This window comes from Triticum urartu, chromosome 1A (assembly GCF_056163025.1).
Source record: "Triticum urartu cultivar PI428250 chromosome 1A, HENAU_Tu73, whole genome shotgun sequence".
Lineage (NCBI taxonomy): Eukaryota > Viridiplantae > Streptophyta > Magnoliopsida > Poales > Poaceae > Triticum > Triticum urartu.
Genome location: NC_141873.1, coordinates 177,678,128 through 177,750,216, shown reverse-complemented (window position 1 = coordinate 177,750,216; position 72,089 = coordinate 177,678,128).

Sequence of the window (72,089 nt, the reverse complement as noted above, 5' to 3'; positions counted from 1 at the left end):
GAGCCCGCTATCTCTTTCGGCCTGCTAAAGGCCCACAGTATAGTTGGGCCATATGTACCCCGACCTTATAATCGACATGTTAATGGCCCGTGAAATCAAATGGGCCCACCTGTTTCCCGCTTTGATGTCGGCCAATTAATGACTCGGGAGGTAACAGGGTCGACCATTAACTTTCGGACTGGTAATGACCCATTAACTTAATGGGCCCACTAAAGTTCGAACATGTCTGTAGGTCCAATTATATAATTTGAGCCCATTACGACGAGCAATTATGCACAAGACCCAAACCGATCAATCAAAGGCCTATGAGAATTTTGGCCCCTGTGAGCACATTAGGAAACTCATTAAGGGCAGTGGGTTGCTTCCTTCATATATGGCCCACGACTGTTCGTGCTAACTAATAATTTCACTACTTTTCTAGCTTCCTAGCGATCATTTAGCTGGAATGCGAGGTGCGCTAAGCAAAGGTACGGCATACAGGGAAAAACATTGCACATCCAGCATATATTACATGAAATTACATCCACTAGGCAATCAAAGATTGATGCCAGTGCAAATAAATGAATAGAACCTAACGATCTACAACATCACAATCTACAACCTCAGCGTGGATGATGCCCATAAGCATGTGGGCATGTTCTTCCTACTTTGCTACACTGTCTCTGAAAACATTGATCAGTTGTTGTTGCGCAAGATTGTGCACCTCTGATTCCTCCACCATTTCCATCATTGCTTCAGCTAGTAATTGGTTCACAAACATACATTTTTTCTGTTGCATTCGAGACAGAGGAAACTAAATAGATTCAGATGGTGATTTTGGCAGACTTGTATTATTGATAGTGGAGAGTGTCTCGACCACTTGATCACAACATAAATTAGGAGGGGAACCGAACAGATTAATCAAGAGTTATTGCCATATTACCTAGCCTAGATTTATTGGAAAGAAACAATGGGGTTGCCTTGCTGTTTTCAGAGTTTGTCTTCTTATCTTCAGTAGCCTTCACCAAATTAACACACTAGCATTGCTATCATTGGCCAGGCCAGATAATAGGAAAGCAACATTGACACAACGAACGTTTGGGCAACCAGACCACACCAGCCTACACCAAATTAACACAATATGGCACAGCTGTCATCATCCAGGTAAGGTAATACGAAAGCAACATCGACAGAATGAATGAATGGGCAAGCAGAGCAGCACTACAATTCAGTAATGTGCATGATATGAGATAGTACACTCATGAAGCTCAGTATGCAAAACTACCATGCAGTTTTCCTTACAAAAATCAACATTGTCGCCTTTAATTATACATTTTGCTACAACTAAATTTAGATCAGATATAGGTTGGATTCACGCCGATTAACAAAATACATGCTGATGTAAAAATATAGTGATATACAACAAGTACTTACATCAGTAATGGAGCACAGAGAATTGCCGCAAGATACTTTCCTCAAATACGATCCCAGTGTAGAAAGTCTTCTATCGCTTAAGCTTTTTATAAAAGAGAGATGGGTAAGAAACATGTAGAAAATATGATCAGAATGTTATAAAATTTCATGATGCGAGGATACGCACACGCTTATTAGAATGGAGTTGACATATTTTTGCTGGACTGGAGCGGACTAGTTCTTTGGCCATTGGAATCTGTTTATTATCAGTAGGAGTTGGGTTCCTTTGTGCTGGAGCAGTATCTATGTAAACTGGAGTTTTTTACTATGTCCTGGCATTTGGATCTTTTGCAAAACCCGGTTCGTAACCCTTCAGATTCTAACATAGCCGTCTTCCCCTTGCATGCCTTATATAGAAGAATGGTGCTTCAATTATAAAGCATGCTACAGTAGAGAGATGGAATAGGTACTGAAGAATAGAAAGGCATGACATATTGACATGTATTCCCTCCATCCGGAAATAAATGGATGTGTCTAGGCACATTTCAGTTCTAGATACATCCATTTTTATCCATTTCTGCAACATGTAATCCGGACGGAGGGAGTATGATGTAAGAGCTAGGGATACAATAGGACAACAGTATAAAAAACACTAGCTGGATGTAAAACTGTATGCTAGTGGAATACATATAGAAAAAACACTAAGGCAACATATGCGTGTATGATTGGGAAACTAAGATGGCATTGCAACAGACCACTAGAACATCACTTCAATGTAAAAAAACATGGTATGGTAGACAAATGAAGTACATACTAATGAATAACAATGCATAAGATATTCAGAAGCATGATGTCGAAACTAAGAAGATGGCATTGCGATAGAGTAGAATGACAGTACTTGAATTTGAAAACATGTTATCATGAATGGAATAGGTACTGAAAAATAGGAAGGCATGACATATTTACATGCATGATGAGCAGGCTAAGCACAAGGCATTGCAACAGAGTAGATGCACTCCAGGACATTATATGCATGTTGTACCCATATCACGGGCCAAGCTAGAGCAAGGACCTTGTGGGGTGAATAGGATTCGTCATCTTTCTGCAAGTCTTCTGAAGAACAGCCTTTACATGTTCCATCATATTGGGTATCATTGATGTCAAGTTTGTTGGCCGTTACATTGCTCCGTGAGGTTCTTGTGGATAAATGTAACATCCCAAAATTCTAAATTTTGGAATGTTATAATAAATAGATAGATTGTTTGTTTGTTTGATTGTTGTGTGATTGATTGAGTGAAATTCGAAACTTTTCGAAAGTTAAATGAGAGGGAATAAAAGGACTTTCCCAAACCTTCACCTTTTGCATTTGAGAGAAGTGCATATTTCAACCCTGAACTTTTGGACTAGTCTAATTTACAACCCCGAACTCCAATACCGTCTAAACTACAACCCCCAACTCTCAAAACTGGTCAGTATTCAACCCTCCCCTCTTTGTTGACCGGTTTTGACCAGTCAACAGGTCCAGTCAACATGCCACATCAGCAAAAAATGCAAAATTTCCAAGGAAACAACTTGTAAAATCGAAGAAACTACAGGAAAAGAAATAACAAATCCAATTTCCGAAAAACACGGAAAATAAAAAAACGAATTTCCAAAAAAAAATCCAGAAAAAACCCAAAAACTCAAATTCCAGAAAAAAATATTTCTAGAAAAAAATCATTTTTTATTTTCCCTAGCTTTTTTCGCGAACAATTTTTTCGGAATTTTGCTTTTTTATATTTTCTCCTGATCTTACAGATTTTTATTTACTTTTTCTTGAAATTTTGGAAAAAAATCTGACGTGGCATGCTGATTGGACCCGTTGACTAGTCAAAACTAGTCACCCCAGGTCAAAACCGGTCAACAGAGAGGGGAGGGTTGAATCCTGCCCGGTTTTGAGACTTGGGGGTTGTAATTTAGACGGTATTAAAGTTCAGGGTTGTAAAATTATTTTTCTCCAAAAACAAAATACATGGAAAATAGCGTAACATGATTCCCTACAATAGAAAATTGGAGAAAAATTTATTTGAAATCATTTTGGTATTTTTAAAATGACTTTCATTGGATTTTACTAGACCAGTAGCACTCTTTGAATTATCTGAATTTGTGTGGATTTTATTTGGCATTATAAAAATTTTCATGTTGTAGAAAATCTTTTTCTGCAAATTTTGGTATATTATATGCCTATATAAAAATTTTATTTATTTTGTTTTTTTTTCTGTTGCCTGGAAAATCTTTATAAAATATAAAATAAAATAAAAAATCCGCCAACTGGGCTGGCCCAGGTCCCAGCCAGGCCATGGCCCAGCCCACGCCGCGGCCATCCCTGAGCTCCCGAGCGGGAGACCCGCCGCCGCACGATTCCGCCGCCGTGCCATGACCGCCTCGGCCTCCGTGCCCCCTCCTCCACGCCTCGACCTCCTCTCCTCCTTTATAAGCGCCGCCCGGATCCCTCTCTCTCCTCTTTCGCCGCCTGCTGCCGCATCGCCGTCGCCGGTGCTCGCATCTCGCTGCCGCCGGCGAGATTCGCCACACTGCGCCGCCACCACTGCATCGTCGCCTTGCCGCTGCACCCCCATCGCTCGCCTGCGCGCCGACCGCGCCTTGCCCCGCGCCCGAAGCCGAGCCACTGCGCCGGAGCCACCTCGCCTCGCCGCCGCCCGATCCGCCGCCCCTCACCGGACTCCCACCACCGCGGTAAACCGCCGCCGGCGTCGAACCCGTTGCGAACCGGTATAACCGCCGCCCGGTTTTCCTTTTAGTTCGTTTTTTTTCCAAAAAAACCCTAGGTTTGTTTTTTTCCAGGTTTATTTGTTAACGAACGTGTTCTGTTTAGCTAGTTTTAGTGAACGTTTTCGTTCTGTAGATCTGTGTAGAGAACGTTCGTTATTTAGTCTTTTTCTTTTTTCTTTTAATTTTAGCCAGGGACCCGTATGTATTTAGTTTCTTCACAGTTTAGTCCCTGATCTTCAATCTATCACAACTTTTTGCTCGTTGGTCCAAATCCAACGAAACCAACGCTCACGTCTTCGTTATGATCTCATCTATGCAGATAAACAACTCAAACATGTTTTTAAAATTTTAAAATTTTCAGATTTAGATTCAAACTTCGTTTGATCATAACTTGAGTTTCGTAGCTCCGTTTGAGTTGATTCTTTTTGCTAATCGAAGCTCTTGACCTAAACTTTCTGATAAGGCCAAATTCATATAATTTTGGTACTGTTAGAAATTGTTTTATGTTGCAAGAGTTATTTGCTTGGTTTTGACGTTTTCCGAATTGTTTTCTTTGTTCTCTCCGATCTCTGAGTGATTGCTTATGTGTGGTTACTATTGCTTGCTTACGATAGATTGACCGGAGTGTGACGAGTAGAACTATCAAGAGTTTTGAGTGCGCATCATCTTCATCAACATTGCAGGCAAGTTCACACTTTGATCATATCCCGTTTATCACCCAGTTTTTTATGCATTAGTTTCACCCTCAAACATTGCATGAGTAGGATTGATAACATGTGGGTATTGGGAAGTAGTTGATGAGGTAGGAACCTATTGCCATGCATTAAAACCTTGGGAGTTACTATTATGTTATGCTTATATTGCCATGCTATACTCGTAGACGTGGATTGGGTTTTGAGAGTATTCATGACAGATGTGAGTTTGTTAATTAATGGTTTACTTAAGGTGGCAACTTAAACACACATCTGGGTTGATTGAGGTACCTGGGTATTCCAGGATTTCCTGTCTAGGCACCTGGGTAGACCAGGATTGCCTGTTTTTTTATGGACCGCCACCCAGGCTCAAAGGGGTCATGAGATTTTTTCATACTAGAAACTTCCGTGTGCAGCCACAAGCTATTATGGGCTCTAGCATAGTTGATTAAGTCGTGCGAACTCTTACAGGGTAGACTAGCAGATGTAGGGGAAGTAGGTGTAATGGTCTATCCATCATAAGGTGCTAGCGCTTCTGAAAGACTATGTCTCGGTCATCCGTCTTCTGAAACACCATGTAGTGCGAGAAACCAAATGGAGGCGATCGAGTCTTGTGGGGGAAAGTGTGCAAACCTCTGTAGAGTGTATAAACTAATCATGATTAGCCGTGTCCCCGGTTATGGACATCTTGAGTATCTAGTACCTGGATTATCATGTGAATCTCAACATGTTACTCTAAAAATTAATTTTGTTGGGTTTTGTTTAATGATGTTACTTAATTGGGATTGAGAATGCTGTCAACCATTCTCAATGTTCAACAACCACTATGATAGTTAAATAAAATTTATTCCTTTGTAGTAGGGAAAAATTGGCTTTTCGCAAAAACCTTATAACCATAGAGCTTTTCCACCAGCCATATATGCATGTAGTGATAGCCATTGTTCATCATTCTCTATGGTGTGAATTTGCCAGTACATTCAATGTACTGACCCTCTATGGCTGCAACGTCTCATGTTGTAGGATTTCTTACGACGAGTAAGTGATACGTTAGGGTTATGATTTCTACACTCAACTTTGCCGTTGGTGTTGATGGGAATCCACAACCTTGTTACTTCCGCTATTTTGGATTGAGGTAATAGTATCTTACGTTACTTATACATGTGATTTACCTCTGTTATAAAACCTCGAGTACTGTGTGTGTTAGCATACCGATCCAGGGATGACACTTAAGCACAGAGACTTGATCCATTCGGGTCGGGTCGCTACAATAAATTAGTGTGTGCAATTATATCTGACATGCGTGGAAGACAACTAGTAGTTATATTTATGTAATGAATGCATGTAGGAGACGATATAAATAGTAGGACTGGGGTTAACTAGCAGCAACACGTCTCAAAAATTAAAGGGAGAACACAGATGAAAGCTACAGAATATGTATCGTTTGTACTCGAGATTAACCAGATGGCAAACAGAAGTATTAAAGAAAAAACATAGGTAATACTAGAAGTGGTATAATACTATAATCACCAGCCTGTGGGATTACATTGGCTGATGGATGATAACTATGGAACAACGTTACCTGAAGAACAAGTCTCTTAGCTGAACTATGGATCATCGTTAACTCCTGAACAAGACCCGTAAGAGATCAACATGAATATACAGTGAAATGTGATAATCTATTTTCCATGCTTACATGAATAAAAAAGCCATAAATGTTGCACACAAGTAAGATGAGGGTACAACCTATCCGGCCACCATCCATAGGAGGGAGCATCATGTGCTAACTTGTCGATGGCCCTGCAGTTGTTGTGGCTGTCCATGTCGGGCACGCGAATTCAATGCAATGAACTATTGAGTGGGGACTATAGCTCCCTTCTGGTGTATGCTTCCCTTGTTGGAGAAGTTGAGTCAGAAGACAGTGTGGCTGAAGTTGCAGAAAACACATAATGTTAAGAACAACACATATCTCTGATCTGAAGAAATACCCTAAGAGATCAACAACAAGGTACGAGAGTGGTCACACGTCTGTTGACTGAATACTAAATTGGGGTCACACGATTTTATTTTATTTTGGTACTACAATCTACACCAGATGGCTTGATGGTCGTCTTGTGCCTCCCGGCTGACACTGTTCGGAATCTTCCCTCAAGAGCCAGTGACCGCCGGCAGAGCAGCTTGCCTCCTCCGTCCGTGGCCACGAGAGCTCCGACCAAAACCCCGCTCCACGCCCCACCGCACTGCCGTGGTTGCGCCGCCCTCGGCCAATCCACAAAGACTCGCTGCCATCCAGATTCGGCGGCAGCAGTACCTTCAACCCACGCAACTAAAAGATAGCAATCTAAGCACTTCTTCCACGGCGAACTTGCACCCCCGCACCCTTACATTAGACACCAGCCAACCGGCAGCCTAGGAGCTCCGCCGCCTCGAGGGGTGCTGATTCCCTTTGGGTGTTTTGCCGCCCATGGTTTATGAATTATTCAGCAGATGTCATTTCGGCCGAGGAGAAGGTGTGCTTGGATGAAGTTACGAACCTACCCTCGATGTACAATGGACCAATTGATGCGTGTCCCACATAGGCCGGTAATTTTGCATCTCCCACTTATTTGCTCGGGTGAATTCCACCGAGCAGAGGGTGTTCAACGATTCATTCATATTTTTGGAAAACGAGCATCCAAGTCTACGTTACCAAGTCGTTTCAAATCAAATTTTGAAATATTAGCTTGCCACTTCTTTTTTAGATGGAGAGATGATGCTCGGGACTAATGTGTTTTTACATGATCGTTGCTAACGATTTACTATATGACAAATAGTTGACCCACTCAAAAGCGGGAATCAAACCCAAAATGAAATATCTCGATTCAATGAAATGGCCCGTTCACCAGGTCAAAATAGTGAACTAAATCCAAAATTGAACACCTCAATCGAGTAGCATGTTGTATAGTATTATTGTACTCCATGAACATGTTGAAAGTCAAATTAATGAACTTGTCTGATACGCATATCTCCGTTCATGTGTGGATTGCAGACAACATGTTCTCCAATTTAAATATTTGAATGCAAGTTTATATCGAAACATGGTTTATATCGGTCTTTGATGCATAAAACTTGACCTCCCCCTCTCCCGGACTCCTGCTCTCTCTGTCACCGATAATCGTCAATTCTATCGCACACATCCAAACACAAACCTTGTTGGTCCCTCTCCCTCTCTCTATCTCTCTCTTTATGTGTGTGTGTGTGTGGTGGGGAAGGGGTCTCTCTAGTTCGCATGCATACTCCACGTATAGGTCTCTCTCGCACACTATGTATGATTCTCTAGTCCAAGCTAAATATCTTGGGTGCACTCATCGTACACACACAAATTCCCTGGCTCGTTGCCCGTAACTCTCTCACGTACCACTCTGCCGTCTCGGAGCTCTTCCCTCTCTCTCTCTCTCAATCTCCATCTCCCTGGGTCACACATACACATGTATCTCTCACTCGCACTCGATAGACCCATCTAAAACTCTATCTCTCTCCCTCGTTCTCTCTCCACCTCACACGCACACACACACAATCTCATGCCTAGCCAAGTATGATGGTCTCTCACTCAATTGTAGGCACACGCAGTCCCCCATATATGTATATGACTAGCTAATTCTTAGTCTCCATCACAAACATGTGCATGGTCTATCTCGATATCTCTCTGGGGATCTCTCTATCACAAACATACACTCTCTCCTCCCCATGTCTGCATTCCTCCATACGTCTCTCTGGACCTCTCTCCCTTGTTTGTCAGACCTCTCTTGGCCACGTGCTAGGGGTCTTTCTCTCTCGGTTGCAAACAACCACACACTATCTCCTCACCTCGCTTCCACTGTCGAAGATGCATGTGTGATATGTTTGCATAAGACACACACACGCTTTTTCTCTACTTTTGTCGTGCGTTGTGTCTCTTTCACACATGCACACACACTTTTTAAGTCACTCTTTCTATTTCACACACACACACTCTCTCTCTATCTAGCTAGGTACTCTCTCACGTCCATAAGCATATGGATGTTTTGAAAAGTCAAACCTCAGAAAAGTTTGACCAGGTATATGTGGATAAAAACATTTACATCTGGAATGATCATTAGATTCATCACAACATGTACTTACTTCATACTATCATTTATCTTTGTTATTGTAGATATAAGTAATTTATTTATAAACTTGGTCAAAGTTTCAAATGTTTGACTTTTAAAAAGTAGGCATTACATTATCGAACGGAGGGAGTAGATCTTTCTCTCTCTACTATCTCTCACGGGCCTCCCCTCTCACTCGAACTCTCTATACCGAGGGATTATACGATCACTATGTCAGTGTATAGCTCTGTATATTGTTTAATTGACCAGTCAACCAGTCCACATGCTGCCTTGTTAGCTCGTTTTCTCTATCTTCGTGTGCTGGCTCATGTGGCTGTGGGTGAAAATAAGTAAACTAGAGGCCCATCTGACACGCGGTGAAGTAAACAAAGTTGAAACCACTCAGGGTAGCACATCGCACGCTAGTAAATTGAGGGCACACTTCTTCCGCGTGAAGGACGCACTCGTGCACACTTCACCATAGCGCGGCGGCATGCACAGCAGGACACACTCGCGCACACCCAACACACAATACACACAAGCACATGTGTACACCGTAGTCGCCGTTGGCTGAGATGGACAGCGAGGCAGCCAACAAGTGGAGGCGGCTCGAGCCAAAACCACATCCGGCGAGCCTGGACTTCATCAGCAGCCTCCCCGACGACATGTTGCTCGTCATCATCGGCTTCCTCCCCACAAAATCTGTCGTGCGGACCACCCTGCTCTCCCGGCGGTGGCACCCCCTCTGGCACCGCATCCGCCTCAACCTCACCGTCGACAGCTGCGACGGGGATTGCAAGCGCATGGCTGCAGTCTCCAAGATCCTTTGATCGCACCCTGGTCCAGCCAGATGCCTTGACATCTGCATGTTTAGTACCAACTGCAAGGTGCAAGCCAAGTTCGATGAGTGGTTCTTATCCCCCGCCCTAGATCAGCTCGAGGAGCTCATCTTTAATGTTGTACGATGTCGCTCTCTGCCGCCCTACGCACTCCATGTCATGCCAACACTATGCCGCGTCAGCTTCAGCTCCTGCTATCTTCCCCAGATTAATGTTGTGCCTGCCCTTCTCCTTCCTTAACTCAAGCATCTCGACCTCTTCGACGCTGGCATCTCGAAGAAGGCTATGGAGCACCTGCTCTGCAGCTGTACTGCGCTTGAGTACCTTTGTCTTCAGCAGATCCACGGGTTCATTAGCCTCCACATTGCATCGACAAATCTCCGATGGATTTATGTGTCTTGCTGGCCACGCAACAAGACGTCAATTGGAAAGAGATCCCTCCAGCTGTTCCACGTTATGGTCATTGAGAATGCGCCTTTCCTTGAGGGATTGCTTGTATCTGATCTAGAAGGGCCAACAAAAATCAGGGTCATTGACACGCCGAAATTGACAACATTAGTGTACTCGTTTGCCAAATTCTCTGAACACTTTATTGGATTCGTAATCATTCACATACAACACTCATCTTCTTCTCCGTATTCTTGAAATTCACATTTTTAAATCCCTTATTGATGTATTTACGACTGTCATCTAGAAAATGATTCCCACAAGCTTGACCCAGTCTATGCGCACAGTGAAGATCTTGGCAATAAAATCTATCGGCCCCAACCTGGATCAAGTTGTTGGATTCCTTACATGCTTTTTGTGCGCAGAGAAGCTACTCATCGAGTTGAAACTTCTTTCCTATTAGTAAACGGTAATCACAACGTAGCTCAACTTTTTCACAATTTTCCCAAATTACGATGAGAAGTGTAGTGTTCAAAACTGCATCTATGCACTGCACGAAAGAAATGTTTTTAGTATTTTTTTCTCACGTGATCAGCTGCATCATTTTTTGTTGTACTACTAGTAGCCTAGGCTAGTCATAGTGGCAAGTAACTTAGGGGCTGTTTGGTTCCTAGCGACACCTTGCCACACTTTGCCACACATAACCTTAGGAAAGTTTTACCAAGTTAGGTATGTGTTTGGTTCTAGCCACACCTAAGGCAAGAATATTTTTTATGAGCAGTGAACCCCATTGTCGGTGCAACAAACCCTAGGTTTGTTGCCTAGACTGTGCACATGCACGGGAACAAGATTGAAGCACCAGCCCAAGTCAGGGTTCAAGGGACTAAGAGATTCGAATGACCAACATACAGATCAGAGGGACCAGGATCAAGCCAGAGAAGCAAGACACCATCAAGAGAAGGCCTCCTTTGCTGGCTGGCGAGCCCGGCAAAGGGCGAGGCCACTCCCAGAAGGAGACAATCAAGGCATCCCGACAGGGCCTACCGGGACTCACGGAGACGAGACCACCTCACCAACCACTCCACCAAGACCCACGCCATCGATCAATGCGGTGTCAAGCCGCAAAGTGACTAAGTGGCAGCCATTCGCCACATGGCAGCCTCTCTCTATAGGAAAAGCCCACAGATGACACGCGTTCTATGACGTATCGAACGAGCACGCCTAAAGCTGGCAACATGGCCCGGCAAGCCTTGCGGACAACCAACAACATGACGTTGAGCGGTGCATTTAATGCGCACTATCAGCCTGCAGAGTTAGGTATGATAGAATTGTTTGCTATCTTATCAGTGCATAATGACTACTTTGCCATTGTGGCAACCCCTTGATCTATAAAAGGAGGCCCAAGGAAACCGTAGGCAGGGTTAGAAGGTTGGATAACTCACACCCCTGTACGTGCGTAGCCACTTCCCCCCTGAGGCATCCTCTGCCGGGAAAGTGTACTACGCTCCACTACCACCTTTGCACCATCAATCCACCAAAGCAGGAGTAGGGTTTTATGCATCGCGGCGGCCCGAACCTGGGTAAAATTGGCTATGTGATCCCTGTCGTGCTGCCCCATGCTCGTTAGCTCTTTGTGCAATGCGACATCCCCCTGCCGAACCAGCAAGGGGCCTTCTGGTCCCATAGGTGGTGGTGGTTTCCCACAACATCTTTGGCGTGCCAGGTAGGGGGCTCAATTGCGCGAACCTGAAGGTGTGTGCAGTGCGGCATCGTCTTCACCATCTTCATCTTTGACAGCGCCATCGACCATGGCGCGCAAGAAGAAACCTAGTCCTTCGGCTCACCCGTCCACCTCGAAGGCTCCACCTCCCACGGCCCCTAACGCAGCGGGACGTGCAGAGACATGTGAGGACGCGAACGTTGCTGGGGATGTGGTCAGAGAAGGAAACACCATCACCACTTCCCCCGCGGCCGACGCAGGAGCCGGGGGCATCGGAGGAGAGAAACATCAGCAACACCCCGACGGCCATGCTCCACTTGGTACGGGCAATGGGGTTACTACATCTGCGCCTATCTCCCACCGACGGGCACAACCGCAGCAATGACGCGCGGGCCGGGGCGAATCGCCGCCCTCCAGCCGCTCTGACCATGGGTGCGGCCGCATCGCGCGCGCCTCCCCCGGAATGTGTCATCCAAGACACTGCGCTCAACGGAGCCGCTGGCCCTCGAGTGCCTTTGCTGGACCACCTCCAGGTGGTCGCCCTGCAGCAGCAGCGGGGGCACAGTGCTGCTGCCGCAGGCACCGTCAGGAGCCGAGCGACGGTGCGATCGACTTCGTCATCGTCCCTACCAAGTACAACTTTAGAGGCCATGGCGCACGCTCAACTACTGCTGAGGTTTCCGCTAGCAGCCGAGCAGATGGATGAATGGCGTGCCACCATCCAAAGTCTACTTGGTTTCGCTGAAGCTGGGGGCTCATGGCGAGTTGGCCCGCCACGACCTCCTCAAGCGACAGCAACGGCTCGTGCTGCTAACCGAACGGAAGGGGCCATCCCCATAGTGCAGTCCCTGCCATGGCAGCCAGCGTGAGCATAACAGAATCAAGACTGCGACAGTGTCTCGATGGCCTCTTCTGACCCTCGAGTGCATCCAGTCCAACGGAGAGCCCCAGAGGATAGGCTGAGAGGAGGCACGCATGTTGTTGCTGAGCAACGGCGTGACGACCTCCACCAGACCGACGGGTGCGACGGCCTCGACGTCGACGAGCCTGCGCTTGGTGTTGGCAGGTGCCTACCTTTCGAGGTTGGCTGCCCCGCCTTCACTCGTGAGCTGCGACAAGTCTGTTGGACGTCCGTTCACACGTTCAAGCCAGATATACATGAGAATTATGATGGGAGGCTGAACCCGGTAGAGTTCCTGAGCATCTACATAATCGCTATCCAGGTTGCCGAGGGAAGAGATGAGAAGGTGTTTGCCAACTACTTCCCCATGGCCCTCAAGTCCAATGTGAGGTCTTAGCTGATGCACCTACCGGAGAACTCCATTTTGTCATGGGCTAACCTGTGCCATGAGTTCATTGGCGCCTTCACTGGCGGCCATCAAGAGGCAGGCCAACCCAGCAACTTGCAGCTTCTCCAGCAGAAGGAAGGACAAACCCTCCATAAGTATTTACAGAGATTCAACAAAGTTCATAGAAGCATCCCAAATATCCATCCGGCAGCTGAGATAGCTGCCTTCCAGTCCAATGTGTGCAACCGCCGGATTCGTTCCAAGATGAACGTGCAGTTGCCGAAGACTGTGAAGGAGCTCTACACCATAGTGGATAAGTGTGCTCGGATGGAGGAGGGATGGAAGTTGCCCGGAGAGGAATATTGCGCCAATGTTAATTCAGAGGATGATGATGAATCAACCAGTCAGAAGAAGAACAGGAAATGCAGCAAGAAGCGGAGGGATAAGGCAGTAATGATTGTTGAAGGATCGGGCATGCCTAGTACCGACAAGAAGGCCAAAGCTGAGGCCCTGGCAAGGAAGCTTTCATGTGTGCTGACTGCCGGGAAGCCGCTGCTGTCGAGAAAGTCGGGAAAGCTGATGGGCTGTATTGCAAGATTCATCGGACCAAGGGCCACAACCTTCAAGACTGTTATCAGGTTGAGCAGCTTGTCAAGATACAGAGAGCAGAGTGTGAGAAGCGTGACAAGGGAAAAGGTTAGAATGCTGCTGGCAGCAAGGGCTGAGGTGGTGAAGTAAATCGCCCCGGCAAACCCTTCTGGAATCAAGGGAAACCCGCCAGAGGCCGAGAGAAGGAAGCCTGTGATGATGAGAGTGATGGAGGGGATGAAGAGGAAACCAGCGAGAAAGAGTTTCAGAAGGCCACTGACGCCATGTGCATTGATGGGGGTGCATCTCTGCACACCTCTCACCGCCAACTCAAGTGGTGGCACACGAAGTTAATGCCATGGAACTAGCGCCAGAGGCCCGAAAGCCGCTCAAGTGGTCCTGTACGCCCATCATCTTTGACGAGGAGGACCACCCCATCCATACCATTGCGGTAGGGTGTTTGCCGTTGTTGGTCTCCCCAACCATTCGCAACCTCAAGGTCACAAAGATTTTGGTGGATGACGGGGCTGGGTTGAATTTGATCTCCTAGCAGCTATCATCAGACTTCAGATAGCAGAGGAAGAGCTAGAGGTCATCGGCATGTTTCAAGGAGTTAATCCCGGCAGGAGCCATCCTAAGATAAAGATCACGTTGCCGGTAATGTTTGGGGGAGAGCTAAACTACCGAACTGAGAGGGTTGTGTTTGATGTGGTCAATCTCCCCCAGCCATACAATGGGATTCTTGGACGCCCGACCTTGGCTAAATTCATGGCGGCATCCCACTATTCCTACAACACCTTGAAGATGCCTGGGCCACTGGGAGTCATCATCATACCATCAAATGAGAAGAATGCAATCATTTGTGTTGATAAGATGTACCGAGACGCAGTCGCGGTAGCTCCCGCCAGGGAAAGCAAAGGAAAAAAGAGGGATTGTTGGGCCTCCGGCAAGGATCTGGGAAGCGTGCTCCCTCCGAGTGCACGGCACCTGTTGATGACGTGTCGAAGTGTTATAACAACAAGAGATCCAAGGTCACTGCACCCCAAGTGAAGAAGGTCCCGGGAGGGCTGGCTGGCGTTGATGGTACTTTCACTATCAGCGCCACCCTCGATGACAAATAGGAAAGCGCGCTCGTTGCCTTCCTACGGGCGAATGTTGATGTGTTTGCTTGGCAACCATCTGATATCCCGGTGTTCCCAGGGAGGTAATCGAGAACCACCTTGCTATCTGCCCACACACCCGACCTGTCAATCAGAAAGTCCGGAAGCAGGCCTTGGAGAGGCAGCAGTTTGTTACGGAAGAGATCAAGAAACTTGAGGCAGCTGGCTTGGTCAGAGGAGTGCTGCATCCCACGTGGTTGGCAAATCCAATGGTAGTCCGGAAGGCTAACAGGAATTGGAGGCTTTGTATAGATTTCACAGATCTCAACAAAGCTTGCCCAAAGGACCCATTTCCCTTGCCGCGTATTGATCAGATTGTGGATTCCACTTCAGGTTGTGATTTGCTATCCTTTCTGGATGCATATTCTGGGTATCACCAAATCTTCATGTCCAAGGAAGATGAAGAGAAGACGCCGTGCATTACTCCGTGTGGTACGTACTGTTTTGTTCGCATGCCATTCAGATTAAAGAGTGTCGTGTCCACTTTTGCAAGGGCAGTCCAGATTGGTTTTGAGACACAGTTGCACAGAAACATAGAAGCTTATATGGATGACATTGTGGTCAAGACCAAGGCAGAGCCACCCTTATTCAAGATTTGGAGGAGACATTTGCTAATCTGCGCAAGATCAATTTGAAAGCTCGACCCAAAAAAGTGTGTATTTGGTGTTCCCTCCGGCAAGCTGCTTGGGTTATTCGTATCCCATCGCGGGATTGAAGCCAACCCCGATAAGATCAAGTCTATCGAGCAGATCTAAGCACCAAGGACAGTTAAGGATGTGAGGTGTCTGACAGGGTGCGTTGCCGCGCTAACCAGATTCATCTCCAAGTCTGCCGAGCACGCCCTGCCGTTCTTCAAAATTTTGAAGAAGGCGGGGCCTATGAGGTGGACTCCGGAAGCAGATGCAACTTTGCAAGAATTGAAGGTCTACTTGTCCTCTGTGCCTACCTTGGTTGCTCTCAAACCCCAGGAATCGTTGCTGTTGTACTTAGCGGCAACTAACCAGGTGGTAAGTGCAGCCCTAGTAGCGCAGCGAGAAGTGGATGAGGCAGAGAGTGAGCAGGGACCGGCAGAGTCAGAGAAGGATCAGGACAGCAATGAGCACAACAACGAGAGCAACCCCAAGGATGTGGCAAGGAAGAAAGTGGTGCCACGCCTAGTGTACTTCGTCATCTCCCTGTTACAGGGGGCTAGATTGAGGTACTCTGGTGTGCAAAAGTTGATCTTTGGTCTCATCATGGACTCAAGGAAACTGCGCCACTACTTCCAAGCCCATGAGATCACGGTTGTCACTCGTTTCCCGTTGCAGAGGATACTCCGAAACCCTGAGGCTACCGACAGAATAGTGGAGTGGTCTTTGGAGTTATCTAGCTTTGGTTTGAAGTTTGAGAGCACATCAACTATTCAGAGCAGGGCATCGACAGAGTTTATTGCAGAATGGACGCCAAACCCTGATGAGGAAGTAACAGAGACAGTTATCCCCGGCAAGGAATCACCCCAAGAATGGATTATGTATTTTGATGGTGCTTTTTCCCTACAAGGTGCATGAGCTGGCGTGCTACTTGTCGCCTCCTCCGGGGAGCACTTGAAGTACGTCGTCCAAATGCATTTTTCCCGGAAGAAGCAACCAACAATACAGCTGAGTATGAAGGGCTCCTTGCCGGGGTCAGGATTGCAGTTGAATTGGGAATTAAGAACCTGATCATTCGAGGAGATTCACAGCTTGTGGTGAGATAAGTCAACAAGGATTACCAAAGTCCATTGATGGAGGCATACGTCGAGGAAGTGAGGAGATTGGAGGAGTGCTTTGACGGATTGCAAACTGAGCACGTACCCCGTGCGGAAAACAACATAGCTGATCATCTGTCAAAGTGTGATGCGCAGAAGCTTCCTGTGGAACTAGGGACTTTTGTTCTCCATCTCACTCAGCCCTCCGTATTCCCAACAACAATGGCCCGGAAAAGGAGAAATTTGAACTCCGGTAAGCCTCTCCCGGTAGAGCCGTCCGCTCCTAGCAGAGACCCTGCCGGACACAACTCCTCACAGCCTGCCAGACCACACCCTGCAGCCGGTCCCATGGACCATGCGAACGAGGCATGTGCTCTCGCAGCATAGGAGGTGCCGCTACTCCTCGTTGCCGAGCCCCAGGCTCCAACTTGGGCAAGGTACATTGTCCACTTCCTCCAAACCGGAGAACTTCCCGGCGACCAAGATGAAACTGAAAAGGTAACCCGGAGGGCCAGTGTGTATCAGTTTGTCGATGACACTGTGTCCAGAAGGAGGCCCAACGGTGTGAAGTTGAAATGCGTCTGCCGGGAAGAAGGAAAGGAACTGCTGGCTGAGATACACAAAGGCGTGTGCGACTCCCACATTAGCTCAAGGGCATTAGTTCGGAAAGCATTCCGGCACGGATTCTACTGGCCCACAACCCTCCAAGATGCGGTCGAGCTAGTCACCAAGTGTGAAGCCTGCCAGTTCCATTCCAAGAAAACCCACCTGCTTGCCCAAGCTCTTCAAACAATCCCTCTATCATGGCCATTTTCGGTCTAGGGGCTCGATATCCTCGGCCCCTTCCCCCGAGCAATCGTGGGCTTTGAATTATTATTCGTCTCTATCGACAAGTTTACAAAGTGGCCGGAAGTGAATGCTATGAGAAAGGTGACTGCTCAGTCAGCTATCAAGTTCTCGAAAGAGCTGGTGTGTCGTTTTGGAGTTTTGGCAAGGACCATTACCAACAATGGCACCCAATTCACGAGCCACGCATTCATGTGATATGTTCATGCCCTAGGATGCAAGATCTCATGTGCCTCTGTGGCACACCCCCGGAGCAATGGACAAGCTGAGAGGGCGAACGCTGAAGTGCTGCGCGGACTCAAGATCAGAACCTTTGATACACTGCCGAAGCACGGGAAGCGGTGGATCGAGGAGCTGCCGATAGTTCTCTGGTCCCTCAAAATGATACCAAACCGAGCTACCAGGCAGACTCCCTTCTCCCTGGCCTACGGGGCAGAAGTAGTTATCCCCATGGAACTCATTTACGGGTCGTCTTGAGTGCTTGCCTAGGATGAAGTAGCACAAGATCAGCACCGGCGTGACGATGCTGTGCTACTCGAGGAGAACCGTCTCCGGGCTACTACGCGTGTTGCACACTATCCGCAAGACCTGCGTTGCTATCATAGCTACAAGGTTCCCACTCGGTGTTTTGAGGAAGGTGACCTTGTCCTTAGGCGCGTTCAGTCCGCCAAGGGTACAAACAAGTTGTCACCGAAGTGGGAAGGACCTTACCGGGTAGTACGAGTCACCAAACCTGGCACAGTCTGTCTGGAGACCGGAGATGGCACTCAGTTGCAAAACTCATGGAATATTGAGCATCTCGGCAAGTTCTACCCGTAAGGCGCGGCTGTCGGGCCCTGCCTGGCAGCCACCCTGTTGTACAGGCCTTGCCTCAGCTACATGTAACCCCATGTACAAAGCCAAGGCGGTGACCCTGTGCAAGAGAAAATAAAGAAGTGCTATGGGGGCCCCCGACCAAGACCACATGCATGCATGAGCATTACAAAGATCACTGCATAAGCATTTCATGAGCATTTGCATATAGATAGGATCGCATCTTGCATTCATTCTCATCTGCATGAAGCTGTGGGTTCCTGCCGCGAACTTGGCTTTGACAAGGAGTTGAGAAGATTGCCTAGCACTGCGATCCCCGGCAAGCCAAAGAGATAAGTTCTAACTCCTGTCCGTTAATGTTCTGTAAGCTATAACTTGTGCATAAGAAAACCTCTCCACCCTTTGAGGCTTGCGTGCTCCCATCCCTGACTCGAACGTTGCTTCAGTCAGGATGGTCGCTGTGGCCTTTGGTAAAAAGAAGTTGGTGGGGGGCTGGCCACTTTGTCTATCACCCAGTAGACGTAGCTCTCTGTCAGATAAAAAGAGTGCCGACAGGATAGCCTGTCAGGGAAAACTCTTTTATTTACATTAAAGAGGCATCTCACCTCTGCATGGGCATACACATGCACGGGTTCCCGGAAAGGTTCATCTTTTTCATAAATATGCTGACACAAGTACAAGCATTACAGAACACAAACACGGACTCGAGAGATTACATTATTTGAATTAAAATTTGGCTCATGCCTACAAATTTAAGATTGAAAAAAGATAAGTGCCCCGTAATGCCTTTGCCCCTGTCCATATCCTACAGGAAGAGGTTGAAGAGGCCGGGGACGGACCAAAATGGGATTCAGCGCCTCCCGAGGATTAGGGTGGTGCTCGTCCTCGGCAGGGAGGAAGAAACCGGAGGGCAGGCGTGGATGGTGACCTTGCCGGAGGACCAGATGGGGGACACGGAATCCCTGGAAAACACGACTCGTCAAAACGGTCGTCCCCGTTGTTGACGCTTCGGGGGTTGCCACTGCCGTCTGCATCACTACCACCCGAAGACCTTGGTGTGCCCGTCTCGTCGGACACCATGCTCTCTAGGTCTTCCCATAGAGAGCATGGTCGTCCCCAGGAGCCCTAGCGTTAGAAGTCACTTCACGTCCCGGAGACGTATATGAGAGCAAGGAGCCCTCGTGTGCGGCAAGAGGACGACGCCTAGGAGGATTCAGATTTGTCCCTAATAACGGCGAATCACCTCCGTGACCCCTCCCCAGTGCCGCGAAGGGAAGAAGAATGGGGAGCGATCGACTACCACGCGCCATTCTAGCCTCGGGTTTCGACATGGTGTCGTTCGCGTCCCCTTCCACTAAAGTCGAGGCCACGGGCGGCCCGGCGATGAAAACACTGGGGTTGCCACCCCCGGCGTTGTCGCCACGCCGCCTGAGTCCCCATTTCAGATGTAACATCCCAAATTTTCAATTTGGAATGTTATACATAGGTAATTCATGCATATCATATTTTATTGCAATTTTGTTTTGTGATCCTTGAAATCCTAAGCAACTCAAGGACCATCGGAGAGAGTTGGGGATTTTCCCTTATTCTCATATTTGAGTTTTATCAAATATTGAAACAAGGATCACTTTGGTTTTAATTATTTTTTTTCTCCCCCAAAATATTTCATATTAAAATTATATGAGAGGAGATAATATGACTTCTCCAAAATAAATTAAATGTTGGAGGAAAAATATTAAAATCAATTTGTATTTTTATTTGGGGTTTTATCGCTATTTTATTGCATTAGAGGCCCAAATAAATGTCCACCTTGTCCGGCATATTTTTAGAGGACGGGGAAAATTTACTTCAAGATTTTTGGAGTCTGTTTAGTATTTCTTTCCTTTGTTTTTCTGCGCGGTATTATTTTAAAAAAAGTCAATCGACCTAGCCAGGCCGTGCCTGACTAGGACTTCACCCGACCAACCTTTTTAAGCGAAGGCCCGAGCCGCCACCAAATCCTAGCCCCGCCTCGCCCGAACCGCCGCCCGCCGCCGAGTTCGCCGCCGCCGCCAGAGCTCGCCGCCCCGTTGCCTCGCCAGCCTGACGCCGCGCCGCCGCCCCACTGGCTCGCCGTCCGCCGCCGGAGTTCGCCGCCGCCGCCGCCGTCCTGATCCGCGAGGTAGCCGTTGGTTTTATTCTAAAACCCATTCAGTTTTTATACGAAAACCTAGATGTGTTTTTTAGATTGGTTTTTTCCGGTTTAGTTATTTAGAAAAGCCCGTTCGTATGTTCGTTTTAACGAATGGTTTTCACCCGTTAACCGCAGACAACGAACGTTCGTTCATTAGCCTGTTCGTCAGTTTTCTTTTTCCAGGGTTTTCCGTGATTATTTTCGATCGCTATTTCTACCTGTTTTTTGTTTTAGTTTATCTTTTCGCTCGTTTATTGGAATCTGGCAATTCGAGCGCCTAGATCTTCGTCTCGAAGCCCTCTTTCTGTTTAACCAACTTGAACAAGATTTTGGTATAGTAAAATTTGACTTTAGTCCATATTAGTAACCGGATCTTGTTTCTTTCGCAGTTTGAGTTTCGTTGCTCCATTTGATTTGATTCTTTTTGCAAACCGGAGTTCTTTAGTTGAAATTTCCGGTTAGATCCTCTTACTTGAGATTTACTCGTGCATCTTTGCTTGATTGCTTATGTATGCTATTGTTTTTTTGCGATAGAACACCCGGAGTGCGAAGCGTGCTACTACGAGTCTTTAGGATTTGCAGATCGTCTGCAAGGCAAGTAACACTTTGATCATACCCTTCATCACCCAGTTTTTATGCATTAGTTTCAACCTTCACACATTGCATGAGTAGGATCTCTTAACATGTGGGTCTGGGAAGTAGATAATGAGGTAGAACCTATTACCAGTTTTATTATCAAACCCTTGGGAGTTGCTTCTACGTTATGCATATATTGCCATGCTATGCTCGTAGACGTGGTTTGGGTTTAAGTGTATCCATAACAGATGTGAGTTGTTAATTAATGGTTCAACTTAAGGTCGCAACTTTAATACACATCTGGGTGGATTGCTTGTGGGCACCTGGAGAATCCAGTGTTGTCCTAGGATATCCCGGAGTACCCGTGTGATCATCCTATGGTCCGCCACCCAGGCTCAAAGGGGTCATAAGACTATTCATGCTAGAAACTTCCGTGTGCAGCCACATGCCATTATAGGCTCTGGCATAGTTGAGTAAGTTGCGTCAGTTCTTGAAGAGGTGGACTAGCAGATCTAGGGGATTGTAGGTGTACCGGTCTGCCCGGAGTAGAGAGCAAATGCTTTTGAAAGATTGTGTCTCGGTCATCCGTTTCTCAAACACCCTGTAGTGCGAGAAATCCAAAGGAGGAGATCGAGTCTTGTGGGGAAAAGTGCGCAAACCTCTGTAGAGTGTATAAACTAATCATGGTTAGCCGTGTCCCCGGTTAAGGACATCTTTGAGTATCTGGCTCTTGGATTATCATATGGATCTCATCACTCTAAATTAACTTGTTGGGTTGATAACTACTTTTAATTGGGATTCAGTTGGAGGAACCTTCTCAATATTGTTCAACTACCATGATACATAAATAAAATATATTCCTTTGTTGTAGGGAAAAATTGGCTTTTCGCAAAACATATTAACCATACAGCCTCCACCAGCCATATATGCATATAGTGATAGCTTTTATCTATTCATTACTCTCCTGTGTTACTTTGCCAGCATATTCCATGTGCGGACCCGTTTTCGGGCTGCAACATATCATGTTGTAGACTTTCCAAACGAGGAATAAGGTGTGATAGGTCATTTGTCAAGCACTCAGCTATGCCGTTGGAGTTGATGGACTCACTTTATCTTCCAACCATTTCGCTGTTATCGTATTATATGGCCTTAAGACATATTTATTGTAATAAGCTCTCTCTTGAGACATTCAATGTAATAAGTGTGTGATTGCCACTTGAGACGTCTCCAACATATCTATAATTTTTGATTGCTCCATGCTATATTATCTACTATTTTGGACATTATTGGGCTTTATTTTCCACTTTTATATTACTTTTGGGACTAACCTATTAACCGGAGGCCCAGCCCAGAATTGCTGTTTTTGCCTATTTTAGGGTTTCGAAGAAAAGGAATATCAAACGGAGTCCAAATGGAATGAAACCTTCGGGAACGTGATTTTCTCACCGAACATGATCCAGGAGACTTGGACCCTACGTCAAGAAACAAAGGAGGAGGCCAGGAAGGAGGGGGTGCGCCTACCCCCCAGGCGCGCCCTCCACCCTCGTGGGCCCCCTGTTTCTCCACCGACGTACTCCTTCCTCCTATATATACCTACATACCCCCAAACGATCAGATACGGAGCCAAAACCCTAATTCCACCGCCGTAACTTCCTGTATCCACGAGATCCCATCTTGGGGCCTGTTCCGGAGCTCCGCCGGAGGGGGTATCCATCAGGGAGGGCTTCTACATCAACACCATAGCCTCTCCGATGAAGTGTGAGTACTTTACCTCAGACCTTCAGGTCCATAGTTATTAGCTAGACGGCTTCTTCTCTCTTTTTGGATCTCAATACAATGTTCTCCCCCTCTCTTGTGGAGAACCATTCGATGTAATCTTCTTTTTGTGGTGTGTTTGTTGGGACCGATGAATTGTGGGTTTATGATCAAGTCTATCTATGAATAATATTTGAATTCTTTTATGTATGATTGGTTATCTTTGCAAGTCTCTTCGAATTATCAGTTTGGTTTGGCCTACTAGATTGATCTTTCTTGCAATGGGAGAAGTGCTTAGCTTTGGGTTCAATCTTGTGGTGTCCTTTCCCAGTGACAGTACGGGCAGCAAGGCTAAACCTAGACTTATTAGATGGGTTCTCTTGCTACAAGAACTTGATTTGCATATTGTTGATAGAAAAGGAGCTGAGAACCCCGTTGCAAACAACTTATCTAGGTTAGAGAATGTTCTTGATGACCCACTACCTATTGATGATAGCTTTCCTGATGAACAATTAAATGTCATAAGTACTTCTCGTACTACCCCTTGGTATGCTGATTATGCTAATTACATAGTTGCTAAATTTATACCACATAGCTTCACATACCAACAAAAGAAAAAGTTCTTCTATGATTTGAAACATTACTTTTGGGATGACCCACATCTTTATAAAGGAGTAGACGGTGTTATTAGATGTTGTGTACCTGAGCATGAACAGGAACAGATCCTACGCAAGCGCCACTCCGAAACTTATGGAGGACACCACGCGGGAGATAGAACTGCACATAAGGTATTGCAATCAGGTTTTTGTTGGCCTACTCTCTTATAGGATGCCCGTAAGTTTGTCCTATCTTGTGATGAATGTCAAAGAATTGGTAATATTAGTAGACGTCAAGAAATGCCTATGAATTATTCACTTGTTATTGAACCATTTGATGTTTGGTGCTTTTATTATATGTGTCCTTTTCCTGCCTCTAATGGATATACACATATTTTAGTTGCTGTTGATTACATTACTAAGTGGGTAGAAGCTATTCCAATTAGTAGTGCTGATCATAACACTTCTATTAAAATGCTTAAAGAAGTTCTTTTTTCGAGGTTTGGAGTCCCTAGATATTTAATGACTGATGGTGGTTCACATTTTATTCATCGTGCTTTCCGTAAAATGCTTGCTAAATATGACGTCAATCATAGAATTGCATCTCCGTATCACCCACAGTCTAGTGGTCAAGTAGAATTGAGCAATAGAGAACTCAAATTAATTTTGCAAAAGACTGTCAATAGGTCTAGAAAGAATTAGTCCAAGAAACTTGATTATGCATTATGGGCCTATAGAACTGCATATAAAAATCCTATGGGTATGTCTTCGTATAAAATGGTATGTGGAAAAGCATGTCACTTACCTCTCGAACTAGAACATAAGGCATATTGGGCTATTAAAGAGCTCAATTATGACTTCAAACTTGCCGGTGAAAAGAGGTTATTTGATATTAGCTAACTTGATGAATGGAGAACCCAAGCTTATTAAAATGCCAAGTTGTTTTAAGAAAAGGTTAAAAGATGGCATGACAAAAGGATACAAAAGCGTGAGTTTAATGTAGGTGATTATGTATTGCTATACAACTCTCGTTTAAGATTTTTTGCAGGAAAACTTCTCTCTAAATGGGAAGGCCCCTATGTTATCGAGGAGGTCTATCGTTCCGATGCCATTAAAATCAACAACTTAGAAGGCACTAATCCGAAGCTGGTAAACGGTCAAAGAATCAAACATTATATCTCAGGTAATCCCATAAATATTGAAACCAATATTATTGAAACTGTAACCCTGGAGGAATACATAAGGGACACTTTCCAGAATGTTTCAGACTCCGAAAAGGAATAGGTATGTGGTACGGTAAGTAAACCGATTCCAAAACCTTTTTAAGGCAATATTTCTCTGTTTTGGAATATTTAGAAAAATAGAAAATTAAGTAGCAGTCCGGGAAGGACACGAGGGACCCACAAGGGTGGAGGGCGCATCCTACCCCCCTGGGCGCGCCCCCTACCTCGTGAGCACCTCATGTGCCTTCTGGACTCCGTTTTCTTGCATGATACGTATTTTTGTCGGTAAAAATTCACTATATATTCTCCCAAAGGTTTTGACTCCCGTATCACGCAAATATTCTTTGTTCTTGTTTCGAGATGTTTTTCTGACAGATCTAGATTATCATGATGTCCCCAAGTGCTTCCAAGGACAAGTTCTTCGAGAAGGTCATCAACCCTTACCTCGCGGAGGTGCTGCGACACCCTCAAACCATTGAGATGCGTGATGGGTTGCTGCACATCCGCGATGCTGAGGGACCAAAGGGAACCAGAAGCGTGGAGACGAGGCTCGAAGCAATGGAGCAACAAGTTTTCAAGTGCCAGGGGATGGTGGAACGTGGAATCAACGCTAGCCACACGATGCTCACGGAGTTCACTAACAACTACAAGCCGGATGCCAAGAACACCGGGGAGGCCATCTTCAAGCTACATGAGAAGATCGAGCACCTCCAAGCCCAAATCTATGACCTGCAAAACCAAAACTGTGAGTATGAATATAGATTCAAAAGAATGAGTTTGGCTGCAGATTCGAGGATTCCGGAGACTCGATCATCCTTCTATGATGGTGAACCTATGCCTTGGAAGATGGATGACAAGCCCGCATCATCAACAACACCTCCACCTTCTTCACCAACCAAGGAGATATAATCACATGGGTATGGGCACTCCCCTTGGCAACCACTAAGCTTGGGGGAGGTGCCCCAGTATCGTATCACAACCACAACTCCTATCTTTACCATTTTCCTTAGTTCGATCCTATTAGTAGTATTTTGATCTAGTAGAATAAAGTTTATGGAATCATCTAGTTTTAAGTTTTGCTTTATGATCTCTCTATGTAATCGAGTCCATGAGCTATATAATAAAGATTAGTGTTGAGTCAAGGGCTTGAGTTTCTTGCTATGATCTTGGGTGAATTAAAGAAAAGTGAAAAAGAATAAGAAGAAACAAAAGTTCATATTGATCTTATTGATAGTAATGACTTCACATAGAAAGAGTGTGGTGGTTAAAAGTTGTTGGGAGTTGGCAGACATAGCTTTGGTCATCGTTGCAATTAATAGGAAGTAATAAGGAAAGAGAGGTTTCACATATAAATATACTATTATTGACATCTTTTATGATTGGGAGCACTCATCAAAATATGACATGCTAAAGAGTTGATGTTGGACAAGGAAGACAATGTAATGGGTTATGTTTTCTTATATCTGAGATAAAGTATGTTGTCATGGATCATCCAACATGTTGAGCTTGCCTTTCCCCCTTATGCTAGCCAAATTCTCAGCACCAAGTACAGATACTACTTGTGCTTCCAAATACCATTAAACCAGTTTTGCCATGAGAGTCCACCATATCCTTCAAGCAAGTTGTCATCGGTGCAAAGCAATAAAAATTGCTCTAAATATGTATGATTAGTGTGGGAGAAATAAGCTTTATACGATCTTGTGATGTGGAAGTAATAAAAGTGACAGACTGCATAATGAAGGTTCATATCACAAGGGGCAATATAAAGTGATGCTCTTTCACATTAAGATTTTGTGCATCCAACCATAAAAGCGCATGGCAACCTCTGCTTCCCTCTGCAAAGGGCCTATCTTTTATTATTATCTTCTACCTTATGCAAGTGTCATGGTGATCTTCACCTCTCCCTTTTTCATTTTATCCTTTGGCAAGCTCAGCATGTTGGAAAGAACCTGATATACATATCTAATTGGATGTAGGGGGCATGAGTTATTATTGTTGACATTACCCTCGAGGTAAAAGGTTGTGGGGCGAAACTATAAGCCCCTATCTTTCTCTGTGTCTGGTTAAAACTCCGTAACCACAAGTATTGCGCGAGTGTTAGCAATTATGAAGGACTAGATGATAGTTGAGTATGTGGACTTGCTTTTTAGCTCTGACATAAACTCTTTCTGATGTTATGATAAATTGCAATTGCTTCAATGACTGAGGTTATAGTTTGTTGGTTCTCAATAAGGTTTCTGATTCATACTTTTGCATTGTGAATAGATCATCACTTGAACATAAGTAATCATATGACAATATCTATGTATGTTGCTGTTATGAGAATAATCATGATGCCCGCATGTCCGTATTTTATTTTTATCGACGCCTCTACCTCTAAACATGGGGACATATTTATTGTTATCGGCTTTCGCTTGAGGACAAGCGAGGTCTAAGCTTGGGGGAGTTGATACGTCCATTTTGCATCATGCTTTTATATCGATATTTACTGCATTATGGGCTGTTATTTCACATTATGTCACAATACTTATGGCTATTCTCTCTTATTTTACAAGGTTTACATAAGGAGGGATAATGCCGGCAGCTGGAATTCTGGGCTGGAAAAGGAGCAAATATTAGAGACCTATTCTGCACAACTCCAAAATTCCTGAAACTCCACAGAATGCCTTATAATAAATAATGAAAAATTCTCGCCAAAGATGAAGACTAGGGGCCCCACACCCTTTCCACGAGGGTGGGGGCGTCACCCCTAGGGCGCGCCCCCCTACCTCGTGGGCCCCCTGGTGGCTCTCCGATGACCATCTTCTCTTATATGAAGTCATTCATCGAGAAAAAAATAAGAAGCAACCTTTTGGGACGAAACTCCACCGCCACGAGGCGGAACCTTGGCGGATCCAATCTAGAGCTCCGGCAGAGCTGTTCTGCCGGGGAAACTCCCCCCCCCCCCCCGGAGGGGGAAATCATCGCCATCGGCATCACCAACGCTCCTCTCATCGGGAGAAGGAAATCTCCATCAACATCTTCATCAGCACCATCTCATCTCAAAACCCTAGTTCATCTCTTGTATCCAATTCTTGTCTCCAAGTCCGGGATTGGTGCTAGTAGGTTGCTAGTGGTGTTAATTACTCCTTGTAGTTGATGCTAGTTGGTTTAATTGGTGGAAGATCATATGTTCAGATCCTTTATGCATATTATTACCCCTCTGATTATGAACATGAATATGCTTTGTGAGTAGTTACGTTAGTCCCTAAGGACAAGGGAGAAGTCTTGCTATTAGTAGTCATCTGAATTTGGTATTCGTTCAATATTTTGATGAGATGTATGTTGTCTAGTCTCTAGTGGTGTTATGTGAACGTCGACTACATAACACTTCACCATTATTTGGGCCTAGAGGAAGGCATTGGGAAGTAATAAGTATATGATGGGTTGCTAGAGTGACAGAAGCATAAACCCTAGTTTATGCGTTGCTTCGTAAGGGGCTGATTCGGATCCATATGTTTCATGCTATGGTTAGGTTTACCTTAATACTTTTGTTGTAGTTGCGGATGCTTGCAATAGAGGTTAATCATAAGTGGGATGCTTGTTCAAGTAAGAACAGCACCCAAGCAACGGTCCACCCACATGTCAAATTATCAAAGTACCGAACGCGAATCATATGAACATGATGAAAACTAGCTTGACGATATTCCCATGTGTCCTCGGGAGCGCTTTTCCTTATATAAGAGTTTGTCGAGGCTTGTGCTTTGCTACAAAAAGGATTGGGCCACCTTTCTGCACTTTATTTACTTTTGTTACTTGTTGCTCGTTACAAATTATCTTATCACAAAACTATCTGTTACCACTTGTTTCAGTACTTGCAGAGAATACCTTGTTGAAAACCACTTATCATTTCCTTCTGCTCCTTGTTGGGTTCGACACTCTTACGTATAGAAAGGACTACGATAGATCCCCTATACTTGTGGGTCATCACCTGCCTATGCACTTATTAGCCCGTACAACGACGATGCTCGGCAGCGCGTTCGGGGTAGGCCCAGGGGCTTCTGTCGGTGCAAGAAACCCTGGGTCTGTTGCCCAAACTATGCACAGGCACGGGAACAAGATTGAAGCACCAGCCCAAGTTAGGGTTCAAGGGACTAAGAGATTCGAAGGACCAACATATAGATCAGTGGGACCAGGATCAAGCAAGAGATGCAAGACACCATCAGGAGAAGGCCTCCTTTGCCGGCAGGCGAGCCCGACAAAGGGCGAGGCCACGCCCAGAAGGAGACAATCAAGGCATCCCGGCAGGGCCTACCAGGACTCACAGAGATGAGACCACCTCACCAACCACTCCACCACGACACACGTCATCGATCAATGCGGTGTCAAGCTGCAAAGTGACGATGTGGCAGCCATTCGCCACATGGAAGCCTCTCTCTATAGGAAAAGCCCACAGATGACACCTGTCCTGCGACGTGTCAAACAAGCAGGCGTGAAGCTGGCAAGATGGCCCGACAAGCCTTGCCGGAAAACCAACGATGTGACGTGGAATGGTGCATTTAATGCGCCCTGTCAGCCCATAGAGTTAGGTATGATAGCACTTTTTGCTATCTTATCAGTGCATAATAACTACTTTGACATTGTGGTAACCCCTTGATCTATAAAAGGAGGCCCACGGCAACCATAGACAGGGTTAGAAGGTTGGATAACTCACACCCCCGTACGTGTGTAGCCACACTGCCGCCCTGAGGCAACCTCTGCCGGGCAAGTGTACAATGCTCCACTACCACCTTTCCACCATCAATCCACCAAATCAGGAGTAGGGTTTTATGCCTGGCGGTGGCCCGAACCTGGGTAAAATTGCCTGCGTGATCCATGTCATGCTGCGCCACGCTCGTCTGCTCTTTGTGCAACGTGACATCCCCTTGCCGAACCAGCAAGGGGCCTTCTGGTCCCATAGGTGGCCATGGTTTCCCGCGACACCCACATGTCATAGACACAAAAAGTGTGGCAAGATTCCCTTAGGCAAGCCAAAGTGTGGCTAACAATTTGAGCAACTCAACTAAGGCAAGTGTGGCAAGTATGGAAAAAATCATGTGGTTATATATGGCAAAGATAGTCAGAATCCAAACAACCCTTTAGACTAGTAACTCTATGGTTACCCTAAGAGCATGTACTACCTCCGTCCTGGTTTATTCTTCCTATTTTGTGGTATCAAAATTTGACCATAGATTTAACTGACAAAATGTTAATGCATGTCACTAAAAATTATATCATTGGATTCGTATTTGAACATAATTTCAAATGGTGTAATTTTTGGTGACATGCATTGGCATTTTCTTAGGTAAATCTATGGTCAAAATTTTACACTAAATACGAGGTAGTACAAAAGTGGGCTATAACAGCCCTCCACTATGTAGGCCAAAACACATGCCAAATTCACTTGTGATGCATTTGGCATCGATGCCCCTCCATTGCTCACCTAGAGCCCCAATCTGGATCATCTACTTCGCTCCGGTGCCAAATTAACTCACACAATGAAAAACACTTGCATGGGAGAGTGAGAGGACTGAGGCAATAAAAACACTTGTTTGGGATAGTGAGAGGCTGGTGTAGTTGGTTTGATTGATTTGTTTATACATGTGGGTCTGTGTGCATAGTGGTGCCAACTCTCTCACATCGCTAGAGCAGTGCCAAAATCTTTTGATTTGACATCGATGCGTATTATGTGGCATACTTTTGAGAAATATGGCATCGGCCACATAGTGGAAGGAAACAAATGCCCAAGCTCTTCACATGCTCCTAGGTAAATAAGAGGAGAGAGAGAGTGAGTGAGTGAAAAAATATCACTATCCAACCAACCCTATTGCATGAGCGAATGATATTGGTACCTCTTGATGACACGGCGATCTTATACAGCCAGCTGCTCTAATATGTTCTCTTCTTTTGCAGATAAAAAAGACCCGAAAGTGAAAAATGTGCTGCACTATAACAATCTCATCGAATGCCTTGATCTCCATCTTATAGAAATTGATTTGATTGACTACCGAGGCAGCACATCTAAAATTAAGTGGCCAGGTTCTTTGTTCTGGAGGCAAGTGTGCTCAACGTAATGAGGTTTGGTGTTCTCTGGCACAACAATGAATGGCGTGCTGATCATCGCAAGCGTCTAAGCCTAAATGATAAAGTCTCCGCAGAAGCTGAATTTGTTTTTGAAACATCAAGTTGCCAGAGACTCGAAAATTTATTTGCCCATTAGTGACTTGTCAGGGATGTGGATTTTAGTTTGTACGATAATGCTGCATCCACCTAAAGTAACGAAAGTTCTTATGTAAACCTCCTAGTAATTCCCTCTTCGTAGGTACAACATTACTCCTAACATTTGTAATATCAGTTTGAAACTTGTAATATTGACGTGTCATATGCCCGCTTTTTCAAAATCCTGCAAATCAAAGAGGTCCTGAGCTGGTGATGATGGTGTGCCTGCCATCTTTCACCACTATCCGTCGGATCTTGATCTGACTCATAGAAAGCAAACTTCTGCAATTTTGCAAAAATATGCCCGCACTTGTTCCCTATTTACAAACAACTCCTTGTCTCTCACAATCAGCCTTATCTCCTCCCCACCACATCTAGAAGGCCATGGAAAAATCTGGCGTGATGGCCGCTGCCGGCGCCGTCCACCCCCAATCTTGGTGTTCCGTGCAATGCATGGGCATCTTATTCATACTCCGTATAAGAAAAGTGTAGAGATACTCGTGGCAACGCACGGGAAATTATGTCGAACATGGCTAGTTGTAAGTAGGCTAGCTCTATAGCCATGATCATAGTGACTGCAGACGGTGAGGCTGACTTTGGTATGCCGAACACGGCGCCTACACTCAGGTGTCATCTCCGGCGTAGGGTCTTGTCACTTGACTGTGAGGAGCATAACGTAGTAATAATTTGACCAACGGGTAGTATAGTACTACTACATTAGTAGTACTACTACTAGTACTAGCACCACCGTCTGGATTTAGTAGTACTACCACGTTTGCTTGGATTTAGTATTTGACTAGCAATATCTGGTAATGCATGTCACAAAAAATATACTACTACCTCTGTAAATAAATACATGGTGTATTGTTTTATTCAGTTTTGAACGTAGTTCCCGATGATATTATACACTCTCCCTTCAGATAGATGGCTCAAATCTGAACTCTCATCAATCAGACTACAATGTACTCACCGAGCACTCAGCTTGGTAAGCTACAAACAAAAAATTACAATCAAAGACTACTATTGTACTCCCTCCATATTGGTGCATTAGTCACGTTACGAAAACCTAATCCCAAAACTTTTATGCGCGCTGCAATAACTCCCACCTCATTCCCTGTTTTTTGCCACGAAAAAAGAAATCACCCAATAGGAGACGTGGGGTGCGTATGCATTCAATGACTTGAGACTACCTAGCACAACATTTTTCGTTATGTGCATTAACATTTTATTAGTTAAATCAATGGTCAAAACTTGGCGTAAAATGCAAAGGGGACCAATAAACAAGTAAACATCAAAGTTCTCTTATTTTGCCCCAACTAGAGGTCCAGTGAGATGAATATACTGCATCGGCATGGAGGGGGACGCAACTTCATTGACTTACTGCACCTGCCTTTGGGTGTATGATAGGTGGGCCCAACATGTGGCTGGCCCACCTGTCATACAGCCAAAGGCAGGTGCAGTTAAGGCACAGGAGCTCAGTCCCACAGAGGGAGGGCCGAGGAGTAGATGGCCAACACATGTGAATGCAACACAGTCTACACTTCTCATATAAAGGCTCCCCGCCAGTCCAATCTACGAAATCCTACGCACCTACGCACCCTAACCAAGGCAAGAGTGATCACTCCAATTGCAAGATCAGTTGACTAGAAACTAGACCCATGGAGGCGATGAGCGCGAGCATCAGCCGACTGTGCCAGATGGTTCACGACAGCGGCCTACAGCCCGACACCGAGGAACGACTCCAGGTCGTGCTTGACGCCGCCAGGGTGAGAGGCCGCTTGGACGACAACTTCGTCTCCTTGTTCGACGAGGTCCTCGTCAGCTTCCTCAACAAGTTCACCGTCATCAAGAAGCTCATGGACGACCTTGACGTACGCCTCCAGGCCACGCGCCCAGGCTCTGTGATGCCCGCCACCTTCAATGACCTCTATGGTGACAACCTCTTCGACGCACTGGTGGCCCTGTAACTGCCCGCCATCGCGCCGGAGGGTGTCCACCTCGAGGTCGCGCTCACCGCGCAGGGCGTGGCGCAGCAAGACACCATCGACAGAATCACCCACGTCTACGCGCAAATCATCCACAAGGACTACTACGTGAAAGAGGAGGACGATAGGATGCTGGCCTTCTTGGACCGCAGAGCAACATTGGACGGCATTGTTCAGAAGCACATTGAGCTCACCGCCAATGCCACTGCTCCTCACACGTCGGTTGGTGACCCGGCGCACTAGGGCATGAGGATGTCGTTGATGGATCCGTATGTATCTTTATCTTTCCATCAAATCCATGTAGTAGTATATGGAACTACTTGTAATTATCTTACCTTTCGCATCAACTTCATAATTTTTGTACGTACTCCATGCATGAACCACGCCAGAACCAAACTTCTCATTACTCTAGGGAAAATCGTTATTTCTATCTATCGGTCATGCCATGGAGAAGAACCAAAATTTACAAGTTACAAATTCAAAAGGAAAAGCATGTCGTGTTCACATCGCACCCCCACATAGTTGTTCTGGTACGCCGCTCAAGGGGGAATGTGTGATATGTTGCATTTTCACTTGCAAGTGGGACCGCAGTTGAGCAAAGCGACTATCAGCAAACCCCCACCCCGCCCACCACATGATGGCTGAGAAAACAAGAGGGAGAAGAGATGGCTGTAGCATGGACTCCGAGAAAATTGGTGTCAGATGGGACTCGTGTGGGTGGCGTGTGCAATACTGCTAGACATGAATGCTAGGTATGTCCCATGCCAGCCCACTATATCGAGGTGCTGGTGACATAGAGCGAACACATTATCTCTCCAGGAGTACGGTACACCACTAGTACTACTCACATTGTCGCGAAATTTCCTGGAGTTCGTGCTCAGCCCTCCTCTCTCTCTCTTCTTAGCCAGCCAGCAGACGCGCGAAGCCCATCGTCTGTTTGCTCACATGCGGTCCCACATGTCAGTGAAAATGCAAGAGGACGCACTAAACCTGCACATCTTTCACCTCGACGTGCTAGTGATGAAAAACAAATCGAATAAAGATCTTCGGTGGCCTCTTTTGGAGTTACTTGAGAGTAAGATTCTATTTATAGTTTAACCCAAGATGCACATCACGTGGCTTCAACTAGCACTCCATTTTCTTGCATGGCACGACCTAGATGCTGGATGTCCCACGTGTCGACAAAAGGTGGAAGAACTCGACCATATCTTCTCCACATTTAGACCGGAGGAGTAGGAAACATGGCAAGCCCTGTGCCTACATCATACTCCGTACAAGCCCACCTCACCCAGTCATGCTATCACCATATTTCTTGGCCTCCGAGCGATGCCTAGGACTAGTTGATCTAACTAGAACTAACTATTGTGCTAGCATACTCCAATATTAGGTTGGCTCTATGTGATGTGGCAACTTCATATAATCGGATGTTGGCTATACTACTACGGTACTCACACTCCAAGAAGTGAGTCGAAAACCATTCATAAATTGAGTCTATGACATGCATATGCAAACGTACCATTCATTGCATACAACAAGTCATCAACACACAATGACAACGAGGATACATGTTGGATTATAGATTAGTTCCACCAAAACATTCTAGTAAATACTAAAGTTTTCATCACACAACAAATGGCCTACGTCCCCCACACGACCGAAGCCACTTCGCACCCCCACAAGGTTGGTCCGCCGTGCCGATAGGGAAACGAGTGTTGTCTTGCATCTTCACTTAGGCCAACTCCAACGCGTGTAGCTCGGACGCGCGCTCGCCCAGCCCCCTTTCCCTCGACGCCCCCGAGCTATGATGACCCATAAGTATAGGGGATCCATCATAGTCCTTTTGATAAGTAAGAGTGTCGAACCCAACGAGGAGCAGAAGGAAATGATAAGCGGTTTCCAGCAAGGTATTCTCTGCAAGTACTAAAATAAGTGGTAACAGATAGATTTGTGATAGGATAATTTGTAACGAGCAACAAGTAACAAAAGTAAATAAAGTGCAGCAAGGTGGCCCAATCCTTTTTGTAGCAAAGGACAAGCCTGGACAAACTCTTATATAGAGAAAAGCGCTCCCGACGACACATGGGAATATCGTCAAGCTAGTTTTCATCACGTTCATATGATTCGCGTTCGGTACTTTGATAATTTGGTATGTGGGTAGACCGGTGCTTTGGTACTGTCCTTACTTGGACAGGCATCCCAGTTATGATTAACCTCTATTGCAAGCATCCGCAACTACAACAAAAGTATTAAGGTAAACCTAACCATAGCATGAAACATATGGATCCAAATCAGCCCCTTACGAAGCAACGCATAAACTAGGGTTTAAGCTTCTGTCACTCTAGCAACCCATCAGCTACTTATTACTTCCCAATGCCTTCCTCTAGGCCCAAATAATGGTGAAGTGTCATGTAGTCAATGTTCACATAACACCACTAGAGGAGAGACAACATACATCTCATCAAAATATCGAACGAATACCAAATTCACATGACTACTAATAGCAAGACTTCTCCCATGTCCTCAGGAACAAACGTAACTACTCACAAAGCATAATCATGTTCATAATCAGAGGGGTATTAATATGCATATAGGATTTGAAGATATGATCTTCCACCAAATAAACCAACTCGCATCAACTACAAGGAGTAATTAACACTCCTAGCAACCTACTAGTACCAATCCTGGACTTGGAGACAAGAATTGGATACAAGAGATGAACTAGGGTTTTGAGAGGAGATGGTGCTGGTGAAGATGTTGATGGAGATTGCCCTCTCCCAACGAGAGGAGCATTGTTGATGACGATGGCGATGATTTCCCCCTCCCAGAGGGAAGTTTCCCCAGCAGAACAGCTCTGGCGGAGCCCTGGATAGGTTCTGCCAAGGTTCTGCCTTGTGGCGGCGGATTCTCATCCGGAAAGATGGCTTATGATTTTTTCCTCATCGAAAGACTCCATATAGCAGAAGATGGCCATCGGAGGGCCACCGGGGGGCCCACGAGGTAGGGGGCGCACCCAGGGGGGTAGGGCGCGCCCCCCGCCCTCGTGGGCAGGGTGTAGCCCCTGGTGAACATCTTGCACTCAGTATTTTTTATATATTCTGAAAACGTCTTCCATGAAGTTTCAAGACTTTTGGAGCTGTGCAGAATAGGTCTCTAATATTTGCTCCTTTTCCAGCCCAGAATCCAAGCTGCCGGCATTCTCCCTCTTTATGTAAACCTTGTAAAATAAAAGAGAATAGGCATAAGTATTGTGACATAATGTGTAATAACAGCCCATAATGCAATAAATATCGATATAAAAGCATGATGCAAAATGGACTAGCTGAATGCACCCGGCGGCCGAATTTGGAGCGGATCCGGTCGAGCTTGAGCTTGCCCGGTTGTGGGAGGCCGCGCCGCACCATGGACTAGCCAGGCACCGGGACGGGAGGCCCCGACAAGGGCGCAAGGCCGCATGCAGGTACTGACTCCTCCTCTTGCCGCTCAGATCTACACCGTCGGCGGTCCGCCGAGAGATACATGAATGACGGTCGGTCGGGCTCGATGCTGGTCCAAAAGCTCATCTGCGAACCGTTTCCACTCATTATGTGCGATGACTGCCCAAAGAAGGTCTTGCGCCACGTGTCTACAACGCCGAAACATCCCGGATGGGTGTTCATCAAGTGCTCAACCGATGGGGTATGTGCTACTTTAGCTTCGGTTGTGCTCCCGGATTTGACTAGTTGTGCTAACTTAAAATTTTATTGTGTAGAACGGATGAAAGTTTTGGTATTGGGAGGAATAGTACATTACTATATTGATAGAGCACAATTTAGTAGATGTTCATGCACTTTTAGCTAGCATAGAGGCTAGAGATGAGACTAGTGCACTTGTTGATAGAATAGAGGCTAGACATGAGACTAGATGCGAGGAAGCAACGTCTACTTCTTTACACTCAACGAAGAAAGAAGCACAAAAGATCGAGCCTCTGCAGATCAACAATGAATGCATTGCGAAGGCACTAATCCAACTTACAGGAGCAATTATGGAAGTTGGACATCTTCTAAAATGTATTCTTGTGGTTCTTGTTTTCTTTGGTTTTGCTTTTCTAGTCAAAATTTTGTGATGTATTTCCATGTGCCAAAAATCAATGATGAAAAAAGATGTGTTCGCAAAGAAAAATGTATGTGGCCGGGACGCGTCCGGGCGTTGGGCGCACGACCACTGCATCCGATAAAAGGCCTGGACACGACCCCATTGCCCTACCCAAACGGACAGAATCTGGGCAAAATGGACGTCCGTTTGGGGTCGTGCATTGGAGTTGGCCTTACAAGTGGGACCGCTGTCAGTGTCAAAATCGACGGATCTCGGGTAGGGGGTCCCGAACTGTGCATCTATGGCTGATGGTAACAGGAGGCGGGGGACACAATGTTTACCCAGGTTCGGGCCCTCTCGATGGAGGTAATACCCTACTTCCTGATTGATTGATCTTGATGATATGAGTATTACAAGAGCTGATCTACCACGAGATCGTAGAGGCTAAACCCTAGAAGTTTACCTATGATTATGATTGCTGTTGTCCTACCGACTAAACCCTCCGGTTTATATAGACACCGGAGGGGGCTAGGGTCACACAGAGTCGGTTACAAGGGAGGAGATCTACATATCCGAATTGCCAAGCTTGCCTTCCATGCAAAGGAGAGTCCCACCCGGACACAGGATGAAGTCTTCAATCTTGTATCTTCATAGTCCAACAGTCCGGCCAAAGTATTTGGTCCGGCTGTCCGAGGACCCCCTAATCCAGGACTCCCTTGGTAGCCCCTGTACCAGGCTTCAATGACGATGAGTCCGGCGCGCAGATTGTCTTCGGCATTGCAATGCGGGTTCTTCTCCAAATCTTGAGTACCTGTCATAATGAGTAGTGTCCGGCTCCCCATGAATGTTGCACTCCTCGGCTTCTGCGCCTAATAATGGCTATCTTCCATGTATCGAGCAAATGCGAGAAGTCGGGGCATTTTTACATTTGCCACCCTAACCATGTGAGGAAATCGTCTATTTAAAGAGTTGGGGATCCTCAGATCCAGATCACACCATCCTCCCACGGCGAGGATCGATCGGAGCGCGCCCGGAAAAGTCCATCCCATCATGGCCGGCCATCGCAGCTCCTCCTCTCGCTCCCCTAGCACTAAGCCAGGCAATTGGGAGAATTGTTCCGTCCCCCACAACCAATTAGTAGAGTTACAGACCCAGGGGTTTCTCCCTCGTGCGTACATGGTCCCCGTCCGAGCCGGACTAGCCACTTACAATGGCGGGGAGCAAGCGGAGAGCTTTCCCAACCCATCCATGGGGGAGCGGGTATGCCTTGTCCCTTACTTATTGAGGGGACTCAGATTTCCAATCCATCCGTTCCTCCGCGGGCTCCTGGAGTTCTACGGCCTCCAGCTGCATAACTTTACTCCCGCCTCCATATTACACATCGCTGGCTACGTCGCCTTTTGCGAGCTGTTTCTGGGCTGCGAAGCTCATTTCGAGCAATGGAAGAGGCTATTCTGCCTCGTACCCCGTACACATGAGGGGCCAATATATCAAGTGGGCGGAGCCGAAATATGGCGCATCGCTGGGACCGGATACCTGTCTGGTACTCCGAAGAAGACATCCGAAGACTGGCCTTCAGAGTGGTTTTATATAGAGGACATCCCCTTCCAGACCCTATTCGGATGGGCCTTCCTGAGTTTAATAACGCCCCTTTTAAGAAACGCCGCGGTTGGCGCCCTTGGAGCCCCCAGGAGGAAGATAACAGAGAGGTCCTTTTCCTGATGGGCAGGATAAAAACGCCGGCCAAAGCAGGACTGACAATAATCGAGGTTATGTCAATATGTATAATGCGGGGGGTGCAGCCACTTCAGTATCGGGGGAAACCGATGTGGCACTTCAATGGAGAAGACGATGCCACCCGCTGCGGCCGTAATGGTCCGGACTCCGCCGCTGCTCTAGCGAAAATACTATCCGATTTATACAAAGGAGAGAAAGAGGAGTTCATCCGCATTAAGCCACGGGATGGATTCTCCATGCACAACCCCCCAAACTGGGTGAGCTGTTACTTTTTACTCTAGACCTTCCCGCATTCTTCGTCATAAATATTTACCTTGCTATTTCATAGAAGGAACTGCGAAAAGCTATGAGGGAGGTCCACAGCCCGTCTCCACAACCAGAGGACCCTGACCGGGCCCTCGACCCCGGACTCGAAGAAGATCCGGACATATTTGTGGAGCTTACCGAGAGGACGTTCTATCAGTTAAGCTGCGACGGTGCCTTGGTGGCCATCATAGCAGATTATCTTGGCATGCTCCCCGCATCGCATGTAAGTAAAACCGGAGTCCCAACTTCCGAGAAGGATCCCCTTTTTTGCACTTCACCCACCGCACACATATGGTGTTTTACAGGGAAAGCCCTTGGGACGCCATGCCGAACCCGTGGTGACTCACCAACGAGGGACACCGAAGCCGGGTAGGCTTAAAAGGAAGGCAGTCAGGACTGAGACGCCGTCACAGAGGTATGAAAAAGAACCCTGCTCCGTGGTTATCGTCTTTAAAATATAATAATGTCCACAGTTCCTGGCAGAAAAAACGCTCGCCGGACTATGTCCAGAGAGCCTGCCGGCCACGCCTCCACCAGCCGGACTCCGGAGCCGGTCTTAGGGGCAGATGCTAACATGGGGACAACACCGGATGTTCCTCCTACAGAGGATACGGATAGGCTGTCCGCTACGAATTCTGAAGTGGAGAGTGCCATGAATCACAGGCGTTGCCGGGCTGTACTCCGCGACCCTGGTTTCTCCGAAGAGGCGTTCGATGCCTTCAACTCGGGTGACGCATACATCTGAGCCGCTCAAAATGGTCTTGCCAGAGCCACCGACTAGTATGTAAAGGATATAAGGGTAAGAAAATCTGATAATTATGTATATCAGTAGCCCCTGAGACTTGAAACAGTTGGCACAACTGATTTAAGGATCATTATATGCGTAGGTTCTTACAGAGAAGAATACCCAGTTATCTCAAGAGCTGGAGGAGTGCAAAGCCCAGCTACGGGCTGCAGTTGCCGAAATGAAGGAGTCCAAGAAGGCCCCATCTGGTAATACTTGTTCTGATCGAAAAGAATGAAATTTCATGTACCAGTTAGTATTCGGCATGCATGCAATTCTAACAATAGATTCTGCAGATGACCCCGGAGTGAATTCAAAGGTTGTGCAAGGGGATGAGTAACATGCTCAACGACAGCTAGAGGCTGGCGAGCACGTGCTTACACAGGTTAGGCAGGAGAAAAACGATCTCCAAGATGCCAATACCCAGCTGGGTGTTGAACTGAAAGATGTTCGGGCCCAGCTAGTGCTTGAACGAACTTTTATAGAGTTCGGCGAAGAAACTGGCTAACAGAGTTATATCTGTAGGTATGCTGATGGGTCGTGCCGGAGAGGAGATGCCCGGGTCTGCGGGTGATCTTCTGCCAGAGCTCTCACAACTGCACGAACAAGTTCGGCAGGTGATGCAGGGCATTGCCCATGCCTTGTGGCCATTCGCCTCCCTGCCAGGAGGCATGGTGGAGCTCGTAGAGATGCTCAAGGGAGCGCGGTGGCGCTTCCGATTATGGAAGATATCTGCCTGCCGACAAGGTGCAAGGGAATCCTGGGCCATGGTGAAGACTCGATATACCAAGGCTGACCTGAACCACATGGCCGAGGTCGGACCTGTGGGGTCTGATGGGAAAGAGATCCCCGTTAGTCTGGTGTATGACCAGGTAAAGTTAGCCACAAAGTATTCCCAGCAGGATTGTAGGCTAGAGGCCTGTTGGATGGTATAGAAGAAGAATTTAGCCAGTCTCAAAGACTGTGTACTTCAAGTGACATATATTGTCCCTAGCCGGATTGTAAATCATTTGTCATGGCGGACCTTTTCGCTTCGACCTCTGGACTCGACAGTCCGGAGTGTATCCGAATACCCGCTCAGTTATGTAAAAACCAGGGTACGCGTGGAAACCAGGCGTAGGGGTCATAAGTGCTTGAATAGACAAGTACCCAACTAGCTATGTTATATTACAATGATAGTAAGAAACATCTTCCAGGGAGAATAGTTCCGTTAAGGGTTCCTTTCCCTGGGTATGCATGCATTAATGTGCATTTCTGAACTGCGAAAAGAGACACAGGATATAAACATCTGGGGGCATGTATTGCAATAAGTAAAAGTCATCTTTTGTTCACAGACCGAATATTCCCTTAAGAACGCTAGCTTTCGGCTTCACCCAGTCTGAGGTACACATCCGGCTGACCCGGCACTAACAATCGCAGAGGTGCTCCCCTTATGCCCTAGCCAAATTAACGGGAACATAGGGAATAAACACAAGAGCCAGGCAACCCAGCTTGGCCAAAACTAATTCATATCGATGCATATAATGGCGAATAAAAGGTACATGTGGAAAAGTAACACATGTGCAGGGGGCATAGAGCCCGGAACGTAATTATATTAAGCTTCTGTATAAGAAGCCCCCAGGTATAATGAGCACGCAAGGCGCATCAAGATTGTGTAGTCAAGACACATTTTAACCTTTTAAGGCCGTGAAGAAAAAGAGAAGAAAGAAAGAAAGAAAGACAGATAATGGATATATATAAAAAGGCGGAGCTAAGGAGACGAACACAGAGTCCGGCACTAGGCGTAGAACCTTCGGAGTCTGGCCGCGTTCCATGGGTTTGGCTCGAGTCGATTGTCCGATGCATCTCGCAGACGGTACGCTCCACCAGTTGGAACTTTGTCAATGACGAAGGAACCTTCCCATTTGGGCTTGAGCTTGTCCTTTTTCTTCTCTGGTAGGCATAGAACGAGTTCACCAACATTATAAGTTTTGGCCCATACTTCTCTGCTTTGATACCGTCGAGTCTGTTCCTGATAGAATGCGGAGCGGGCTTTTGCAACGTCACGCTCCTCCTCCAGGGCGTCTAAACTGTCCTGCCGATCAAGCTCGGCTTCTTTCTCTTCGTACATGCGCACTCGAAGTGAGTCATGAATGATGTTGCAGGGCAGTACCGCCTCTGCGTCGTACACCATAAAAACGGTATGTATCCGGTAGTGCGATTCAGCGTGGTCCGCAGCCCCCATAGTACGGAGTCGAGCTCCTCAACCCAGTGCGTATCTGATTCCTTCAAGGATCGCACTAATCTGGGTTTAATGCCGCTCATAATAAGACCATTTGCTCATCTGACTTGACCGTTTGTTTGGGGGTGATAGACGGAGGCATAATCGAGCTTAATGCCCATGTTGTCGCACTAAGTTTTTACCTCGCCAGCTGTGAAGTTCGAGCCGTTATTGATGATGATGCTGTGGGGGATGCCATAATGGTGTACAACCCCGGATATGAAGTCTACCACCGGTCTGAACTAGGCAGTTTTAACTGCTTTGGCTTCTATCCATTTGGTGAATTTATCTACCATGACCAATAGGTACCTTTTCTTATGGCTTCCTCCTTTAAGGGGTCCGACCATATCAAGCCCTAGACCGCAAAGGGCCAAGTAATGGGGATTGTTTGGAGAGCGGTAGGTGGCATATGGCTTTGGTTTGCAAAAGGCTGGCAACTGACGCAATGTTGGACGAGGTCATGTGCGTCTGCTCGGGCTGTCGGCCAGTAGAAACATGTATGGAAGGCCTTGCTTACAAGGGCCCGAGCTACAGCGTGATGGCCGCCAAGTCCAGCATGAATTTCTGCCAAAGGTTGATGTCCTTCCTCTTCAGATATACACCTTTGAAGTACTCCTGTAGAGCTTTTCTTATAAAGCTCTCCCTCATGGACCTTTTAGGATTTAGACCGCCGCACAATGCAACGTGCCTCGTTTGGGTCCTCAGGGAGTTCTTGCCTATTTAGGTAAGTCAAGAAGGGTTCTGTCCATGGGGCGATGACAGCCATAATCATGTGGCCGAAGGTATTATTTCGATGGCGGAGCCTCCGATTACGTCAGAGTGCTCGGGATCTGGTGTTGTGGCCGGATCTGGACTGTTGTTGCTGGTCTCCCCTTCCCACACCAGGATAGCTTAAACAGCCTTTCCAAGAAGATATTAGGTGGAACAGGGTCGCGCTTAGCACCGATGCGGGCGAGGATATCCGCCGCTTGATTGTTTTCTCGGACCACATGGTGGAATTCGAGCCCCTCGAACAGAGCTGGCATTTTGAGGACGGCATTGCGGTAAGCCGCCATTTTTGGGTCCTTAGCGTCAAAGTCCCCATTTATTTGAGATATTGCAAGGTTCGAATCTCCACGCACCTCTAGGCGTTGAATGCCCATGGAGACTGCCATCTGGAGACCATGCAACAGGGCCTCATATTCTGCTGAATTGTTGGAGTCTGTGTATAATATTTGGAGTACGTATTGTACTATATCTCCAGTGGGGGATGTCAGGACGACGCCTGCCACCAAACCAACCAGCATCTTAGAGCCGTCGAAGTGCATGATCCAATTGAGTACGAGCCATACTCTTTAAGGAGTTCGGCTTCTGTCCATTCGGCGATGAAATCAGCCAGTACTTGCGACTTAATGGCTCGCCGAGGTTTGTATGTTATGTCGAACGGCAGGAGCTCAAAACCCCATTTGGCAATCCGGCCGGTGGCATCGCAGTTATTTATTATGTCGTTGAGTGGTACTTCAGAGGCCACCGTAATTGAACACTCTTGAAAGTAGTGTCGTAGTTTTCGGGACACCATGAAGACCGCATATGCTTTCTTTTGATAATGTGGGTACCGTGATTTGCATGGTGTGAGGATAGTGGATATGTATTATACCGGCTTTTGAAGCGGGAATTTATGTCCGTCCGTCTCTCCTTCGACGACGAGCACTACGCTTACAGCCTAGTGTGTTGCCGCTATATATAATAGCATTGGTTCGCCGATATTTGGCGCGACCAAGATTGGGTTGCTGGCCAAGAGGGCTTTTATTACTTCCAATCCGGCTGTGGCCGCATCCATCCACTCAAAGTGTTCGGTGCACCGAAGAAGGCTATAAAGAGGTAATGCCTTTTCTCCTAGTCGGGAGATAAAGCGGCTTAAGGCAGCCACGCATCCGGTTAATTTATGGATTTGCTTGAGTTCTGTTTGGGGTAGCCAACTATGACAGAGCTCGGATTTTAGCCGGATTTGCTTCAATTCCTCTATTGGAAACGATGAAGCCTAAGAGCTTTCCGGCAGGCACGCCGAAGATGCATTTTTCTGGATTGAGCTTGATGTCATATGTTCGGAGATTTCCGAACGTATGCCTCAAGTCGTCTATTAAGGATTCGACGTGTCTGGTTTTAATGACCACGTCGTCTACGTATGCCTCCACTGTTTTGCCGATTTGTGCTTCCAGGCATGTCTGAATCATGCTTTAATAGGTTGCACCGGCGTTTTTGAGCCCGAAAGGCATGGTGTTAAAACTGAAGGGGCCATATGGAGTGATGAATGTCGTTGCGGCTTGATCGGAGTCCGCCATCTTGATTTGATGGTATCCGGAGTATGCATCGAGGAAACACAATGTGTTTTGTCCTGCAGTAGCATCGATAATTTGATCGATGCAGGGGAGGGTGAAGGGATCCTTGGGGCAAACCTTGTTAAGGTCCTTGAAATCGGCACGCAGGCACCAGGATTTTTCCTTCTTGGTACCATCACCAGGTTTGCTTGCCAGTCCGGGTGTTTCATTTCTCTAATGAATCCGGCCTCGAGTAACTTGGCTAGCTCCTCTCCCATGGCTTGTCGCTTAGGCTCTGAGAAACGCCGAAGAGTCTATTTGACTGACTTGAATCCCTTTAGAATGTTTAGGCTATGCTCGGCCAGCCTGCGTGGGATTCCTGGCATGTCTGAAGGATGCCAGGCGAAGATGTCCGAATTCTCGTGCAAGAACACCCGTAGTGCGGCGTCTGTTGTGGGGTTCAGCTGTGCCCTGATGGATGCTGTTTTTGTAGGGTCCGTTGGGTGGACCTGGAATTTGACTGTTTCGTCCGCTGGTTTAAAAGAGGTGGATTTGGGTCTTTTGTCGAGTATCACATCGTCCCTGTACACTGTGGAGCGCAGCGCAGTTAATTCTTCAGCCGCGAGGGCTTCGGATAACGCCTCGAGGGCCAGTGTGGCGGTTTTATTTTCGGCGCGGAGTGCTATGTCCGGATCACTAGCTAGAGTGATTATTCCATTTGGCCCGGGCATCTTGAGCTTCATGTACCCGTAATGGGGTATAGCTTGGAAGATCGTGAATGCATCCCGCCCTAAAAGGGCGTGGTATCCGCTACTAAACGGGGCCACTTGGAATGTAATTTCTTCAGACCTGTAATTCTCCGGCGTGCCGAATACCACATGTAGTGTGATTTTTCCTGCACATCGTGCCTCCCGACTATGGATTATTCCTCTGAAGGTCGTGCTGCTTTGCTTAATGCGGCTCTTGTCTATTTCCATTTTTCTAAGAGTCTCCTCATAGATGAGGTTTAATTCGCTGCCACCGTCCATGAGCACTTTAGTAAGCCGGAAGCCGTCCACAATTGGACTAAGGACCAAAGCGGCTGGTGCTCGGGCTGTTCGGAATTGAGGTTCGTCACTGGCATTGAAGGTTATAGCAGTGCTCGCTTGCGCCTCTTATTTGAGGCAAAAGTCTCGAAGACTATCAGTACTGTATTGTTACTTTCCATGGGATGGTACTCTGTGGTATTGTTGATGAGGAGGTCCTCGCCACTCTTGGCCACCTGCCGGAGTATCCAACATGCTCTAAGGCTATGTGTTGGCATGGTATCTGGTGTACTGTGAATTTTGCATGGTCCATTGAGCCATCCCTCCAATACGGTTCCTCGCCCTGTAGTGGGCTTTGGTTTCTTTGTAATTGGGCCAGGTGACTTACGAGAGTACACCCTTTTAGTTCGGAAGGAGGGTTTAGTGAGAGCGGGAGGATCCCAGAATTTTGTTTGGGTTTTCCAGGTGCTTTCCATCGCACAGTACTTCTGTACTATGGCCGCCAAGTCAGCGAAGTGTGCTATGTCACGACGACTTATGGCGTTGAGGATTCCCTTGTCCGTGCAATTTTTGCAAAAGAATGAAATTGCGTCTTCCTCGCGACAGTCCTTGACCTTGCTCATTACATGGAGGAATCTGGCCCAAAAATGATGTACTGTCTCTTGGGGCTCTTGTCTACTGTGGGAAAGATCACTTATGTGAGGGTGGGTGGGTAGATTTAGGTCCAAACCCTGACCCGATCTGAGACCCAGGGGCAGAGGAGTTTCCGAGCTTGGCAGTTAGGGCTCTGGGACGTTGCCCCATAGTTCTGGCGTGCTGTCCGATTCTAGGTTCGAAGCTTGGGCCATGTCCTCCCGTAGACGGGTATCCGGCTCGGAGAGCTCGGCAATCCGGACATAGTTTGTCCTTAAAATAGAGGAAGAATCGCCGCATCGCTCCTCCACCACCGCTATCTGATGGGTGACTGGTGGAGAGTTAATCTCCCTTTGGTCGGGTTTAAGCTCGATCTGATCATAGTCCATAGCGACTCCCAAGGAGGCGATGCGATCCAAGAGCTCGTTCAAAGAAGAGAGCTCCATTGGATCCATCTGCTCGGTAAATCCCGAGTCGACGTGGAGGCTATTTTTGATGACCCGAGAAGTCATCATCGGCGTGATGGCCGAACAGGCGGTCATGACGAAGCCGCCTAGTTGGAGAGTTTGGCCTACAGCCAGGGCTCCCCCACAGGTAATGTTGTCCTTGACAACTAGATGAGCCATCAGGCCTAATCGTGACGGCACAGTGGAACTCTCAATGAAAGCACCAATGTCGGTGTCAAAACCGGCGGATCTCGGGTAGGGGGTCCCGAACTATGCGTCTAAGGCTGATGGTAACAGGAGGCGGGGGACACAATCTTTACCTAGGTTCGGGCCCTCTCGATGGAGGTAATACCCTACTTCCTGCTTGATTGATCTTGATGATATGAGTATTACAAGAGCTAATCTACCACAAGATCGTAGAGGCTAAACCCTAGAAGTTAACCTATGATTATGACTGTTGTTGTCCTACAGACTAAACCCTCCGATTTATATACACACCGAAGGGGGCTAGGGTTACACCGAGTCGGTTACAAGGGAGGAGATCTACATATCCGAATTGCCAAGATTGCCTTCCACGCAAAGGAGAGTCCCACCCGGACATGGGACGAAGTCTTCAATCTTGTATCTTCATAGTCCAACAGTCCGGCCAAAGTATATAGTCCGGCTGTCCGAGGACCCCCTAATCCAGGACTCCCTCAACCACAGTTGAGGAAACCGACTATCGGCAAACCTTCACCTCGCCCGCCGCCCGATGGACCAGTTAGAGAAACTAGGAGGTTGAAGAGATAGTTGTAGCACAGACTCGAAGAAATATGGTGTTAGATGGAAGTCGTGTTGGTGGCGTGTGCCGTACTCCTGGACGTGAATGCGTGTTCTGGCCCAGGCCACCCTACTATATATCGAGGAATCGAGGTGCTGGTTACATATAGCGAACACATTAACATATGGCCCACCCCACACTATGGCCAAATTTCCTAGAGTTTGTGCTAGGTTAAAGAGTATTCTTTGTGAGGGTGGATGGCTGGTCTCAAGTTTAAAATTTGTTGTATTACGTATACGTAGATGTAGAGATAGTGCAGCAGTTTTGAAAGTTTGAACCCAAACATCAGAATGCAATTTCTACAGTTGATTGGATTCATCTGAGGACCTAGGATTATCGGATTCGTAGCTACAGTAAAAACACCCGCCCGACGCGCGAAGCATGTGAAGCTAGTACAAATAGTAGTACTATTGTTGATTGGACTCATCCGATAACCTGTTGCAATGCATGTACAATTATGTATTCAGAAAATATATTTTTTCCTTGTCGCAGCACCCACTCTGAGAAGCAACTCAAAAGCCATTCATAAATTTAGTAAGTTTGTCACAGGCATATCATTTAGCGTTACATACAACAGGTCATCAACCCACAATGACAATGGGGATACATTATAAATAGTAAAGTTTTCATCACAAAACAAAATAACAAGCAATGAAATGTCAGCTCAACCAATCCTCGCGTTGGAAACACTTGCTTTGAACCAGAAGTGATTCTATGGGAAGGGCTAGCTATTATCAATCTTGAGACCAACGCGGGACTAATCATCCAGGCTGAAGCGGCCTATATCAGGATAGATATTGTGATAGCCACGGTAGGGGGCCATAGCAATGTCCAAGGTATAGATACAATTGCTTCTCATAAATGGTAGTAACGTTATGTCAACAGGAGCTAGATCGCCATTCACAATCATTGGATAGTTTTGTCCAAGGAAGAGCAAGTTTCCTCGAAGACTATCAATACTGAACCAGGGAGAAGGTGTTGGCGCTAGCACACTGTTGGAAATATGCCCTAGAGGCAATAATAAAATGATTATTATATTTCCTTGTTCATGATAATTGTCTATTATTCATGCTGTAATTGTATTATCCGGAAATCGTAATACATGTGTGAATACATAGACCACAATGTGTCCCTAGTGAGCCTCTAGTTGACTAGCTTGTTGATCAACAGATAGTCATGGTTTCCTGGCTATGGACATGGGGATGTCATTGATAACGGGATCACATCATTAGGAGAATGATGTGATGGACAAGACCCAATCCTAAGCTTAGCTCAAAGATCGTGTAGTTCGTTTGCTGTAGCTTTTCTGAATGTCAAGTATCATTTCCTTAGACCATGAGATTGTGCAACTCCCGAATACCGTAGGAGTGCTTTGGGTGTGCCAAACGTCACAACGTAACTGGGTGACTATAAAGGTACATTACAGGTGTCTCCGAAAGTGTCTGTTGGGTTGGCACGAATCGAGACTGGGATTTGTCACTCCGTATGACGGAGAGGTATCTCTGGGCCCACTCGGTAATGCATCATCACAATGAGCTCAATGTGATCAAGTGGTTGATCACGGGATCATGCTCTACGGTACAAGTAAAGTGACTTGCCGGTAATGAGACTGAACAAGGTATTGGGATACTGACGATCGAGTCTCGGGCAAGTAACGTACCGATTGACAAAGGGAATTGAATACGGGATTGATTAAGTCCTCGACATCGTGGTTCATCCGATGAGATCATCGAGGAGCATGTGGGAGCCAACATGGGTATCCATATCTCGTTGTTGGTTATTGGCCGGAGAGCCATCTCGGTCATGTCTGCTTGTCTCCCGAACCCGTAGGGTCCACACACTTAAGGTTCGGTGACGCTAGGGTTGTAGAGATGTGAGTATGCAGTAATCCAAAAGTTGTTCGGAGTCCCAGATGAGATCTTGGACGACACGAGGAGTTCCATAATGGTCCGGAGGTGAAGAATTATATATAGGAAGTGTAGTTTCGGCCATCGGGAAAGATTCGGGGTCACCGGTATTGTACCGGGACCACCGGATGGGTCCCAGGGGTCCACCAGGTGGGGCCACCCATCCCGGAGGGCCCCATGGGCTGAAGTGGGGAGGGGAACCAGCCCATAGTGGGCTGGTGCACCCCCCCTTGGGCCCCCCTGCGCCTAGGGTTGGAAAATCTAGGGTGGGGGCGCCTCCACTTGCCTTGGGGGGCACTCCACCCCCCTTGGCCGCCGCCCCCTTGGGAGATCCCATATCCAGGGCCGGCACCCGCCCAAGGGGCGTATATAAAGGTGGGAGGGAGGGTAGCCGCACCTCAAGTCTTGGCGCCTCCCTCTCCCCTGCTACACCTCTCCCTCTCGCAGAAGCTCGGCGAAGCCCTGCTGCAATCACTGCTGCATCCACAACCACGCCGTTGTGCTGCTGGATCTTCATCAACCTCTCCTTCCCCCTTGTTGGATCAAGAAGGAGGAGACGTCATCCGCTCCGTACGTGTGTTTAACGTGGAGGTGCCGTCCGTTCGGCACTTGGTCATCGGTGATTTCGATCACGGCGAGTACGACTCCATCATCCCCGTTCTCTTGAACGCTTCCGCTCGCGATCTACAAGGGTATGTAGATGCACTCTCCTCTCGTTGCTAGTTGACTCCATAGATTGATCTTGGTGAAACATAGAAAAAAAATTTGTTTTCTGCAACGTTCCCCAACAGTGGCATCATGAGCTAGGTCTATGCGTAGTTACTATGCAGGAGTAGAACACAAAGTAGTTGTGGGCGTCGATATTTTCAATTTGCTTGTCGTTATTAGTCTTATCTTGATTCGGCGGCATCGTGGGATGAAGCGGCCCGGACCAACCTCACACGTACGCTTACGTGAGACCGGTTACACCGACTGACATGCACTAGTTGCATAAGGTGGCTGGCGGGTGTCTGTCTCTCCCACTTTAGTCGGATCGGATTCGATGAAAAGGGTACTTATGAAGGGTAAATAGAAATTGGCAATTCACGTTGTGGTTTTGGCGTAGGTAAGAAACGTTCTTGCTAGAAACCTATAGCAGCGACGTAAAAACTTGCAACAACAATTAGAGGACGTCTAACTTGTTTTTGCAGCAAGTGTTTTGTGATGTGATATGGCCAAAGGTTGTGATGAATGATGAATGATATATGTGATGTATGAGATTGATCATGTTCTTGTAATACGAATCACGACTTGCATGTCGATGAGTATGACAACCGGCAGGAGCGATAGGAGTTGTCTTTATTTTTTTTGTATGACCTGCGTGTCATTGAGAAACGCCATGTAAATTACTTTACTTTATTGCTAAACGTGTTAGCCATAGTAGTAGAAGTAATAGTTGGCGAGCAACTTCATGGAGACACGATGATGGATATCATGATGTCATGCCGGTGACAAGATGAACATGGAGCCCCAAGATGGAGATCAAAGGAGCTATATGATATTGGCCATATCATGTCACTATTATTTGATTGCATGTGATGTTTATCATGTTTTTGCATCTTGTTTACTTAGAACAATGGTAGTAAATAAGAAGATCCCTCATAATAATTTCAAGAAAGTGTTCCCCCTAACTGTGCGCCGTTGTGACAGTTCGTTGTTTCGAAGCACCACGTGATGATCGGGTGTGATAGATTCCAACATTCACATACAACGGGTGTAAGACAGATTTACACACGCAATACACTTAGGTTGACTTGACGAGCCTAGCATGTACAGACATGGGCTCGGAACACAGAAGACCGAAAGGTCGAGCATGAGTCATATAGAAGATACGATCAACATGAAGATGTTCACCGATGTTGACTAGTCCGTCTCACGTGATTATCAGACACGGCCTAGTCAACTCGGATCATGTTATACTTAGATGACTTGAGGGATGTCTATCTAAGTGGGAGTTCATTGAATAATTTGATTAGATGAACTTAATTATCATGAACTTAGTCTAAAATCTTAACAATATGTCTTGTAGATCAAATGGCCAACGTTGTCCTCAACTTCAACGCGTTCCTAGAGAAAACCAAGCTGAAAGACGATGGCAGCAACTATACGGACTGGGTCCGGAACCTGAGGATCATCCTCATAGCTGCCAAGAAATATTATGCCCTAGAAGCACCGCTAGGTGACGCACCCGTCCCACAGAACCAAGACGTTATGAACGCTTGGAAGACACGTGCTAATGATTACTCCCTCGTTCAGTGCGGCATGCTTTACAGCTTAGAACCGGGGCTCCAAAAGCGTTTTGAGCGACACGGAGCATATGAGATGTTCGAAGAGCTAAAAATGGTTTTCCAAGCTCGTGCCCAGGTCGAGAGATATGAAGTCTCCGACAAGTTCTTCAGCTGTAAGATGGAGGAAAATAGTTCTATTAGTGAGCACATACTCAAAATGTCTGGGTTGCATAACCGCTTGACTCAGCTGGGAGTTAATCTCCCGGATGACGCGGTCATTCACAGAATCCTTCAGTCGCTTCCACCGAGCTACAAGAGCTTTGTGATAAACTTCAATATGCAGGGGATGGAAAAGACCATTCCTGAAGTATTTGCAATGCTGAAATCAGCAGAGGTAGAAGTCAAAAAGGAACATCAAGTGTTGATGGTGAATAAAACCACTAAGTTCAAGAAAGGCAAGGGTAAGAAGAACTTCAAGAAGGACGGCAAGGGAGTTGCCGCGCCCGGTAAGCAAGCTGCCGGGAAGAAGCCAAAGAATGGACCCAAGCCCGAGACTAAGTGTTTTTATTGCAAGGGAAGTGGTCACTGGAAGCGGAACTGCCCCAAATACTTAGTGGACAAGAAGGCCGGCATCACTAAAGGTATATGTGATATACATGTAATTGATGTGTACCGTACCAGTACTCGTAGTAGCTCCTGGGTATTTGATACCGGTGTGGTTGCTCACATTTGTAACTCAAAGCAGGAGCTGCGGAATAAGCAGAGACTGGCGAAGGACGAGGTGATAATGCGCATTGGGAATGGTTCCAAGGTCGATGTGATCGCCGTCGGCACGCTACCTCTACATTTACCTACGGGATTAGTTTTAAACCTCAATAATTGTTATTTAGTGCTAGCTTTGAGCATGAACATTGTATCAGGATCTCGTTTAATTCGAGATGGCTACTCATTTAAATCCGAGAATAATGGTTGTTCTATTTATATGATAGATATGTTTTATGGTCATGCTCCGATGGTGAATGGTTTATTCTTAATGAATCTCAAGCGTAATGCTACATATGTTCATAGTGCAAATACCAAAAGATGTAAGGTCGATAATGATAGTCCCACATACTTGTGGCATTGCCGCCTTGGTCACATAGGTGTCAAACGCATGAAGAAGCTCCATGCAGATGGACTTTTAGAGTCTCTTGATTACGAATCATTTGACAAGTGCGAACCATGCCTCATGGGTAAAATGACCAAGACTCCATTCTCAGGAACAATGGAGCAAGCAACCAACTTATTGGAAATCGTACATACTGATGTGTGCGGTCCAATGAGTGTTGAGGCTCGCGGTGGCTATCGTTATGTTCCCACCCTCACTCGTGACTTGAGTAGATATGGGTATGTCTACTTAATGAAACACAAGTCTAAGACCTTTGAAAAGTTCAAGGAATTTCATAGTGAGGTTGAGAATCAACGTGACAGGAAAATCAAGTTCGTGCGATCAGATCGTGGGGGAGAATACTTGAGTCACGAATTTGGCACACACTTAAGAAAATGTGGAATAGTTTCACAACTCACGCCACCTGGAACACCTCAGGGTATTGGTGTGTCCGAACGTTGTAATCGCACTCTATTAGATATGGTGCGATCTATGATGTCTCTTACCGATTTACCGCTATCATTTTGGGGCTATGCTTTAGAGACTGCCGCATTCACTTTAAATAGGGCTCCGTCGAAATCCGTTGAGATGACACCGTATGAATTATGGTTTGGGAAGAAACCTAAGCTGTCGTTTCTAAAAGTTTGGGGATGCGATGCTTATGTCAGGAAACTTCAACCTGAAAAGCTCGAACCCAAGTCGGAAAAATGCGTCTTCATAGGATACCGTAAAGAAACTGTTGGGTATACCTTCTACCTCAGATCCGAAGGCAAGATGTTTGTTGCCAAGAATGGGTCCTTTCTAGAGAAAGAGTTTCTCTCGAAAGAAATAAGTGGGAGGAAGGTAGAACTTGATGAAGTAATACCTCTTGAACCGGTAAGTGGTGCAGCTCAAGAAAATGTTCCTGAGGTGCCTGCACCGACTAGAGAGGAAGTTGACGATGATGATCATGAAACTTCAGATCAAGTTGCCACTGAACTTCGTAGGTCCACAAGGACACGTTCCGCACCAGAGTTGTACGGCAACCCTGTCTTGGAAATCATGTTGTTAGACAACGGTGAACCTTCGAACTATGAAGAAGCAATGGCGGGCCCGGATTCCGACAAATGGCTAGAAGCCATGAAATCCGAGATAGGATCCATGTATGAAAATGAAGTATGGACTTTGACTGACTTGCCCGTTGATCGACGAGCCATAGAAAATAAATGGATCTTTAAGAAGAAGACAAACGCGGATGGTAATGTGACCATCTATAAAGCTCGGCTTGTCGCTAAGGGTTATCGACAAGTTCAAGGGGTTGACTACGATGAGACTTTCTCACCCGTAGCGAAGCTGAAGTCCGTCCGAATCATGTTAGCAATTGCCGCATTCTATGATTATGAGATATGGCAAATGGACGTCAAAACGGCATTCCTTAATGGTTTCCTTAAGGAAGAATTGTATATGATGCAGCCGGAAGGTTTTGTCGATCCTAAGAATGCTGACAAGGTGTGCAAGCTCCAACGCTCAATTTATGGGCTGGTGCAAGCATCTCGGAGTTGGAACATTCGTTTTGATGAGATGATCAAAGCGTTTGGGTTTATGCAGACTTATGGAGAAGCCTGCATTTACAAGAAAGTGAGTGGGAGCTCTGTAGCATTTCTCATATTGTATGTGGATGACATACTATTGATGGGAAATGATATAGAATTCTTGGAAAGCATAAAGGCCTACTTGAACAAGTGTTTTTCAATGAAGGACCTTGGAGAAGCTGCTTATATATTAGGCATCAAGATCTATAGAGATAGATCGAGATGCCTCATTGGTGTTTCACAGAGTATGTACCTTGACAAGATATTGAAGAAGTTCAAAATGGATCAGTCAAAGAAGGGGTTCATGCCTGTATTGCAAGGTACGAGATTGAGCATGGCTCAATGCCCGACCACGGCAGAAGATAGAGAAAAGATGAGTGTCGTCCCCTATGCCTTGGCCATAGGGTCTATCATGTATGCTATTCTGTGTACCAGACCTGATGTAAACCTTGTCGTGAGTTTGGTAGGAAGGTACCAAAGTAATCCCGGCATGGAACACTGGACAACGGTCAAGAATATCCTAAAGTACCTGAAAAGGACCAAGGAAATGTTTCTCGTTTATGGAGGTGACGAAGAGCTCGTCGTAAAGGGTTACGTCGATGCTAGCTTCGACACAGATCTGGATGACTCTAAGTCACAAACCGGATACGTGTATATTTTGAATGGTGGGGCAGTAAGCTGGTGCAGTTGCAAGGAAAGCGTTGTGGCGGGATCTACATGTGTAGCGGAGTACATGGCAGCCTCGGAGGCAGCACACGAAGCAGTCTGGGTGAAGGAGTTCATTATCGACCTAGGAGTCATACCCAATGCGTCGGGGCTGATGACTCTCTTCTGTGACAACACTGGAGCTATTACCCTTGCCAAGGAGCCCAGGTTTCACAGGAAGACCAGGCATATGAAGCGTCGCTTCAACTCCATTCATGAAAGTGTTCAAAATGGAGACATAGAAATTTGTAAAGTACATACGGACCTGAATGTAGCAGATCCATTGACTAAACCTCTCCCTAGAGCAAAACATGATCAACACCAGAATTCCATGGGTGTTCGATTCATCACAATGTAACTAGATGATTGACTCTAGTGCAAGTGGGAGACTATTGGAAATATGCCCTAGAGGCAATAATAAAATGATTATTATATTTCCTTGTTCATGATAATTGTCTATTATTCATGCTGTAATTGTATTATCCGGAAATCGTAATACATGTGTGAATACATAGACCACAATGTGTCCCTAGTGAGCCTCTAGTTGACTAGCTCGTTGATCAACAGAAGTCATGGTTTCCTGGCTATGGACATGGGGATGTCATTGATAACGGGATCACATCATTAGGACAATTATGTGATGGACAAGACCCAATCCTAAGCTTAGCTCAAAGATCGTGTAGTTCGTTTGTTGTAGCTTTTCTGAATGTCAAGTATCATTTCCTTAGACCATGAGATTGTGCAACTCCCGGATACCGTAGGAGTGCTTTGGGTGTGCCAAACGTCACAACGTAACTGGGTGACTATAAAGGTACATTACAGGTGTCTCCGAAAGTGTCTGTTGGGTTGGCACGAATCGAGACTGGGATTTGTCACTCCGTATGACGGAGAGGTATCTCTGGGCCCACTCGGTAATGCATCATCATAATGAGCTCAATGTGATCAAGTGGTTGATCACGAGATCATGCATTACGGTACGAGTAAAGTGACTTGCCGGTAACGAGACTGAACAAGGTATTGGGATACCGACGATCGAGTCTCGGGCAAGTAACGTACCGATTGACAAAGGGAATTGAATACGGGATTCATTAAGTCCTCGACATCGTGGTTCATCCGATGAGATCATCGAGGAGCATGTGGGAGCCAACATGGGTATCCAGATCCCGCTGTTGGTTATTGGCCGGAGAGCCGTCTCGGTCATCTCTGCTTGTCTCCCGAACCCGTAGGGTCTACACACTTAAGGTTCGGTGACGCTAGGGTTGTAGAGATATGAGTATGCAGTAATCCGAAAGTTGTTCGGAGTCCTGGATGAGATCCTAGACGACACGAGGAGTTCCGGAATGGTCCGGAGGTGAAGAATTATATATAGGAAGTGTAGTTTCGGCCATCGGGAAAGATTCGGGGTCACCGGTATTGTACCGGGACCATCGAATGGGTCCCGGGGGTCCACTGGGTGGGGCCACCCATCCCGGAGGGCCCCATGGGCTGAAGTGGGGAGGGGAACCAGCCCATAGTGGGCTGGTGCGCCCCCCCTTGGGCCCCCCTGCGCCTAGGGTTGGAAACCCTAGGGTGGGGGGCGCCTCCACTTGCCTTGGGGGGCACTCCACCCCCCTTGGCCGCCGCCCCCTTGGGAGATCCCATCTCCAGGGCCAGCGCCCCCCAAGGGGCCTATATAAAAGGGGGGAGGGAGGGCAGCCGCACCTCAAGTCTTGGCGCCTCCCTATCCCCTGCTACACCTCTCCCTCTCGCAGAAGCTCGACGAAGCCCTGCTGCGATCACTGCTGCATCCACCACCACGCCGTCGTGCTGCTGGATCTTCATCAAAATCTCCTTCCCCCTTGCTGGATCAAGAAGGAGGAGACGTAATCCGCTCCGTACGTGTGTTGAACGCGGACGTGTCGTCCGTTCGGCACTTGGTCATCGGTGATTTGGATCACGGCGAGTACGACTCCATCATCCCCGTTCTCTTGAACACTTCCGCTCGCGATCTACAAGGGTATGTAGATGCACTCTCCTCTCGTTGCTAGTTGACTCCATAGATTGATCTTGGTGAAACGTAGATTTTTTTTCTGCAACGTTCCCCAACAGACACTTGTATCCATCCCGAATACCCTGCAATGGATGTTGGAATAGGTCCTGAGAGTACGACCATGCGAGACAACACCTGCGTCCTTAGTAACATGAGTAGTGCCCTGTATACATACAAGAAGAGGTGATCCATCGGAATAAGTTGACAGGCGCCAATGAGTATATGGGTCTTGCTCGTCCTCATGCTCATGATCATCACCATCGTCATCACCCCCTTGGTTATAAATTTTTTTAACTATAGGTGGTGGAATCTTCATAGGACCTTGGAAACACAAGAATGTTAAATAGTAAAGGGAAACTAGCTAACCCGCATGCATGTGGATGAAACAATTATAATTATAGTGGAAGACAAACGTACCGAAAGCATCAGGATTCCATGCAAAAATAGTGCCACGAGTGGTGACAAAAAACACAAGACTCGCATAGTGAATTGCATCACAGTACACATCCGTGTATAGAAACTGATTTTTGAGCAATATTCATCGAGTCAAATTATGAAGGACGGCAACAAGCTTGTCGAAGATAGCGACAACAGAAGCATTCCTCTAACCCCAAGAGCAGTTGGGAACTCGACAAATTGCTATCTTCTGTATATGACAGTCACCATGATCGTGGTCGAACGTACATAGAATACCGGTGTGCTCAACCTCTGGGCAATCAGAGATTTTTGGAAGTGGAACCCGATGACGAGTGTACACATTCACAAGTTCCCACTCGCAGTTGTACCCAATATAAACAACCCAATCTCCATTTGCGCCTGCCCAAGCCTTACCCTCAAGCGATGGCATCTTAACATCACACGTATCATTATCAAGCGGCCTCAACTTTCACAAGGTGAGGCTTCTGTCATCCGCGTGCTAGTCCTCAGCAGGGTCATGGTGAAGAAGATAGGGGACATCAAATTGCTCCTGGACCCTTGGGTTCTTTATAGTGATGTTATTATTTGAGTCAAGAATGGTCTTGAACGAACCTGCCATGCTAGCCGTGGTTATGACGTCGCACCGATCAATGAGTTCCTCCACCACGTCATCTTTCAGATCGGGGCCAGAATAACGGGGTCGTTTCTGGCCTGTTCCCTCCATGGAGAAGACGATCGAACAATGGCAGAAGGAAGGGTGAAGGCAAATGGAGGATGGAGGAAGAGCGTGCGACAGGAGTTCCAAATCGAGAGGGAAAGGCGAAGAGGCGGTTGGACGGTTGCCATGGTACACGAAGAGGTGCCCCAGCCTACATAGACGTCCATTCAGAAATTGTACAAAAGGACTCGCTGTCGTCTCACTGACATGTTGGAACGGGACCAGATGTCAACGAAACATGGTGTGTAATTTCTCGTGCAAAATGTGATCTGGCCGTGTTGGCCCGAGGTGCCGCATTAGTTCTCGACTTTATTTTTTTAATGGTGTGCCGTTCAGTTTTGAAGCACGACTAACTGGTACTGTATGCAGAGAAAATATAAACTACTATACCACTACTCCAACTCTAGTACTAGTATCAAAAAAGATATATAGGATGGAGCTTCAGTGCTTGCTTGCTAAGGGCTGCCCACTTGCTTCTCACACTATCACCCTCTCTCCATACCTAAAAATACGACCTCTCTCTCCCTCCTCACCGGTGGTCTTAGATCCGCCGAGGAAGAAAAGGACGTGCAGCATTGACGCACTCATCGTCGGAGTGCAAGGTCATGCACTGACGACAAGGCCGTCCTCTCCGACCTAGCTAGCGCCCACGCGGGATGGCCTCCGTCCCCAAGCTCGCTGCCATAGTGTGTGCGTAAGATGACCACGAGCAAAGCCACTTCCTATCGACCCCTAGCTATACTACTTCTTTTTAAACCACACCCTTGTTCTATTGCCCCATCTGCCGCACCGCTGCATGTGGATCTTTTTCCACTCCACAATCTTCCTAATTTGCTATCCTGTACTTTGCTGGTCACAAAGACGAAAACCTTAATTTGCACTATTAAAGGAAACCCTACTTCATGGCATGCATACTAATCCATGTTCGGGTTGAATAAGGAAAGGAAGGGAGAAAGTACTATCCAAGAGACTAGGCATCGAACCCGCATCTAGGTTGAAAAGGGGAAAATCAATAGCTAAGGAACGAGTCTCATGTATCTTGGTTGAAAAAGGGTGAAAAGGGGTAGAAATGCATGACAACGCAATAGAGAATGACCAGGTCGATCGGTTGTTGTCCTCACATAGGGAAAAGGTGGCTAATGAGAACAAAAATGGGATGTAATCCACATATGCTGCCTGGATATTTGTTGCTCTGGGCAACCATACCTCCCTCACCACTCTATGCATCCATGGAGGTACATCTTCCTGGTGCGCCCACTGTCCGAATGGGCCTCCCATGCTCTTATTGCCACTTTTTTGCTGTTAGTATAACCCCAGCGGTAATGCTACTGTTAAAGTGATGCCACATTTAACTAATGCCGCACTCAATGTAATGCCACCGATAAATTTAAGCAATGACATTTAATGTCACTGGATTATTTTAGGGTTAGCTATTGATTGTGGATGTATTAAAGATTTTTCAGCTAAGGCATTCTAATGCTATTGCACAACCAGTATACCAACGATCAAACATGTTACTACCTTCGGATTGTTGCACTATTAGTGCTTATAGATTACATACCTCACTTTCATGAGATAAGTCAATTTTTTTGTACAGTGTCACCAAAATGCCAAGGCGCTGATGCCACTTTATTTTGGTTAAAATGCACAAAAAATTATGAAGAGAAGAGGAAAGGTCAAGAGTGGGCACCTCCTCCTCCAGCTGTTCTCTTGACCAGTTCGATGAAGTTTTTATGTTTTGATCGATTATCAAGATTGGGATAGCAATTTTTCAAGCCCCCTCGAGTTCGAAATGATATTTACCTTGAAGGTACATGGTTTGCAAAAAAAATTATACTGTCATTAGTTAATAATGCTAGTTACCTTCAGACTTTTGTATTTGGTTTAATGCTCTTGCATATCTAGTATACCAATGCTGAAACTTGTTACCTTTACATTTTGTATTGTTAATGCTTATAGAAATCTTCCAGTGCTAGCTTATGGAGATCTGTTTAGTAAAACCATTGTGCTGTACCCCATAATAAAAAATTACTCTACTGTTGCACTAGCTACTGGATTACTGTATATTTGTACTATTCGAATGTTGCTGCATTAGCGTATGGACATATATAAAGTGTGGCAAGCTTTCCCAGATATGTGCTCAAGAAAACTACTATCTGTTTTTCTAAATACTAGACGTTTTGGTACTTTAAATTGAACTGCGAGAACGTCTTATATTAAGGAACATAGGGTGTAGAGTTCACTCAAATTATCCCAGTAAAGCTAGTCACACCTTTGTTAAAATTAATGTTCACTATGTTATCGGAGTAGGTCCGTATGTTTGTCTCTAATGCTTGTCTATTACATACCTGACATCATGATGTAATGTTAAGTCATTTCTTTTTGTACAGTGTCACTGAATTGTCAAGGCGGTGATGGCATTTTATTTTAGGTGAATTGCACAAAATATGCTAAAAAGAAGAGGAAAGGTCAGGAATGGTTCAGTTTTAAAGAAAATACTATGTATGCCTTCCTGACATCATCCGTTGTTGCCTTATTTATTCTTTCAAACAGGTGGTTAGAAACAGTCTTGCTACCTTTTCCCATTAAGAAATTGGAATGCTTATATTTGTGAGTCTATGCTTATGCTTATATTTGTGAGTCTATGCTTCAACTAATGGCACTTTTGTAGTAATCACACTTTCAATATCTATGCAAACAGGGATGCTCGATTTTAGTGGATCTGCACAAAAAGTCCAAAGGTTCAACATTAGGAGCATGTTTTCTTCCAAATCATTATATCCAATTGGTGGCACTATGAGCTATTCATTATGAAGGTACATGGTTTACTACTATCTTGCTACTCTTTTTGTATTGTCATTAGATAGTAATATTAGTGGTTTGCATGTGAATTTATTGGCAGGGTGGACCTACATTGGAGGTGCAGGACATGATTCAGTGATTGGATGCTCAATTTTAGTAGTATCGATTTCACCTCTTCCATCACTGCGAACATGGATATCCTTGGTCTGATGAAGAATATGCGCTATATTTCTGCTCTGAACCAGCAAATCAATCCAGTATGAAATTGTCTAGGGCAAAACATGACAGTATCAAATTGTCCAGTGCAAAACATGACAGATGCTAAGAGGAAGAGACGTGTTTAAACCAAAAATACAAGGTGTGGTATATGTTTACTAGTTGCTTGATATCTGTGTAGACAGTTGTCTGCCCATTGCTATTTAGCAAACAAACAAAGTGACCGCAATTTTGGTTGAACTGCACAAGAGAATAGTATAGTCACTGCATGTAGTGCCATTTGAAAATAGACACAGAAAGATTGGATAGTCACTTCATGGACTGCACAAAAGTAGTATTGTACTATTTATTGGCCAACACTAGTTGCTTGATTGCTTTGGTCTAATTATACAATGGGCATCATTTTGCCTAAGTTAAAGTTTGTATTCCGAAAATAGTCTCACCGTGTGATCGAGAGAAGACCAAATCATATTCCAGTGGATGTTCCTCCATCATGTGTGGTTCATTCTCATGGTTCCAGCTGTTGGTGAAACCACTTACATTTGTAGGAGGAATTGCATACTTGACAAACAAATTTGTCTTTCACTCTGTACTGAATGTTGGCCAAGAGAAGCATCCATGTTAGAAGGAAGAACATATGTTTTTCTAGATCTTTGCTTTTGGAGCTACATATTTGTATATGATCTGTGAATCATTGAGATGCATTAACATGTTAATCTTATGTATGGGAGTCTTGCTAGTTGGTTGTAAATTTGGGCAACTAATGTGAACATATTACAGTGCTAGGCCTGTGAGTCTCATGTGAACATTTCGAACGGATCGGCTCTTACTACTGTGCACATCATGATCCTTATTTCTGTGTTGATATGTCTCCAACGTATCTATAATTTTTTATTGTTCCATGCTATTATATTATCTGTTTTGGATGTTTAAGGGGCTTTAATATGCTCTTTTATATTTTTTTGGGACTAACCTATTAACCGGAGGCACAGTGCCAGTTTCTATTTTTGCCTATTTTAGTGTTTCGCACAAAAGGAATATCAAACGGAATCCAAACAGAACAAAACCTTCGTGAGGATCTTTCTGGGAACAAACACAGTCCAGGAGACCTGGAGTGGAAGTATGGAAGTCCGCGAGGCGGCCACGAGGCAGGAGGGCGCGCCCAGGGGGTAGGCACGCCCCCCACCCTCGTGGGCCCCACGGAGCTCCATTGATGTACTTCTTTCACCTATATATACTCTTATACCCTAAAAACATCAGGGGAGCCACGAAACCACTTTTCCACCGCCGCAAACTTCTCTACCCGTGAGATCCCATCTGCGGCCTTTTCCGGTGATCTACCGGAGGGGGAATCGATCACGGAGGGCTTCTACATCAACACCATAGCCTCTCCGATGATGTGTGAGTAGTTTACCACAGACCTTCGGGTCCATAGTTATTAGCTAGATGGCTTCTTCTGTCTCTTTGGTTCTCAATACAAAGTTCTCCTTGATGTTCTTGGAGATCTATTCAATGTAATACTTTTTGCGGTGTGTTTGCCGAGATCCGATGAATTGTGGATTTATGATCAAATTTATCTAGGAATAATATTTGGTTATTCTCTGAATTCTTATATGCATGATTTGATATCTTTGCAAGTCTCTTCGAATTATCGGTTTAGTTTGGCCTACTAGATTGATCTTTCTTGCAATGGGAGAAGTGATTAGCTTTGGGTTAAATCTTGCCGTGTCCTTTCCCAGTGACAGTAGGGGCAGCAAGGCACGTATTGTATTATTGCCATCGAGGATAAAAATATGGGGTTTATATCATATTGCTTGAGTTTATCCCTCTACATCATGTCATCTTGCTTAATGCATTACTTTGTTCTTATGAACTTAATAGTCTAGATGCATGCTGGATAGAGGTCGATGTGTGGAGTAATAGTAGTAGATGTAAAATCGTTTTGGTCTAGTTAACACGGACGTGATGCCTACATTCATAATCATTGCCTAGATATTCTCATAACTATGCGCTCTTCTATCAATTGCTCGGCAGTAATTTATTCACCCACCGTAATACATGGTATCATGAGAGAAGGCACTAGTGAAACCTATGGCACCCGGGTCTCTTTCTTATTATATTGCATCTGTTTTTATTTACATCGCATCTCGTATACTATTTTGCAATCTTTACTTTCCAATCTATACAATAAAAACACCAAAAATATTTATCTTACTATCTTTATCAGATTTCACTTGTGTGAGTGACCGTGAAGGGATTGACAAACCCTTTATCGCGTTGGTTGTAAGGTTCTTGATTGTTTGTGCAGGTACTAGGTGACTTGCATGTTATCTCCTACTGGATTGATACATTGTTTCTCAAAAACTGAGGGAAATACTTACGCAACTTTGCTGCATCACCTTTTCCTCTTCAAGGGAAAACCAACGCATGCTTAAGAGGTAGCAAGAAGGATTTCTGGTGCCGTTGCCAGGGAAATCTATGCTCAAGTCAAGACATACCAAGTACCCATCATAAACTCTTCTCCCTCGCATTACATTATTTGCCATTTGCCTCTCGTTTTCTTCTCGCCCACTTCACCTTTGCCGTTTTATTCGCCTTTTTGTTCGCTTGCTTCTTGTGTGATTGTGTGTTGGATTGATTGTTTGTCACGATGGCTCAAGATAATACTAAATTATGTGACTTTTCCAATACCAACAACAATGATTTTATTAGCACTCCGATTGCTCCTATTACCGATGTTGAATCTTGTGAAATTAATGCTGCTTTGTTGAATCTTGTCATGCAAGATCAATTTTCCGGCCTTCCTAGTGAAGATGCCGCTACCCATCTAAACAACTTTTTTGATTTGTGTGATATTAAAAAGAAGAAAGGTGTGGATAATTATATTGTTTAATTGAAGTTATTTCCGTTTTCTCTTAGAGATCATGCTAAAACTTGGTTCTCTTCTTTGCGTAAAAATAGTATTGATTCATGGAATAAGTGCAAAGATGCTTTTATTTCTACGTTTTTCCTCCCTCTAAGATCATCTCTCTTAGAAACGATATTATGAATTTTAAGCAACTTAATCATGAGCATGTTTCACAAGCTTGGGAGAGGATGAAATTACTGATACGTAATTGCCCTACACATGGTTTGAATTTATGGATGATTATACAAAAAAAATTATGCCGGATTGAATTTTGCTTCTAGAAATCTTTTAGATTCGGCCATGGGAGGAGGCACTTTTATGGAAATCACTTTAGGAGAAGCTACTAAACTCCTAGATAATATTATGGTTAATTATTCTCAATGGCACACTGAAAGATCGACTAGTAAAAAAGTTCATGCAATTGAAGAGATTAATGTTTTGAGTGGAAAGATGGATGAACTTAAGAAATTGTTTGATAATAAGAGTGATTCTTCTGATCCTAATGATATGCCTTTGTCCACTTTGATTGAGAATAATAATGAATCTATGGATGTGAATTTTCTTGGAAGGAACAATTTTGGTAAGAACGCGTAGAGGAAACTTTAATTCTAGGCTCTTTCCTAATAATTCCTCTAATAATTATGGTAATTCCTACAAAAAATCTTATGGAAATTTAAATAAGATGCCCTCTGATTTCGATACTAGTGTTAAAGAATTTATGAGTTCGCAAAAGAATTTCAATGCTTTGGTTGAAGAAAAATTGCTTAAGATTGATGAGTTGGCTAGGAACGTGGATATAATTTCTCTTGATGTTGATTCTTTGAAACTTAGATCTATTCCACCTAAGCATGACATCAATGAGTCTCTCAAAGCCATGATAATTTCCATTGATGAGTGCAAGGAAATAACCGCTAGGATGCGTGCTAAAAAAGATTGCTTTGTAAAAGCGCGTTCTTATAGTTTTCATGATAATAATGATGAGGATCTAAAAGTGATTGATGTGTCTCCTATTAAGTCTTTGTTTTCCAATATGAATCTTGATAAAGATGGGACTGGAGATGAGTCAGCTTTAGTTAAAAGGCGTCCCAATGATTCGGAGTTTTTAGGTTTTGATGCTAAAATTAATAAAAGTGGGTTTGAAGAGGTCAAAACTTTACATAGCAATGAACCCACTATTTTGGATTTCAAGGAATTTAATTATGATAATTTCTCTTTGATAGATTGTATTTCCTTGTTGCAATCCATGTTAAATTCCCCTCATGCTTATAATCAAAATAAAGCTTTTGCTAAACATATCATATGCTCTAATGCAATCCTATGAAGAAAAGCTTGAACTAGAAGTTTCTATTCCTAGAAAACTTTATGATGAGTGGGAACCTACTATTAAAATTAAGATTAAAGATTATGAATGCTATGCTTTGTGTGATTTGGGTGGTAGTGTTTCCACGATTCCAAAAATTTTGTGATGTGTTAGGTTTCCGTGAATTTGATGATTGTTCTTTAAATTTGCACCTTACGGATTCCACCATTAAGAAACCTATGGGAAGGATTAATGATGTTCTTATTGTTGCAAATAGGAATTATGTGCCCGTAGATTTCATCGTTCTTGATATAGATTGGAATCCTACATGTCCTATTATTCTTGGTAGACCTTTCCTTAGAAGGATTGGTGCAATTATTGACATGAAAGAAGGAAATATTAGATTTCAATTTCCATTAAGGCAAGGACTGGTACACTTTCCTAGAACAAAAATTAAATTTACTTATGAATCAATTATGAGAGCCACTTATGGATTGCATACCAAAGATGACAATACCTAGATCTATTCTTGCTTTTATGCCTAGCTAGGGGCGTTAAACGATAGCGCTTGTTGGGAGGCAACCCAATTTTATTTTTGTTCTTTACTTTTTGTTCCTGTTTAGTAATAAATAATTTATCTAGCCTCTGTTATGATTGTGTTTTATGTTTTAATTAGTGTTTGTGCCAAAAGCCGTTAGGATCTTCTTGGGTGATGGTTGTTTGATCTTGCTAATAAAAATAGAAAGTATGAGCTCACAAAAATAATTTTCATTTTTTACCAGAGGGCGATAAAATATCAATTCCAACTGCAGTAGATCAATATTCAAATTATTTAGGTCTTCCTAAGTTTTCAGAATTTTTGGAGTTACAGAAGTATTCGAAACCTCCAGATTGCTACAGACTGTTCTGTTTTGACAGATTCTATTTTCATGTGTTGTTTGCTTATTTTGATGAATGTATGGGTAGTATCGGGGGGTATGAACCATAGAGAAGTTGGAATACAGTAGGTTTAAAACCAATATAAATAAATAATGAGTTCATTACAGTACATTAAAGTGGTGGTTTGTTTTCTTATACTAAAGGAGCTCATGAGATTTTCTGTTAAGTTTTGTGTTGTGAAGTTTTCAAGTTTTTGGGTAAAGATTTCATGGATTTTGGAATGAGGGGTGGAAAGAGACTAAGCTTGGGCATGCCCAAGACACCCCAAGGTAAAATTCAAGGACAACCAAAAGCCTAATCTTGGGGATGCCCCGGAAGGCATCCCCTCTTTCGTCTTCGTCTATCGGTGACTTTACTTGAGGCTATATTTTTATTCACCACATGATATGTGTTTTGCTTGGAGCGTCTTGTATGATTTGAGTCTTTGCTTTTTAGTTTACCACAATCATCCTTTCTGTACACACCTTTTGGGAGATACACACATGAATCGGAATTTAAAAGAATACTCTATGTGCTTCACTTATATCGTTTGAGCTAGATAATTTTGCTCTAGTGCTTCACTTATATATTTTTAGAGCATGGTGGTTGTTTTATTTTATAGAAATTATTGATATATCATGCTTCACTTATATTATTTCGAGAGTCTTTTAGAACAGAATGGTAATTTGCTTTGGTTATAAAATTAGTCCTAATATGATGGGCATTCAAGATGGGTATAATAAAAAATCTCATATAGAGTGCATTGAATACTATGAGAAGTTTGATACTTGATGATTGTTTTGAGATATGAAGATGTTGATATTAGAGTCGTGGTAGTTGAGTAATTGTGAAATTGATAAATACTTGTGTTGAGGTTTGCAAGTCCCGTAGCATGCACGAATTGTGTGACAAATTTGAAGCATGAGGTGTTTCTGTGATTGCCTTCCTTATGAGTGGCGGTCGGGGACGAGCGATGGTCTTTTCCTACCAATCTATCCCCCTAGGAGCATGCGCGTAGTGCTTGGTTTTGATGACTTGTATACTTTTGCAATAAGTATGTGAGTTCTTTATGACTAATGTTGAGTCCATGGATTATACGCACTCTCACTCTTCCACCATTGCTACGATGTCTTGTGCCGCGCAACTTTCGCTGGTACCATAAACCCATCATTTACCTTCCTCAAAACAGCCACCATACCTACCTATTATGGCATTTCCATAGACATTCCGAGATATATTGCCATGCAACTTTCCAACGTTACGTTTATTATGACACGCTTCATCAGTCATATTGCTTTGCATGATCATGTAGTTGACATCGTATTTGTGGCATGGCCACCATTCATAATTTTTCATACATGTCACTCTTGATTCATTGCACATCCCGGTACACCGTCGGAGGCATTTACATAGAGTCATATTTTTTTCTAAGTATCGAGTTGTAATTCTTGAGTTGTAACTAAATAAAAGTGTGATGATCTTCATTATTAGATCATTGTACCATGTGAGGGAAGGATGATGGAGACTACGATTCCCCCACAAGTCGTGATGAGACTCCGGACGAAAAAAGAGGCCATAAAAAAGGAGAAGGGCCAAACAAAAAAATGAGAGAAAAAGAGAGAAGGGGCAATGTTACTATCCTTTTTCCACACTTGTGCTTCAAAGTAGCACCATGATCTTCATGATAGAGAGTCTCTTATGTTGTCAATTTCATATACTAGTGGGAATTTTTCATTATAGAACTTGGCTTGTATATTCCAATGATTGCCTTCCTAAAATTGCCCTAGGTCTTCATGAGTAAGCAAGTTGGATGCACACCCACTTAGTTACTTTTGTTGAGCTTTCATACACTTATAGCTCTAGTGCATCCGTTGCATGGTAATCCCTACTCACTCGCATTGATATCTATTGATGGGCATCTCCATAGCCCATTGATATGCCTAGTTGATGTGAGACTATCTTCCTATTTTTTTCTCCACAACCACCATTCTATTCCACCTATAGTGTTATGTCCATGGCCCGCGCTCATATATTGCGTGAAAGTAGAAAAGGTTTGAGAAAACTAAAGTATGAAACAATTGCTTGGCTTGTCATCAGAGTTGTGGATGATTGGAGCATTTTGTGTGACAAAAAGGAAGCATAGCCAAACTATATGATTTTGTAGGGATGAGCTTTCTTTGGCTATGTTATTTTGAGAAGACATAATAGCTTGGTTAAACTTTTGTCTTGAATCTGTTAGATCTGAACACTCATGCCACAATAAAGGAAATTACATTGAAAATTATGTTAGGTAGCATTCCACATCAAACATTCTGTTTTTATCATTTACCTAATCGAGGACGAGCAGGAATTAAGCTTGGGGATGCTTGATATGTCTCCAATGTATCTATAATTTTTTATTGTTCCATGCTATTATATTATCCATTTTGGATGTTTAATGGGCTTTAATATGCTCTTTTATATTATTTTTGGGACAAACCTATTAATCGAAGGCCCAGTGCCAGTTTCTGTTTTTTTTGCCTATTTTAGTGTTTCGAAGAAAAGGAATAACAAACAGAATCCAAACGGAACGAAACCTTTGCGAGGATATTTCTTGGAACAAACCCAATCCAGGAGACTTGGAGTGGAAGTCTGGAAGTCCACGAGGCGGCCACGGGGCAGGAGGGCACGCCCCCACCCTCGTGGGCCCCACAGAGCTCCACCGACGTACTTCCTTTGCCTATATATACTCTTATACCCTAAAAACATCAGGGGGAGCCACAAAACCACCTTCCCACCGCCACAACCTTCTTTGCCCGTGGGATCCCATCTGGGGCCTTTTCCGGCGATCTGCCGGAGGGGGAGTCAATCACGGAGGGCTTCTACATCAACACCATAGCGTCTCCAATGATGTGTGAGTAGTTTACCACAGACCTTCAGGTCCATAGTTATTAGCTAGATGGCTTCTTCTCTCTCTCTCTTTGGTTCTCAATACAAAGTTCTCCTCGATGTTCTTGGGGATCTATTCAATGTAAAACTTTTTGCGGTGTGTTTGTCGAGATCCGATGAATTGTGGGTTTATGATCAAGATTATATATGAAAGATCGGAGAAGCGCTGAGCTTTGGGTTCAATCTTGCGGTGTCCTTTCCCAGTGGCAGCAGGGGCAGCAAGGCACATATTGTATTGTTGCCATCGAGGATAAAAAGATGGGGTTTATATCATATTGCTTGAGTTTATCCCTCTACATCATGTCATCTTGCTTAATGCACTTTGTTCTTATGAACTTAATACTCTAGATGCATGCTGGATAGCGGTCGATGTGTGGGGTAATAGTAGTAGATGCAGAATCGTTTCGGTCTACTTAACACGGACGTGATGCCTATATTCATAATCATTGCCTAGATATTCTCATAACTATGCACTCTTCTATCAATTGCTCGGCAGTAATTTGTTCACCCACCGTAATACATGCTATCATGAGAGAAGGCACTAGTGAAACCTATGGCCCCCGGGTCTCTTTCTTATTATATTGCATCTCTTTTTATTTACATCGCATCTCGTTTACTATTTTGCAATCTTTACTTTCCAATCTATACAACAGAAAAACAAAAAATATTTATCTTACTATCTTTATCAAATCTCACTTTTGCGAGGGACCATGAAGGGATTGACAACCCCTTTATCGGCATTGGTTGCAAGGTCCTTGATTGTTTGTGCAGGTACTAGGTGACTTGCATGTTATCTCCTACTGGATTGATACCTTGGTTCTCAAAAACTAAGGAAAATACTTACGCTACTTTGTTGCATCACCCTTTCCTCTTCAAGGGAAAACCAATGCATGCTCAAGAGGTTGCATGTGTTCTCAGTGTTTACATGTTACTAACAATTCCTTATTTCTGTTCTCTTAGTGTTTACAAGTTACTAATCGATCACTAACTAGCCTACTAATGCGCTCCTGGCAGTTTTAGTTGCGACGCAAGATCCAAAGTGACAGTTTTTTGAATAAAATGCCTACCTCTGAAGAAACTAACATGCTGTTCTGAAGAAAATGCCATGCGAATCTGAAGAAACTGCCAGCAAAAATGTTCGCAAATGCCTTATCTCCCATTGAACATTCATCCGCTATTGCAATCCTACACATATACTATCCGACCAGCTCGATCCTACGCGAAAAACCAGCGGATCACGCACGTACCTCATCTAGATGAATCAAGCGCACTGACCGTCATGCCGACGTGCAACCCAGCACGGATGGGACGCACCACTGACGAGACGGGACGACATGGTCATAATTTCAGTTTTTCTAGTTTTCCACGGCAAGCTGGCGCACCAAGGCAGGCCCGCTTATGCATTGAATTCCGATGACCGCCGCGTTTCCTGCGACACGCTGGTTCACCTACCTTCTGCCTATAATTACTGGTTCCCGGCGTTCTCCGATGGCACCATCACCCAACTCTCCCTATCCTCATAAGCCCCCACCGGCCCGACGTCGCTCGCCACTTATCCTTGCTCTTGCCATGTCTGTCATGCCTTCGCCCGTCCATAATAGGCGACGCCGGAGGCGGTCACTGCCGGAACTAGTGTTCGGTTTTTCACCAGAAGGCAAGCGGAGGGAGGAGGCATTCTTTTGATCTTTAGATGGCAATGTAGAGTATGAGGACTTGTTGGAGTGCGACCGCCTAGTGGAGGAGCAAAGTATCGCCGATTTGCACTGCCAGCGGGGCATGGAGTAGCAGTGCACCGACGCTCTGAGTCGAGAGCGGAGCACCCGCAACTGGGCCGACTACGTGGAGGTCGGTGCCCGGCAAACAGCCCTGGAGGCTGTCGGGCATGCATTCGTTCGTGGTGTACCAACTTGTCAAGTGGGTTTCCCGCTTAGAAGCCGAAGCTTCGGTGGACCATGCCGGCATGGAAAGGGCCAACGCGCGCAAGCAACGCGCCCTATCGCATCTCTGACAAATCCGAGGCGAGGCGAAGGACGTCAGTGCCGGTGTTTAGCATGTACCGCAGATGGCGGCCGGCATCATCTAGTTAGCTAAGAGTAAGTTAGTACTTGTACACTACTAGAGTATTAGTGGGAGTAGATAGTTAACTTGGCTATGGTGGTTGTCAACATGGAAGTTCAGTACTCTATATCTGGATCAGACCTGTTACTTTACTCTGAATGTTGAACTTTCCGTTTGAACGTATGGAACGGGCTGTTATTTTTTTAAATGTGTTGTGTTTGTCCGCCATGGGTTTAGAGGCTGACTTGTGGGCCTACTAGGTTAACGCGTACACAATAAGGAGATGATTGTACGTGGAGAGGATGAAAACAGGGACCCACCAAGGTCATGGCAGTACGCAAGTAAGTGCCTCCTTATTTCAAGCCAAAAAATGGTTCCTCCTAATGGATTTCTAACATTTGGGTCCCATGCCATTGTCAACGTAGTCAATAAACGAGAGAAATGCATAACGAGCGGCTGACACCAGGGACCCATCAGCTTGCCCAGTTATTTATGTTTTTGAGACGGAAGCAGGGTGTCAACTGGGATGTGCGGGACACTCTGGCCTGTCTAGACAGCCTTTTCTTCTACGTTTACCACAAGGCCAGCCCAGTAGTTTTTTCTTTCGGAAAATGCCTAGCCCAGTTTTTTTGTGCTTTGTCAAGTAGGTCTCTTTGTCAGCCCTGTTGGGCTGCAAATCTTTCAAGACGAGGAGAGCTTCATTCGGCTGGCAGAGAAAATGGGCTATCGGTAATGAGAAATGGGTTGTACATTTTTAAAACACATCAAACTGGCAATTAGTTTCAAATTTATTTTTTTTCATTTCGAGATTTTAAATTCCATTGATTTTTTATGCGTGGAAAATTTGTTGGATTTTATATTGATATACATTTATTTTTAAAATTAGTTTGAATGTGACTCGAAATTTCGGGATTAAAAACAATTCAGACCGCATCGGAATATGCAAA